The sequence below is a fragment of the Cyclopterus lumpus genome, chromosome 14 (genome assembly GCF_009769545.1).
Source record: "Cyclopterus lumpus isolate fCycLum1 chromosome 14, fCycLum1.pri, whole genome shotgun sequence".
In the NCBI taxonomy this organism is placed as follows: domain Eukaryota; kingdom Metazoa; phylum Chordata; class Actinopteri; order Perciformes; family Cyclopteridae; genus Cyclopterus; species Cyclopterus lumpus.
The window spans coordinates 14,393,714-14,455,024 of record NC_046979.1 but is presented as its reverse complement, the minus strand read 5'-3'; the positions used below and the strand labels follow the sequence as shown (position 1 = coordinate 14,455,024).

General features: G+C 40.7%; 1 protein-coding gene across 2 annotated transcripts; it reads right to left on the bottom strand.

Moving 5' to 3' along the window:
- Positions 1-41,411: 41,411 nt before the first annotated feature.
- ubash3ba (ubiquitin associated and SH3 domain containing Ba) lies at positions 41,412-60,457 on the bottom strand. Of its 2 annotated transcripts, XM_034549857.1 has the most exons (15): positions 59,932-60,457; positions 59,652-59,818; positions 47,199-47,252; positions 46,791-46,977; positions 46,499-46,697; positions 46,019-46,188; positions 45,608-45,816; positions 44,744-44,888; positions 44,493-44,613; positions 44,264-44,386; positions 44,033-44,125; positions 43,387-43,531; positions 43,190-43,296; positions 42,615-42,724; positions 41,412-42,521 (listed from the first exon to the last, which is right to left on the bottom strand). In XM_034549857.1, the coding sequence occupies exons 2-15, from the start codon at positions 59,777-59,779 to the stop codon at positions 42,384-42,386; spliced, it is 1,929 nt and encodes a 642-aa protein (XP_034405748.1). In that variant the 5' UTR covers positions 59,780-59,818; positions 59,932-60,457; the 3' UTR covers positions 41,412-42,383. The 2 variants fall into 2 exon arrangements, with proteins under 2 accessions (XP_034405748.1, XP_034405746.1); XM_034549855.1 differs by having other exon boundaries at positions 59,652-60,457.
- Between the last annotated feature and the right edge of the window lie 854 nt (positions 60,458-61,311).

Here is a 61,311-nt window from a genome sequence, read left to right as displayed (position 1 = left end):
TACGGTGTTACTCAGGGAAATCTGAAAGAAATCCTGCAGCCGTGTTATAATGTACAGCTAATTTCTCACAATGATCCTGATCTCTTGATAACCTGTACAAATAATATAATCTACATATAATATTTGCAATCGCTTAAAAGGCACCTGGTTTGTGACCTGGCTTCAAATAAAGCAATACATTGGATTGTTTTTGCTGGCAGGGACCTAGATGAATTCAGGGCTCGTGGTTTTCTTGCTTTGAAGCAGTAACAGTTGTAACTGGCTTTTTTGATTACAGTAGTTTCTTTACCACATGGCTGCGCAGAGGAAATATATCGTTTTGGTAAAGTGAAACTGAACTGTGTACATAATTGGCTGCCAAGACCGTGTTCTTCCCCCTGCGGCTGTATGGTGTTTCCCTTCAGTGGCGTTTATTTCATTAGAGCGGCCCACAGACCTTTGCTGCAGCAGCATGTTGGTGCTTTTTCTCCAACTCTCACATGTTCCCCCCTGTATCCCCTTGCATCGGGATTCTTTTCATTTTTGTCTTCCTGCCACAAATAATGTCAAATGAGAGGGAATCTTTTGCCATGTTCGTCCTAGTTTGTGCAAGACATATTTTTGATCTGTTCCTACGCCCTATAAAAAAATGTGAAACATTGTTTGAAACAAAAAGACATTTCTAAAATATTTCTTTAAAGGCCAGATACAAAACCACCTGTACAACAATGAATTTACAACCGACAGAAAAACTTGAGTGTTGGTGTTTGGTAAAAATAATCCACCCGGGTCCAGAGCGTGTGGTGTTTCCTCAGGGAAAGCTAGGAGGCTGTACAGTTATCTCCTGTGGTGTCACTCTGAACTATACAACCTACTACCTCAACCTGCGGAACACTGGAGCAAACTGCAGGACTGTCGCTTTGCAGGGCGAAACGGATCAGATCTATCATGCTGAATGTAATCTTACAGTATAGTGTGATAGCGCACTGTATCACGATAAAGATAGTTATTACGGCATCTGGACATTTCAAAAGAAAATTTAAGAAGCAGTCGTTTGCTGGAATGAAAACATGGGAATGTCTGTTTCTTGCTCATCCATTGATATAACACATCTGGAAAAATTGAATGTGGTAAAAAAAAACATCCCGTAACATAGCGCTTACTCATTTGCCAAATAAAGGAATTGTTATAATGCCCTCCTACTTTGGGTGGGGTCACTGTGTGGAGATGGGACTTGTGGGGTAACTCTGGTAGAGGCTGTCCTGTTCGGGAAAGGGTCAGTGGTGTTCATGTGTTCAACACAGGCAAGGAGAGCTCGGCGTTAAATTAAATTACATACTGCATCGCCACGACTGTAATTAAGTCTGAAAAATTCCAATCTTTATGATTAGCCGGTTAAAAAGCTGCTTTGAAGGTATTACATGGAGTTAGTTGTTTTCCTTACCGAGCGAGGGCAGGTGTTGTGTTCGCCATGAAGACACATACCTATAGATACGAGCTTGTGCAGCCAGTCACCACAAGTTCGGATCTACGGGTTTGTGTCAGCTGACAATACAAGAACAGACAGGAAAGACGGAGCCCACAGAAACAGAAAGTCATGTTACTGTCTGATCCTGTAAACTCAATCAAAAATAACCACGATGAGCAACACAGTGTCCATCAAAACAGGATATTCTATCCTATATTGGATATTTACGAGTTTAGTCTTTCTTTACTTTTACAACATTTAAGAAATACATCCTTGTCTTAGAATAAAAAGAAATAGAGTTCCTTTCATATATTTTTCATATTTTATCAGACCTTTTCAATTTGGCTTTAAAACATATTTCCTGTTTGTGAGCATTGAAATTAAACCATGGTGCGCTGGAAAGGCCAGAGCACATGACATGAGATGGACGTGATGTTTGTGTAACCTACTGATCACACATTCTTCTCAGGTCAACATTTGTTTTTGAAATGTCAGACAGAATAATATAACGTGTGGAGAAAAAAAGCGCAATGTTTTTTTTATTCAGAAAATAAACTTGTGCTGCATAGAATGTGATTTTAGGTTGTACGAGATTCAAATGAAACACAGCAATATGAATTGAATAGCCCAAGGCCATTACAAGACCAAGTACATAAACATTCGCCAACAGACAACAGATCCCGAATCTTTTGGAAAATATTCGAAAGCAAGAATAAATAAGACTGAAATCATGTTAAATCGCACCTGCACAGAATACAAAATACGATGCCAGTCTTTAGGTATTTTATAAATACAGTTTGTGGAATTATTTGATAAATTACGCATTTCCATACTGTGTAACAACACTATTCCCCATTGACCTTACTACCAGCAATGAACACCATAAACACATCAGGTACGTTTACGTTGCGGTTTAGAAACAATACTGAACCAAGCTATCAGAGAGAAAACTACAAGTATCATAGATTGCAAACATACCAAAAGGAATTGATGGTCAGACATCTTCTGGAATCAGATGGAGTCAGGCTCGAGGAGAAGTGTAGGCCAAGGATTACGCATAAATCAAGAAACCTATAAAAACAGATATACATATCATCAACAACTGACTTTGAACAAAACAGAAAGTCTAACGTTGACAGAGAAGATATCTGTGCACACACGTTCCTAAAACCACACAATCAAAGCACGTGGTAATCCAAGCTTACCCCTAAAACACATAAGAGACTACAACAACAACGATTCGATAACAGTAGCAGTATAAAAAAAAAAGAAAAGCTAAATAACAAGCAAAAGTAGGAAGATAACATCCCTTCGCTCTGTCCCCGTTACGCCCTCATAACCCGTTGTCCAGTGCACATTTTCCGGGGTACAAAAACCTCAAATCGCCTTTAAAAAAAAATGTACGGCAAGAGAGAAATGGCAAAAGGTTGAATGCGGTAAGACGTGCATGAGGAGGAGTGGCAGCGCGGGGCTGGCTACTGAGAAAGTGGAATTTGTGACCAAGCAAAGGAAAGGGTGTTGTTTTCTTTTTTCTTTTTTTTTTTCTTTTTTTTTTTGGGTGCTTCATTCTGCTTGGCTTTTTGGGATCCCAGCAGGGTCCTTGGCTGCAGCTCTGTCTCTTCTTAGTGCTGCCAACATGTGGACATATTCCTTTGTCTTTAACTCTGTTGCATCAAATCAAATTGAGAGATGAGAAAAGATATTTAAAAAGAAAAGACATGGAGAAAAGGACCGGCCACCCAAACTAGAGTGCAAGTTTTTAAAGAAAAGGACACAGCATGAGTGAAAGTGCACAGCAAACGAGAGAGAGGCTTAGCAGCTCAATACAAGGGTAACAAAAATTCATTAAAAAAAAGTCAAGATGGAAGAAGGTGGATTCGCGTCAGAATTTTTTCTCTGCAAACATATTATCTCCCGAGTGCCAGCTGCAAAACGTGCCTTCTCTGCTGCTACAACACAGCAGCCTTTCCAGAGCTACGCCACGTAGTGAGAGAGGGAGAGAGAGAAAGCCGGCACTTTTTCCTCTCTTCAAAATGGCTGAGGGCCGGGAGAAAGCAGCTATGAGCAAAGAGGAAGTGTGGTGCTCCCCGTCCTGCTCAGGGGAGGGCTGGGCGATTCAGCGAGCATCTCTCCCTCGTTCTCCTCTCCTCACTCGTGCCCTTTGTCTCATTAGCCGTCTTTCAGACCGCACGAATGGCGTACAGCTGTGTTGTCAGTCCATAAGAAACTCTCCTCGGCCCACCACGCGGGGAAGGCTACGGCTACTCCACTGACATGGCTGTGTGTGTGTCTCCTATGCCCACACTGGTGGGGTTTTATGCTCTCATTGAATGTCTCCTGACTGTCCTTACAATACCCGTGACTCGGGTTTGTTGACTGTATGTTCCCTATTTATAAAAAGAAAAAAGCAATATTTACACCTCAATAATTTGTGAATTATGCTTTTTATCCTTGCATGTTAACATCATAATTCCAAACTTTTTTTATTGTGTGTGCCTTGGTTTTAAATACACGTGTGTGTGTGTGTTAAAAAAGCTATGGATCTTATTTTCTTGATTCCGTATTAAATAAAGAAATGATGCAAACTGATTCTTTTTTTGTGAGCCCACTGTTTTTTTCCCATTTCTGTACATTTGATCCTGATGTTCCTCTTTGCAGCTTTCTGTTTCATACAGCCCATATATTGTACTGGTAGAGTATATAAATGTGGATTACCACTGTTTTTACACAAAACATTACTCATTTACTAAATATTTCCATCCTACACTTAGGAGTGAACCCACCAGTGAGGTAACTTGCACCAACATTGGAGGCATTATTTCAGATTTTGAAGAAGCTTCTCTCCACTCTTGTACAGTTAGACTGCATTCACAGAAGTCCAATACCAGTAAGCAGCTCTGGTGCCCTTAAGTAAGACTTCTGACATTTTTAAGAACAATAAGCTAATTTGTCTGCAATTTCTAAACAGTTACAAATTGCACAACAAGCCATACTGTATTTTAGAAATACACAAATCCCCTTCAGCCATAGATACGTTCGCAGCATGTTAGTTTTATGAAAAAGGGCACATGTTTATTTCCTGACATTAGGTCTTAGTTTTGCCACAGCATGCCACGGGCTGCTGTCTGCTCCAGGGTCACCACTTGAATCTAAATGAACAGATTTGACTTTCAGGATATTGCCAAGAACCCTGTGACAGGGCGGCCACAGAAAAGGGCTTCTCCATAACAGAAGGTTGAAGGAAACAGAGCGACCGGCACGGGCATAACCCCAAACCTCTAACAAGGTCCCTTCAAGCCTCCCTGCGAGCCTGGGAAAGGGGCGAAGAGGATGTGTGCTGCCAACAAATGGGGAAAAATCTATACCACATTTTTAAAAATATAATATAATGTAAGTGCAGGGAGAATTGAGCAGAAGAATACAGGATTGTTTTAATTACTGTCTTCTTACTGTATGAGCTATTATTGTCCATCTTGGACTGCAGCCACGGTTTCCCAGCAGCCTTATGAGTGCTGTACCAGCTTTAAAATCATTCCTGCGAACAGAACATGGACAAGTAATTCACAGAGGGATTTACTAGTGTTTAAGTCAAAATCTATTTTTGTCGTGACACATGTGCAGTGGCTGGCACGACATGTTAACTCCTCCCATCGGTGTCGTGGAAACCTCTTAATTTTGCATCTGAGAGCCACCTTTCATCAAAGAAAAAGGCTGCGTAACAAAATCCGACCATGGCATAAGTGACACGCTAGGAATTGTTTTTTATTAGTGCAGCATAACCATATAAAGTAATGTCAGACGGTATGGCTACAGCACTGTTGTATTTCTTGTTATTCAATGGTCTTAAAACATTGTTCAACATTATAAATGGGGTATATAGCACATCCAGGACTCCTCACACTAAATCTGACCTTGGTTGTCTTTCAGTAAGGTGGTCCTCATTTTCTGGTTTTATTCCATGCCCGTATGAGGATCTGTGCTGTCCTTTAGAGAGACACAGAACAGACTGCATTTTATCTCGTCACCAGACTATGAACCCAATAAAATCTTTTTAAATGCCTTCAAACTTCTGGACCACAATGCACATTTATTACCCATACCTTTTATAGCACTCGGGATTTCAATACACTTTTTTTCTTCTTCGTTTTTTCATCCTGAAGAAGCAAAAGTTTCATTTAATTTTTATATTTGGAGATTGAAGTACAGTTGAACTTGAACATTACTACGACTACTTTTAAATCTTCATTATGGTTGTGGATCAAGACCCATGGAGTCATTGGTGAATATTAATCTATCTAGTACTATTAAGTATATTACTTACAATAGGTTTACATAAATTACTTAAACGTAAATTACTAAATAAAAAACTAGACACTGGATACTTTTCTCATGCTTGAAAGATACCAGGAAAAGCAACAATAATCCAGCCCTCTTTCATTCATGATGTCATCAACTATTTGTGTTCCGGCTGTGATCCACAGATGAGTCCGGGTGTTGTAGGAAGTTTCAACAAATACCTCTACGTCGCCACTCAGGCTCGTCATTGGTACCAAGTGAATTCTGGGCAGCTGTTGCTTTCCAAAGTACCAGCACGTCCAGTAATGTTCCTCTTTTAGATGTGGTTGTTGTTTATTGGCATTTTAAAGAGTATTACGATCATTTTCTGAGTACCTACAAGCAAAAATGAGCATTTGTTTGCCCAAAGTAAAGCCTGTCTGCTGTATTATCTTAAGAGCTTCAACCTACAGCAACACCTCTGAAAACCACCAGTGCTGTGATTTTAGCTTAAAGGCCGGATAGGTTCAAGCTGAAAGATGTCTATGTTAATAAACATACATTCCTGACAATGAGAGTTCAAGATCAAAGTATCCGTGTGTGTGTAAAGTCGTTGGAGCGTTTCTGTCTCCCAAAATGTTGCTGCTCACTACAACCAAAAGCAGACACAAGGACAGGAGAAGAGCCCCTCTGTCTCCCGGAGACTTTGCTCGAGGAACAAAAAGAGAAGCAGCGTGTAGTTCATGAAATAAGATTGGTTTCGTCATGGGTACAGGTGTGCCGACACATTCTCGAGAGGTAGGGATGGGACGACATACGAACAAATTCATTTTCCATCATCGGGAAATCCCAAATAATTGTGAAAGGAGAGAAGAAGAAAAAACACAGGAATTAGAAGAAAGAATGATTACCTCACCAAAAAGGTGGGTCCTGTCTTTGATGTCCTACAAATACGTGTTCCTTAAAATGAAAGCGATTCCAGTACGTTTTAGTCCCATTTTAAGAGTTTTAAGCATATGTTGATGATAATCTGAAAATATCCTGAATCACAATTATTTTGACCAGGATACATTTTCATATTGTCCCATGCCATAGACTTAAAGTAAGAATAAATATTTATAAATGTAACCAAAGATACTGCATACATGATTCATCTCAGTGTGTACTCCCAAAATCATTGACTTGATTTTGCTTTGTTCATTCTCTCCCTGGTATATATTTCTCCACATGGGTCGTATTTAGAGATATCTAATCATGGACGTGTCTGGTGTATATTTCAGCTGTCTGTGGAGGCCTTTGTGTAGATTGTTCAGCCCAGTGCAACAGAATGCATGTGTAAAGCCCACACTGTATCGGGCAATGAGACAAGAGAGCAGCAGTGTGCAGACACGAGACAGAAGCAGTATTTATTACTGTACATTCTCCTTCACGCTCGTACATCTTTGCTTCTTGATGATTCAATCCATTTTTATCTTTCCCCCCCCTTTTCATTTCACCAATCTCTTGCAGTGGCTTGTCCCTCACTGTTCCCTCCTCTCACTTCCCCCATCAAATATTCTGCTCACGCACAACTGCGGCACCCTTTCTCCAGTCCTCCCCATTAATCCACACCACAGACATCTTGGCCCACTGTCTCGTCTCCCTCTCAACGTGCACTCAAAACTCTCAAAGTCTGGGCCATTTCAGCAGGGAGTGCCTGACCATTTTTCACAGGCCATGAGGCCCACTGCTGAACATGCTTTTCACTGTACAGACAGACATAGTACATCACGCTCTCCCTCCCTCTAAATGCCATTAAATAGAAAACCCAAGACAGCCTCAAAGCAAAGGTCATTTCAGGATAAGCAGCACTCCGATCCTTACTCAAACAACACACGCACAGTATATAACCTGTATGTTCAGCCATGCCTAACATTTACTTTCACCATTGCAGTAAAAGCTGCACAAAACAAACGGATGGCTTGGTTCAGCTGGGTCTGGCCAGCCGGCTCTGCCCTGTTTCAACCAGGTTTGGCCAGTTTCTAAAGAGAGAGCTGGCTTTGAGTCAGAAAACAACTAAATATTTGCAATTGTCGTTAAAACGTCATCCCGAACATGCGCCGCTTACTTGGCAAGCTTTTGATTAGTAAAGGTTAGCTTTTAAAAATTAAAAAAAAAAACTTTGATTGGATTTTGAGCAAAAATAAAAAATAATGTTTTCTTTAAATGTTTAATTTCACTCCATAATGTTTGATTTGATTGCTGAATATAAGTATACTGTATCATTGTGAAACAAAAGAACCAAGAGCCACAGTGATCAACTTTTTGTTGCATTATCCACATCTATTAATCCCACTAAAACCATCTATATAAACATTTAAGTGAACCTAAGTTTTACTCTTGACACACTTAAGTGAATGCAAATTAATGGTGTACAGAAATTACAAGTTTTTCTAACTTTTGAAATGTTATACTTTCTCTCTCAAATTGCCTATCCTCTTAATTTAATGTATTGATTGAACTTTTATAAGAAGTATTATAAATCATGGTTTGACTGAACTGCAGTGTTTGACAACATACCAGTAAATTGTATTCATCAGACTGAGACAAAGCACAAAGTAAAACTATCCATTAAGGGTGGCACGCTGCTTCTGTGGAAAGAGTTGAGAAAGGAGCGAGCACAATGCCATAGCAGGGGTAAGGCTGTAGGAAGGAAGAAAGATCTAATTACTGTATTAATTACTTAATTTCTATTCATCTGGCTTGTACTAATCACTTTAAGAATGCAGCCAAATGCTCAATATTAACACATCTTCCATGACGGGAGGAAGAGTGTGGGTCGAGGAGGGGATGAAGAAATGAGATTTACAGGCAAATTAAACCGACTAATGCCATGAGACTTGCAGAAAAGGAAGAAAACTCAGGGAGGTCACTTTCCTTTTTCTTCCTCTGTGAAGTGCACTTGTTCTTTACTTAAATGTTGTCAGTGCACATGTAGCACAATGCAGATGGATAGAAACTGTATTTCCAGATATTTAACAGCACAAAATCAGTGGGTGGATCGTGAGTTTACCCCCTCCATCTTCCTTCCCTGAAATAAGGGCTCAAGTTAAATTGTACAGCAGTGCTTTGAAATAGCCCACAGTGCCTCATCAGCCACCCTCCTCTCTTGCCATTTCTTTCTTTCTCTCACCCTCCACTCCTGCCATTTCAGACCCTTATTTCCCTGCCCTCCTTCCCCTCCTCCCTCCTCTCATTCATTCAGTTTAATTTTGAACTCTGCACTGGTAGACAGGCAGAGAGGGTAGCTCCATGGTTACCTGGCACCAGGCCATCTCATTACACTGCCAATTGATTCTGGCCTGCCGCCATGTCCGCTGCCTACCTCCCCCACACCCCACGCCCCACCCCACAGCCTCCACCATCTCTGCACCCCAGACTGTCTGCAGCAAAGGAGATTTCAGAACACACAGGAAGGAGAGAGGCAAACAGCTTCACTTGCGTGCATCAAACTTAGCTCTCATGCGCGCACTGCTGCACACATTTAGAGCACAAACAATTACTCACTCAAATAATGAGAACATGGAGAGCTTTGTTCAAGATTAAAAATATGAACTGTATTTATACTCTTAATACCCTAGCCCCCCTAGGGTTGCAAGTCAATAAACATACAACACCACAGTTATAGTAAAAGGTAACAATGAGCAACAAACCAAGCAAAACATCCCAACAATGATCATTTTTACGCTAATTGTCACTTTTATATATTAAATACAGGAATCTGGAGATTAAATATGGATCCTACAGAGATAAATAATTGAATCATAAATTTAAAAAATCTTCTCGATGCTGGTGGATGTAGATGAACGTGTGTTTTTAAGGATAGAACGTGTATAAATTAATCTATTTTGCATTTTTCTTTTTACACAGGCTCCACTGACACAACAGAATGTTATACTATGTTGTCATAACTTGTACTAAAAAAGTACAAAAATAATAAAAAATGCTCTGCATTTGTGTGCATGCATGCAACCGTCAGTGTATAGCTGGACCTTTCTATATTATTTCACTTGAAACTGTTTGTCAAGTATTCAACTCACACAGGAGTGTGCAAAAATAACCGTTACCATGTGGGTATTTAAAAAAGATTTGTTCAATTACCAGAAAACATGGTATATCATAATATATATCGGTATCAGTATGAAATGATCGATATCGGGATTGAACATTTCATATGGACCATAGTTTAATGCACTTTACAATAAACAATTAAGCAAGATTAACTGATATTAAGTGTTCAAAATTAAATTAATTAAAGGCAAACATATTCATATATGATGAATTATTTGTATTTTTTTCTAATATTCAGTAACCCATGGTTGTTTGATTTATATTGTATTGTAAAATATATATATATATATATTCTTTTAAAACATTTATTGCCATTTAATTTTTCCCCCCAACATTGGTTAATGCATAACCGGCTTCACAAAGTCCGATTTGACTTTCTCGATTTCTTTAGGGATGTTTTAAAAATATAGGTTTTACTGTAACACTTCCAGTCCTTCCATCAAGTAATGTTAAGTATGAGTGCATTGCTTATTTTGGGCAACTACTTCCACCTGTGACGCTGCAACAGTATCAAATACAAACTGATAACTGGCAATACATTTCTCTCACAAAATCTCATTGCATCAAAAGGCCAATGGTGTGTTGAGGACACACAGAGTGACCATGAGCCCCTGATGCACCTCTCAGCTCTTTGTTTGTCTCGGTGACCGCATTTTGACATTGGTGTAAGTTCTCACACAACAACGCATACTGTTGTTACTGAGTTTTAAATGGCATCTCTCATAAGACTAAATGACTTTGGCTTCAGATATAAACTTTCATATTTTACCCTCAGGCACACATTTCAGAGCAGTTTTAGACCAACCAGGGAGCTCGTTGAGTGATCCTCAAATCATTTTGGGTCGCTTGGAGCTGAAGAAGTGGATCGATGTCATATGACTCATCTTACCCTGCGAGACTCAGGCAGTGGCAGTGAGTGTTGGGGCGGGTTCACTGCGGAGACTTCATCTTACACAGCATCTGGCTGCTGGAGGTGTGACTCAGACAGTCGTTGCTTGGTTCTCCTTCTGCCACTGCTGGCAGATGCCGGGGTCGTGGCCTCTCGGTCACCAGGGGTTTGAGGGGACCAGGAGTCAAAGGGATCATAAAGCCATATGACTGTGTCTACTGTGCCTCCGATATCCGCATACATAATAGCCATTCATTCACGATACAGTTAATAGTGTAAAAGGCGGACCATGACCTGCAATAGTTCATCTGCAGTCCAACAATGACGGTTGAGTGATTTGCGGTTTCAAATATTCCTGTATTTATACAATGAATCTCTAACTATGGGTACAGCTATGCAGTGTCTTACACTGCTGACACCAACTCATATCCAACTCACCATTTGCTCATTCACACCACAGATTCTGTTACCGTACTACTCGATATAGGATGTTATATACCGTACAAGGCTCAGTTTGGTTCTCCACCATTCCCTCCCCATGTTCAGTGATGAAGTCAAAGTCCACATACACACTATATTATATCATTATATTAAATCCCCTTTGTGTTGGCAGATGGAGATATGTTAAGACTGAAGACACGGTCTTCTATACAGATGTATCAAGACAAAGAAGCACAAGGTACAGGGAAGGTCATTGAAATAAAGCTAACCTATCTCAAGGCATTCCCTATCTCAAGGCATTCATACAACTATAAACAAAACATAACGGAGAATAAAATACCAGGCTAAGTCATTTTGTCCCGACTAAACCTATTTAAATAGCAATTCTGCCATTCTGCCAATATCCAGCTCCATCCAGCATCATGCTTTAGTAACCAAAACGTAGGTTAAATCTATTCAAAGCAAGACCTGGAGTGCAACCGAAAATATATGCCAATCAAACCCAATCAAAAGGTACTCTTCCCTTCATTTTATTAAGTTCACAACTCACACACTTAAATTGAGATTTAGCCTTGAGCAATGATGGAATGAAGAAAGAAAGATGGATGTATAACTAAAGTTTCAGGACTTTTTCCTCACAAGCAATGACAATACGGATCCTCACTGTTATTAAATATATATTTGGACTATTCTGCACCACTTGTCACTACTTTCTGACATTGCATGACTCTGCTTGATGTACTGATTGTACATAAACTGGCGCTGTTATTCCAACACAAAGGAACTTGGTAACCTGCATGGCTGTTGGTGTTTAAAGAAGTGAAAAATGAGATTATTATCAATATTGCCAAATCAGCAAAGCTATATGTCAATATAGCCCAAATAATAACATGACAAAATGCTTATCTTGAATAGTTGAATGTGTTTGTTATATATATGCAGTAGACACCATTAATATTGCACTTGTGACGACTGTAATAAGAAAAAGTCTGAAGAAATCTTCCAGTGCAAATCTTTCCCTCTAAAAACTAAGGGTTAGAAATAGGCCTCCCCATTTTGGGGCCCCTTTCCTGTACATGCACTCGGGTTGTTTAAGGACACAGTGAACCAGGCTACCCAATCTAGGGAAGGGGCCATGCAGGGGGAACAGTGACAGGACGGCCAAGTGGAAGAAACTCTCATGGAATCCTTGGAGCTCAAGCTGCTGGCTTAATGCTAGAGGGAGTAAAGAGCTCTGGAAGAAAGAGACAGGATTGGTTGATGTAAAGAGAGAGGGAGGAGCCTGTTCCCTAGGAGGAGAATCAGATAGATGTATGGACTCAAACATAAAAAATAAAATAAAGGTGGTGGTGAGTGCGGGGAGTGCAAGTGTCTCTCCGTGTAACAACTTAAGACTCAATAAAGTTACAGTACAGATGAGATAAAGCACCTCTGTTATAACCACCCAGATAATAACCCATGGGTCTGGACTTTGTGTCGTAATATTTGGAAAGACAAGGTCTTGCTCAATGACCTTAATACATATGATTTCCGTTTTTCTTTTTATAATAAAAAATTGCATCGAAGCAGAGCAGGTTTGGGTTGGTCCAGATTTAGATGACAGCCCATCACACCTGCAATCTTGGGTGAATGGGAGCTGCCACACTGACCTTCTCCCATTGCCCTCTCCCGCCCCCTTCTCCATTTTCTCTCCGCTTGTTACCTTGTCTCCCCCTCTCCTGCGTTCCTCTCCTTCTGTTGCTCCCCTTTCTGTTTGAGTGTGTCTGGGTCCTGCTGGAGAGGCTTTGTCTGTGAACACTGGAGCCCGGACCGGCCCACGGGGGCCAGATCCATGAATACCCACACTGTGAGAGCCACTCTTTCTCTTCACACCACTTTCTCTACTGGAATGCCTGAGCAGTGAGGTAAGAAAGACACGCACGCACCGCCATGTGCACGCGCACACACAAGCATACAGTACGAACGCACGCACACACATTTTCTCACTTTCTCTGCCTCGCACACACACGCACACACATACATCACACTTTACACACAAACTGAGTGAGTCATGCGGTGATGAAAAGCCAGGGTTTTGTGTGTGAACCCTCTCACCCTGGACTCACATCCTGAGAGCCTTTCTCCTCCATCAGTCCCTGCCAAGCTCTCCCTCTAATTAAAGACCATTGGGTCCAATAGCATTGGCCCAGCTCTCCCCAGACCATGCCCCATCCCAGCTCACCGAGATCCTGAGCAGAGTAGAATCTATGTGGAATGTGAATGACTGTGGTGATTAACAACTTCTCAGGGTTTCTAATTCCCCATTTAATGGTGTGCTTGGCCGCAAGACACATGCCAGCTTTAGAGAGAAGCTGTCCTAATAGATAGACTTCAGCTGACAAGGGAGAGTCTACATCACAATAGTGATGTGCAGTGCAGAATGATACAATCATAGTATTGTGGAAACCCATATAAAAATAATCAAATGGGATTCTGCACATTTTAATTTGATACTGTAGTGTAAGTGCAGGTAAGATAATAAGGTCATTTTTTTTATGTCGGTTGCTCATGCACAAGATGAAGTTGTCTTATTTTTTCTTTTTTTTTTTACTGGTGCAGGTGATTCAAAAGACAGTTTGCTCCAGTTGGCTGTGATAATGGCTGCAGGACCTGAGCAGGCATGTGAAGGAGAGGCCGTTCCATCTGTGTGCAAAGTATGCTTCAACTGGGATTGAATTTGGATTGGTGTGTTCATGCACTATTTTAAGCGGCATATTTGTGCCACAACTTGATTTGCATATACGTATCAGTGAATCAGAGAGCTTCTACAACTGAGCCGCAAACAATTAAGGGCAATTTAGTACTGAACATAAAATAACGAAACAAAGATAATAAAACAACGACATCCAACACCATCATTTTCCATTGTAGTTGCAATTAGTATTATATAGTATTATGGGATTGCATTGAATCACACTGTGACTATTTTTAAGTAAATGAGAGAGACACAAATGATGGTAACAGGTAAAGAGCCCGAGCAGCAATAAAACCAATACAGAAGAGAAAGAAGATGCCATTTTTTCAAATGGTCACATAATGCTGCACCAAGAAAACTGCAAATACAAAGAGCAATATTTTGTCACAAATAGTTTCCATCAAATGTTACATAGTAAACAGTATTGTGTAGGAATTGGTATCGGCTATATGAGTGCAGCCAAATGCATTTCAGATCCTGTCTGTTTGTTTGTTCATGCAGGAGAAGAACAGAGGTTGAATGAATCTAAACCATCCCACCAACAGGCGAACAGGAACTCTCTCAACAGATATTATGAATATACAGTTGTCCAATTATCCTATTGGACACTATCCAATCTAGTAAATCAAACAAGAAGAGTTGGATGACTATCAGGGATCAACAGCAAAACGAACCAGGGCAGTTTGAGAGACACTTGAATGGCAGACCTCGCAGCCTCTCACAGTCAGTCGTGGGAGTTTACTCTTGCTCGTCACAGCCGGCCGCCGCCCCTCTGCCGGCCGCCGCCCCTCACATTTGGATTGGCAAACGCAAATCCAGGCTCGAAAAGGCCTCCCTTTCACAAACGTGTGGGTGATGTCACGGACACGGCATCCTTGTCGCGCCGACAGTCTGCGGTAGCGCCTTTCACTTCTACCAAGTTACTCTTTTACAATTTGGACATCACTCTCTGGAAACCGCGTCACCGAGTTATTTTAATAAACAACCAGCGGACATTACACATTACACAGACATTACCAGACTGTTACACATGTCTGCTGCAGAAGTGGGATAGGACAGCCGATGTGCCGAATCTATGAGGCGGCAGTAAAGCAGTCTGTAAGAATGAGATTCTGAGTCAGTGCAGTCCAGTGCAACGAACAAAAGGCAATCCACTTTTGCCTTTCTCAGGCAACAGCAGCTCACTGACTGAAAGCTAAACTGCTCAGGATGTGTCAGAATCATGATCAAATATCCGCGGCAGATTCAGAATCAGCATGGTTTATTTCACGATTGATAGCGCTTCCTTTTTTGTTTATAATTCTAACAATGAATTAACGTCTGAGCTTCTCCTTCTTTATAAGGTGCACTAAAGGCAATTTCCCCTTGAATGTAAACCCATTATCAAGGTGAAGCAGCGAAGAGGCTTATCAAGCTTTGACATCATTTAGACAGGCTACATTTGGGGAAGATGGGTCTCAGATTGCTGCTCAGCACCTCTAGACAGAGAATAACATCAGCCAGAGTCTCCTTTGTCGTTTCTCGTTCAAGCAGTTGATTTTTCCCCTCTGGTTGACCGTTTTCTTTGGTTTGTGGGGAAATTATGGACTTATAAATCTGTCTTATTGTAATTCATTGGTTCATTTGCATTTGTAACGTTTACAAACATTGAATACGGATATTTGATTTGATTTATAATTGGTTTGACAAAGCTAATGGGCAATTTGGTTCAGCTCAAAGCAGACTCCAATATTCCACAAGAGCACACACTGCAGAATCTGCCGTTTGTGAAAGTTATTCTGTGGAAGAGTTTCGACTGTAAAAAAATAAATAAGACTGCGACTGCTGAAGATATACTGAAGACTACAAATGTGAAAAATAACTTGCACTAACTGGCAGATCCCTATATTGGTGAAAAAGTTTACACCGTATTCCACCAAGTTTCAGCATGTGTCTGTAAAAACGAGAGCTTTAACAGATAAAAGTTATTATTTCTATCAATTATTTAATGAGGACGAGACACATGGTGGATGCTGCATCTTCATCACTGAAATCATAGCAATCACAGCAATACCAATAATAATTATAACCACAAGAACAGTCACATAATAATTATTAAGGAGTACTAGTACCACTTTCTAGTTTAAAGAAACATGAATAAATGTTAAATAACTAAAAAGTACAAATCTTCCCTTATTAGCTGCTAAAATGCTACAAAGCAGTTGTATAATCTCTTTTTTACTCAAACACAAAAGAAATCCTTGATGCCAACACTAACAAAAATAAAAGGACAAATCCTCTTAAGATACAAGCTGTGATACAAGTGGTTTCTGAGAAAAGGAATAGCATACGCCTCTCTCCACCCCAGATTGACCCCATTTATATAACAAAATGTAATAGTTTGTATTGAAATATTAAAGTAATATGTTTTTAACAACAAGAAATATTTGTAGTGACTTTGTATCAAACCAAAACAAAGAACTATTATAGCATGTAACTGCTGTCTAATTTCAGGGGGTTCCCTTACAATATATATATATATATATATATATATATATATATATATATATATATATATATATATATATATATACTACAAATTATAAGAATACATATTGTACTGGAATCATTTCCCTCCATTCACAGTTACCCATTCACTACGTGTTGAGTCATACATCTGAAAACCGTGTTGGATGTTTCTTTCCAACACCACATGAGACATATGATTCTGAACTGTGGAAAACCACTATGAGCAAGCAACAATCCTCAATCTTTGCAATAAAGTAACTCAAGTGTGTCCGCACACACTTTAAGGCACGAGGGTGTGTAGACACCACAGTGGTTTCCTGTACTATTGTCTCCGTGTTTGTCTGGTGACTCAGTTGCACTTTCACTTGTGGTGAGCACATGAAACAAACTGGTCATTCAACCACATTTCCTCCATCAAAACTCAGCCTGAATCGTTTCCTCGACCACGCACACACACGCACACACACACACACACACACACACACACTCAATTGGGAACTATCAACTATATACCTCTTTGTCGTAGTCTTGTGCAGTGGTGAGGGTGTGAGATCCAGAGATCCACCCAAGACTACAGTGTCCTGTGTGCTGCCAAACACACAGAAAACCTGAAAACACACTCACACTCATTACGTTGAGTCAGGAACTATCGCCGTGAGGCTGCCAGGAGGGACGGATACGTGGTGGCAGAGGGACGTCGCTCTGCAGTGTCTCTCGTCGGCTCTGACGCGTCAACCAATCACATTCCTGAAACCCTCGTTACACACCGACCTGCATAATGACGCAGCCACACTCAGCCGCAGAGCAAGCAGCATTAAAAAAAATTAAAAAATCACGAGGCATCTGAATTTTTCATCGGTGGCTCAATACTGATTTGGTGTTTTCATAAACTCCTTGAAACAAACACATTAATTCAGGAATTCACTGCACTGTAATGCCTTTATGACCAGAATAAAAATGCATAGTTCAAGCAACATCATACTTTTACATCCAAATACTGATTCTCATCTCCCATACAATGGTTTCATTTCGCTTTTGGTTCAGACCAGCGACTCGCTAGCGACATGGCCAATCATGTCAGCGATATGAAATGTAATGTTCTGATTATGTCAGTTGAACTTGATGAGAGGGAATAATGAGGTGGGTTTTCTTCTTTGTTTGTTTCAGGTCAGTTGGGGGATTCAGACACATTCCTGTCATGCTCCATAGAAAAAAAGTAAGAATCTCAGTTATGTGACTGCCATCCCCACAGCCAATATGATTGGAAAAATAATAATAACATAATATCACAGAGTCCAACCCAGACGGGAAGAAGAGTATCATGACGCATATTTCAAATGCTGAAGGTAATTTATAAACTAATACACAAAACTGAATGGTATGCCTGGTACCAAATACGTATGTTTTGTTGTTTTTATATGTACAGTAAACAAGTTGGCGATTATTTGTCTTCAGAGTTAACACATAATGGAAAAGAGACTGCATTGTAACTTTGTGTAATCCTTGATGCCAAAAAAAATAAAAGGAGTTATTATTCATACAATAATACAAAACAAGACTGGAATTACATTTTTGATTTAATTCTAGTTGATTATATATATATATATATATATATATATATATATATATAATATAATATCTGTGTAATGGTTTCTCAAACGTACATTACTGTGAAGAATGATGAATTCCTGTTGCTTGGCAGAAATGATAATATTTACATTGATATTAAACATTTCTATAATGTGAATCAATCAGTTTATGTTTTTTTTTCCCATTTTATAATATTTTGCATTACCTTAAATATACGTCAATAACACCTGCTTCACAACAGACAAGTGAGTTTATTTGTTCCATTTTATTGCAAAGGCCCACCACGTTCAGCCCTTTCATTGGACCCCCACCTGGACCTCAAGATTCCTCTACAACAACCCAGTGACACGACGACGAGCTTGAGGAAGGGTTCACCATGCTGCTCATGCAACTGGCTTCTTCTGTTCTCAACTGAAGACTTCAATAAACAGTCTGGTGGATTGTCTTATATTTGCATAAAGGGAACATTGTTTTTTATAGATTAAATTACGCTGCTAGACATAATAATGAATTGCAGTCGAAAGCTCTCAGAGGGAACATATACGTCTGCACTACTCAATTATTATAGTTTCAATTAGACAAAATGTTTAGAAATGTTTAATCTCTGTGAGTGAGATGGAGGTATCAAAATAAACATTGTGTGAGACAACCATCAATACATCGGTCAGACTTTTTCATGAGTAGTTCATTACAAAATAGGGAAAATGTTCAAAAGAAATGCCATCTCTTTCAATGTTAATACATTCATTAAAAAAACCATGACCTGCACCCTAATCCAGACCCAAAAAACTAATAATTATTTTTGATCCACTGCTGAACTTTACACCAAAATCTATTGAAATCTTTTACCAAGTTTTGGAAACATCTCAAAGAACAGGACCACAAACATATCCCTGCTAGAGGGAACAACTACATTTGTTCATGATGTCAAACTGCCGAAATCCATTCTTTGTGAATTTGCCTGTGAGTGGCTTTAGAAATACAGTATTTCGTTATTATTTAGCATATTTCTACCATAGACCCAGAAGCTCAGGTATCTGCTGGGGTCATCACATCTATGTGGTTATCTGTGGTGTAAATATGACATATTTTCCAATCGGCTGAAGCTGACAAGCCACATCGATCGATACCTTTGAGTATTAACAGAGGCTGAGATGTGAGTGCAGTGCAGTAACAACAAGGCTCTCCACATGAGGCCACGGGAATATCTACCTAATGAGATATATGGAGTTGTATGGCTCAATTGTATAGCCCAAAGACATCTACCCCCTTTCAAGATATCCCTGACAAAACTCTCCTTCTCCCCTCAATAAACATTGACCTTGTAAGAATCACTGGCTGTCAAACGTATCTAATATGCTCACAATATTAATATGATTCTGTTTCCGATCAAGGTGAGGTGAGGAGCAATCCAAAGTCAACATTCAAATGAGACGGACATTTTGAAGTGAATGAGTGAGGGATGAAATACCTGGTATTCAGACGGAGACCAAATATCCCCTCTCGTACTTTTCTCAACAGAAGAATATGACAGTTGAATGCAACAGGGTGAGTCGTTTTCAAGAGTAAGAGTGTGATCAGGAGCTGGTGGGTGAAATGCTGCTGATCAAAAGCCTAATTCTACTTCCAGTGTGTCATTTCGATGCATAGTGTAAAATCATGAATGTAAACTTAACACATCTGCATGTAAATAACTCAAAATATGGTTTTAACCATGAATAATTATATCACAACTAATAATCCAAAGTATATGCATTAGTTGATAGCAGCATAACATTCTTATTCTTATAATTAATACATTATTGTTTTGTAATTTTGTCATCTCGTCATATAGAGAACACTGTGACTTGTGCACAAGTACAGCACTGCAAAGATTCCCCCTTTGAATAAATTATCACTCTATTTACTCTTCTCTTTTTTTTCTTTTTTACTACTGCTGCTTTCTTTGCTGCAGTGCTCTGCGATTGGTTGAAAACATGTGTCAAGTCACTTGAATTCTGTCAGGATAAGGACTGTCATTGGCTGGTGCTCCAACCCCACTCCACCCCCGCCAACCACCCACCTCCCAAAGCCAAGGTGTAGATGAGTGGTTAAGCAGAAGTGTGCATCAGGTGGGGCTGCACTCTAAAAAGATGAGGAGGGGGCACTCGGGGGCCATCCCAGGTAACAGAGCACCAGCATGGGCTGCTTGTCACTACCCTTGATACGTTTCCATTCAAAGAGCGGCGACTGCAGGGATGCGGTGGAGGGATAATGCACTTGTTCTTAGTCTGATAAATTCGACTGTATCAAGTGAATTCATCCCAGAAAGTAGCATCACAATAGTGAAATTAGGTCATTTGAGGATAAAGTATTTAAGGGAAATAGGATTTCGAAAACAGGGCTTACATTGGGGGTTATTTGCCTTATGATGATAACTGACTGTAGGTCGTAAGACCTTTCATGTCTTATTCAAACCTCGCTGACTGAACAGATCACTCACAAGCTCACTTCAGGGCAGCATATCAAAGCCTCAACAGTATTGGCGTAGCTGGCTGGCATCCCACAAAGACCTCACAATGACACTGTGGTTAAAAAAAAAAAAAGAATCAGGTCACGTCGGCGCTGTGAGTCACTTCATGTGGTCCTCTGCCATACACCATTGACAGAAATAGCACAGACAGCACACAGACAAAAACAATAACACACCGACAGATTCTCACTCACACACAAGTGGCCATCAACAATCTGTCGCGTTGTCACATCACACCAAACTTGGCAGATAAGGATGGAATGGGAGTGGGGATTATTTTGTGCTGTTGATGCTCGTATTGTGTGTAAAGCACACAGCAGTGGGTTTGACCTCCACCTGCAGGTCAGCCCAGGAAGTGAGACTCAACTTACCGGTGGGAACATGGTTTTTGCTTTCCATCCACGACAGAGGTTCACAGAGCCACCTACGGAAGGAGAAACATGGATGAATAGATCATACAACAATGCTGTGATGCCCAACGTTTTTTTTCGATCTTGTGCTCAACGTATCCTTTTTTTCCGAGAGCAAGAGTGTCTGTTTTGCAGATTGAGGTCAGGATTTGGCTTGGAGTGTTATGTAACCTTGTATATGGGCCAGAATAATAGTATTACATATGAGATTGCAGTTCAAACTGGAGTCACAGTGGTGGAAAGTAGGCTGATGCAGACGATGGCGGTGTCTGTGTTTTTAGGCTATGGCACTCTGCTCGTAACAGACAGACATGCCCAAGAGAGTAGTCAGTCTTTTTCTTCTTGCCTCGTTTGATTTCCCCCATCAGTCTGTGTTCTCCCCTTTTCTCTCCCACGCTCTGCAATTCTGTTTCTCACATTTTGTTTTCTCATATCCCCTGATGTCGCCACATTGCCAGACTTTGATGCTTCCACTTCCCCATTTAGTCTCGCTGTGCTGTGACAAACTGCCAGACGTACAGAGAGACAGACAGATAGACGTACAGAGAGACAGACAGATAGACAGACAGTCAGTCAGTCAGTCAGACAGACAGACAGACAGACAGTCAGACAGACAGACGTACAGAGAGACAGACAGATAGACAGTTAGTCAGTCAGTCAGTCAGACAGACAGACAGTCAGACAGACAGACGTACAGAGAGACAGACAGATAGACAGACAGTCAGTCAGTCAGTCAGACAGACGTACAGAGAGACAGACAGATAGACAGACAGTCAGTCAGACAGACAGACAGACAGTCAGACAGACAGACAGACGTACAGAGAGACAGACAGATAGACAGACAGTCAGTCAGTCAGACAGACAGACGTACAGAGAGACAGACAGATAGACAGACAGTCAGTCAGTCAGTCAGACAGACAGACAGACAGACAGACAGACAGACAGTCAGTCAGTCAGTCAGTCAGACAGACAGACGTACAGAAAGACAGACAGATAGACAGACAGTCAGTCAGTCAGTCAGTCAGACAGACGTACAGAGAGACAGACAGATAGACAGACAGTCAGTCAGTCAGTCAGACAGACAGTCAGTCAGTCAGACAGACAGACGTACAGAGAGACAGACAGATAGACAGACAGTCAGTCAGTCAGTCAGTCAGACAGACAGACAGACAGACAGTCAGTCAGTCAGACAGACAGACGTACAGAGAGACAGACAGATAGACAGACAGTCAGTCAGTCAGACAGACGTACAGAGAGACAGACAGATAGACAGACAGTCAGTCAGTCAGTCAGACAGACAGTCAGTCAGTCAGACAGACAGACGTACAGAGAGACAGACAGATAGACAGACAGTCAGTCAGTCAGTCAGTCAGTCAGACAGACAGTCAGTCAGTCAGTCAGACAGACAGACGTACAGAGAGACAGACAGATAGACAGACAGTCAGTCAGTCAGTCAGACAGACGTACAGAGAGACAGACAGATAGACAGACAGTCAGTCAGTCAGTCAGACAGACAGTCAGTCAGTCAGACAGACAGACGTACAGAGAGACAGACAGACAGACAGTCATTCAGTCAGTCAGACAGACAGTCAGTCAGTCAGTCAAACAGACGTACAGACAGTCAGTCAGTCAGTCAGACAGACAGACAGACAGTCAGACAGACAGACAGACGTACAGAGAGACAGACAGATAGACAGACAGTCAGTCAGTCAGTCAGACAGACAGTCAGTCAGTCAGACAGACAGACGTACAGAGAGACAGACAGATAGACAGACAGTCAGTCAGTCAGTCAGTCAGACAGACAGACAGACAGACAGTCAGTCAGTCAGTCAGACAGACAGACGTACAGAGAGACAGACAGATAGACAGACAGTCAGTCAGTCAGATAGACAGACGTACAGAGAGACAGACAGATAGACAGACAGTCAGTCAGTCAGACAGACAGACGTACAGAGAGACAGACAGACAGTCAGTCAGTCAGTCAGACAGACAGACTCAGTTCATCTCTGTATCTAGGATCTCATTAGGGTCGTGTCAATCTGCCATTGCCACTTCTGTTTTTTGTCGCTCTTGCTCGAGGAGGGTGGGATATCCGCATTGGTTGCTATGGCACCAGACAGCTCCTCTTTTCCTCAGACAACGGCAAACCATGAATGTGTGTGTGTGTGTGTACCTCAACGCAAATGTGTACACGAGCAATGCACACACGCGTAAGGCCCCTTGTGTGAGGAGGTGCAGCAAAGTGCTGATCATCAGTGTTTCACTGCAATCAATGATGAAATCCATTTAAGATTAATAATCCATGACAGGTAGCCGCAACTCAAATCCATGCTGTTTTAAATCCATCTGATGACTCCTTTGATTTATTCATGAGATGTGAATGGGGTTACAGCTGGCTTGTAACTATTTGAGAAGTATGCATGTCACTCTTTTCATTGCAGTGTCTCTGCCTATTGGCTGCTTCTTGGTGAAAAATGTGGGTCTGTGTGATTTCACAGACCCACATTTTAGGATACCCATCCATTTTGACCTGCCATTTCTCCTCCATTTTCTCTCCAGCAGAGGGCAGTGTCTGCTTGACACTCTGCCTCTCCCAAACTACATCAAGTGAAAGTTTCTTTCAAGCAGTGACAGAGATTCCTTTCTCAGAAAACAAGCACTGACCTTTCCCCTCTTGGATTGAAACCTACCGTATTTTTGTGTTTTTAATTTTTTCAAACCACAATCAAGCTGAGTAAATCGACACATCAAGAGGAAAGATAATGTCAACTACTGACTGACAAGAGCAAACAATGGGTAGGATTAAAAGTATTTTCTACCATAGACTTCTCTGTTTTTACTGGAAAATATCTTCAGCTCAAAACATGTTCAACTACAATTCGCACAAATATGATATGAATGACGAGGGAGAACTACATAACATTGACTTTCAAGAGATGTTCAAATGTCGAAAACGAGAAGCTGTTAAGACTAGCAGGACTTGCTGCTCTGACAGCTGGGGCGGTAGAGAAAGGGAGAAGTTATTATACTTATGAACTGTCTGTTCATGTTTGTGTATGTGTATGTGCGCGTGCGTGTGCATGAGGAGGCTGTGGTGTTGGGTGAAAGAGGTGTGTTTTTTTCCACCCTGTGGGGCCTCAGGCTGGGGTAGGGTGAGGCGGGGCTTGGGGGAGACGCAGCATGGGGCGGGCTGTTCAGCCGAACTCAGTGCACTGCAACAGCACTCTGGGCGTGAGGTCGCAGAGTCCAGCATTCCTCCAGAGCGCTGTCTGTTTACACGACTGCCGCTGTGTCGGGGGGAGGTGGCAGCTCTGCATAACTACACCATCAGACAACTTTATGTATATAAGAACCATTGTTTCAAAAGTGGAAAAAGTGTTCTGGCTTTTTACTCCATTTAAATCCTTCCTTCTTACTGTACATGAATCCCAACAGTCACAGTGGCTTGGCAGGAGACTCTTAACAAAGGAACAGGGTTTTATATATATATATATATATATATATATATATATATATATATATATATATATATATATATATATATATATATATATATAGCCAGTAATATAGGCATAGTAATATACTGTATGCTTGTTCCTTTCTCCTTTCATTTGACATGCACAGATATACTGAGGGAACACATGACTTTACTGTATAAACTCGATGCAACCGAAACTTAGCAGACGGCACCTGTAATGCGCACAGAGCAGTTTGTATGCCTCGCCTGTCAGCTGAGACCTTGTCAACAGGGTCAAGTATATGCAAAATACAAAGTGTAAAACACATGTTTCACTAGCTAAACAAAACCTCTCGGTTGCTGCTCATGTATATTTATATTGACATATATTTGCTTAAGGGGCATATCAATCTATTTATATGCAACCATGACACAGCTAGGAGTGGATTACACATCCTTGTCATAGTGAGATCACAATTCAGACACCAAATTATGCATATTGTGTCTACATGGATTTGGTAATGCACTATTTTGTGTGTGTAAATACACTTATTCCAGCTCCAACAGAGCATCCAAAGTTGTGATTTGAAAAGTATCCCTGAGCAGGACAGAACCTGAGGTAAGATTATCTGCAGTGGGTCAGACTAAAAAGGACCAGTTCAACCTCCTCTAGTAGCATAGCTCATGGTCAGGCTATGTATGGAGGAATAGCTCGGACTTGGCTGAGCTATGATGCTGCTGGCCTCTCTGCCGGGCTAATCTGGGCTGAACTTTGACTGTAGCTCCTCTGTGCTGCCGCTCTCACACCCCGGAGCCTAGAAGCCAGCTGGTCAGCTCCAGGGGAGCACAACAGAGATGGGGAGTGACACCCAAGCCCTAGAGAGACAGTGCTCTGACTGTACTGAGGACTAGGGAGGGGGTATGGCTGTCAAAGGCTCCATTGTTTGACAAGCCTGGATGGTTTCACGTGCAGCGCATGATTCTCGCTGCGGGTCTGAACTATAGCTCAGTCTGACCTAAACTGTCCAGGAGGATGTAGCTGTGGCCTCCCTGGGCAGGTTAAAGTGTAACCGTGTCCGTGTTTTCTCATGAAAGTGTGTTTATCTAGAGGACTAACACGGAGGCCCTTTTGTTTAACTAAGTAGTGTGGCTCGCCCTAAAAATAAAGCTCTCTGAAACCAGGTGGCCCTTCTCTGTCCAGTTTGCCAGTAGTTAGGAACAGTTTGCATGTATGTGTTTGTTATCATGTGTGGGGAAAAATAGCAGAATGCAGATGAACAAAAAATTTGATGTAAACATTTTTTATAAAAAGATCGGCAAGATTTATGTAGAAACACAGGCTGAGCTTGTTAATCCAGCACAATGCAAACAGCACACAATGAAAGTGCTCACAAATGCATCAAGTGAGAGGCACCTATCGTCTGCTGGAAGTGAAAACAGCTGCAGCCAATTAAATGCAAATGGTGCGAGGTAAATGATGAGGCACCCCATGGAACTGTTTAAGGGAAATGCTGGTATTTTTGGACCTGTGTCTTGATCTCATAATTGTGCAGTGCCCGTTCGGGGTGTGGCTGCTTGGCATTCGAATGGTTGGGTGGTTCCCGTTATTGCTGCTTGCAGCGTTGTAGAGAAACGCTCATCGTTATATTGCATCTATATTTACATGCTCACGATAACAATGCTGACGTTCAGCAGGTGGGATGTTTACCGTGTTCACCATCTCACAGTACATTTTCAGCTCTTAATTCAAAGTACAGATAAGGCTAATGGGTATTTTGGTCGCAAAACAATTGATGAGACGGTGACATTTTTGAGCTGATGATGGCGTTAGATGAAAAGTTATGAGATCACCAAAGTTATTATAATTCATCCTGAGGGGACATGAATTATAATAACATTGTAGCATCCAATATTGGTTAAATAATTTAATAAAAACATACAAACAAAAATATCAACCTGATGATGACGCTAAACAATAATAACACTGTTAACAAAAATTGCTTGATAGCTACAGTTCCAAAAACAGCGATTAATATGCTGACTTTGGTCAATCAAACACATACAACGACTCACTACTCCAGCAGCGGACAGGAAAAGGAGCACTTTGCCGTTATTTCTTAGAGAAAAGGGTAATGGGAACATGTGATTTGAGTTGGACTGAAAAAAGTGTACTTAGCAGCACGTTAAGCAGACTAAATTAGTGGTCCAGCTAAGAGAGAGATGTGAAATATGCTCTTCAGGATATGGAACATGCTGAATGGCGTTTTTAGTTTAGAAGTGGAACATTGGCAGCAACTGTAGAAAGCTTTGGAGAATTATATTTCAATATTGCTTTTATATATTTTTTAAGACTGGTAGAAAATAGAGTGCCCTGTGGATATTAAACATAATAACTAGAACTTTCTGAACTGGAATCTCAAAATTGACTTAAGGGGAATCTGGTTGTATGGAAGACCAGGAGGTCCATGGTTTCTAGTTCATGGTTTCTTCCTTTTTCTCAAATTATTTTTCAAATAAAATCCTGATAACAGGAATAGAATATCTGAACTGTTTGGATTTTAGTGTTCTATTTCAATTAATCTTTATTTACTATAAAAGGACAATAATGGTGACGTTGATAAGGTCAGAATCAATCTGTCTAATTCATATTTGACAACATTTCTTAAAATAACACTTAATTGCCATCAGTATCCCCATTGTCTTCCTCTGGTTATACGCCTTAAAAGCTACGTGCAAAATGTGCTCATCGCATTACAAGCCCTCTGGTGACATCAACAGTCATGCCAACATTTTAAGAGTTGGGTGTTGGCTGCTCAACTAAATGCCTTTTGGCAATTGTGCACCTTTATGTGCCAATATTTAGTTGCGCATCAAAACCGTACGGCATTGACATGGTCTACTTCATCAAAGGCCTCACTGATTGGGAAAGGTGTTTGCACACACGTGGCAAATACTCCTCCCAGACGAAAGCGTGCATCCAGAAAATACCTGTTTGCCATTCTTGTCATTGAGTTAACAGTCTTAACTGATCTGAGTTTGTCACTCTGCAACCTGAGTTTCACACAGGTCTGACATTGTTCCGCTTTCGTGTGCATGAGGGAACAGGTTAATACAATGGCTGCAGGGTAAGGGGTGTAGCGATGGCGGCGTAGATACGTTGCATTCTGTAACTGTAACGTCCCCTGTTGAATTCCAGCAGGAGACGTTTGTTGCGTGTCATGTCTCACCTCGTTTCTTTTCCGTCCCAAGGATGCCCAAAACACAATGTGTCCTGTGTATTCTTTGAAGGCGGCTGAAAACTGTCCAACTTGACTGCAGTGTTTTGTCAACGCCCTGCTGCCCCCGCCTGCTCTCATCTCCTTCCAGGCAAGGCGCAGTGGGGAGTATGTTTCTTAGTTTTCTGGCACGTTCACATTATTAATTATGAGTATCTAGCTCTCACCTGGATTGGCCTACAACTGAGGTGACGTGGTGGCGTGTGCCTGTCTCAGGACCTCTAGTTAGTGACTAGCTAGTCAAAAGCTTGCTAGCTGGCTAACTAGCTAGATACTCATAATCCATAATGTGAACATCCCAGAAAACTAAGAAACATACTCACCACTCTGACGGGTATCGTCTCCTGTCACCTGACCGGCATTCTTTCTGGACCTGGTCCACGCTCCCCTTCGACTTACTTCGTCATTTATGAATTATTTGTAAGACATAGATAGTCCTCACTTTAGATGAAGTCACACAAAATACTTAACTAACCACTAGTAACTACCTGAATTAATCATGAATTGCAGTATTAAAACATGTTGATAAAGCACATGTTAACATAGTCTCTAACCATCAGTGCATATCTAAATCATTATGTGTATAAATTAATTAATTATTTACTAACACTTTATAAATGATCTCAATCATCTATAAGTATATATATATATATATATTACTTAATTTACAAATGGGGAATACATCATTTAGAAAGTATGAAAACCCAATCATAAAACGCATAATGCTAAGTACTCTGTAGTTATTATAAAGTGTTACCGAAAAAGGTTTAAATGATCCTGAGTAAGCCTTAGCCATGCTGGCTTTGCCCGGTCTATGTGCCCACAGGGACAACTGTGTATGTACAAGGGCTTGGTGATAAGTCTATATTATTGTTTATTGACTTTCAGTGGAATCATATCATGACAATATGATCATATCATGTCATAGTTTTACAGAATTATGTTATCAATTATATTATTTTACACTACGTACTATGCCATATTGTGATATGGTTGTTACTGACACTGGAAAAATACAATAGTTAATAATATTGTGATTCTGTTTTCAAACATGTACTGCCCAGCCCGAGTATTGACCCGATGTTCAAAATAAATAAATAAATTAGACATTTCAGAGAAAATTATGCATATATATATATATATATATATATATATATATATATATATATATATATATGGGTGCTGTCCAAGATTAGGAGAAACTTTGGAAATGTACACTTTATTATTTTTGTCAGCGAAGGAAATGCACACTCAGCAAAGATATTCCGACCCAGAGGGTCTGTATTTTCCCCTCATGATGCCGCTCCAGCCCATAATACAGAGACTTAGTATGAGGAATGGATAGCAGGATAGTAAGGAAAAATAAATTGCATTTCATAACCTAGAGCATTGAAATATGAAGCGCAAGGTAAAAAGATGAACTCCTAAGAACAGTATACTTTACAGAGGTTACACAAAGTTTCATTGCATGTGATTTTTGTGAAGGAAAGGGTAGTTTCCCACACTTAAGTTTCCCAACTGTTCTACGTTTTGGCCCAGGTAAAAACTGGTTCCACAGAGATGCTGTATCTCATGCCCTTGAGACGATCACAATTGCCACACTTTGCACATCATAGGAAGTACCAATATTTGCCTTGGCCCAATCTTTTTTAAAGATAGCATCCATTCTTTATGTACACACTGTAAACCTCTTTTGATCTACGTAGACAAACCTTATAGACAAATCTAATTATATGCGCGACTTACACCCGTGTTCTGGGCTAGTGTAGGTGTGAAGCAAGTCAGTGAAGTTTGTTATTTTGAATGTAGTAAATCTGGATACATAAAGGCTAGGCCTAAATTAGGATTAGGATGGGACATACCAAAGAGTATATGCAGAGGAATACATGGTGTGACCGTTCGAGTGGAAACTCTATGGTGCGAACGCCGAAAGAAAGTGGTTATCTGACTTATAGAGAGCAATCTAAGAAGTGTAATGGGCCTCACTCCAACTCTCCTTTGTCTTTCAGTTTAACTGTAATCATACTCAATTGCAAACCTCTGATTATCTGTCCTTGAGATAATATATATATATATATATATATATATATATTCTGCTATCTTAATCTTAAATTAACCTTTCTCATGAACGGTTGAAGTAAGTGTACCACAAAATGCAAGTGAAAAGCACAAAGAAGAAATGAGTGACTATTGCGGTTAAAGGGACAATGTAATGCAGCCTTTCCTCAGGGATGATGGAGAGCAACAGTAAATGCAGGGTCACATATGGCCATCACTCAGGCACTGTTTCCATTTTGCATTTGTTTATGTAGCCACAGAAGTTATAGTAGAGAGCCAGACTAATAAATCGACTGGAGCAATATTAGCTTATTGCAAATATATCATATCGGTGTATGTCAGCCAACAGGAAACCAGGACATTGCAGTGCAGACATGCCAGAGATATGTTTGATTACACAGTATGTCCACCAGAAAGGACTGACTGTGTAATCAAACTTGTATTTGTTTTAAACCTGTAATACATTTTTTCACAATAACACCAAATCAAATGACTCTCTGTGATGAGACAAAGTCGCAAGTACTACAGACTGAATCCAGATTCGGAATTTACAAATCTGAATCTTGTTGCTTTATTGGTAGGTGATATACAATAGGTTTATTGATATCATCTGATTGGGCGAAATGTTACCTATACTTAAAGGTTTATAGCGTCAATATAAATTTCCCACCGGGAGCTGTTTTTTAACATTAATTTGACATTTTGTCATCTATTAGATTTTATTATTATTGCAATATTGTTTGAAAATATGTTTCTTACCACAAAGATGTTCAATGATGCTCTAGTTTAATCTTTTAACATTTAAAAATAACCATTACATTTCAGATAGAGTCTAAAGTTACGTTGTGTTTTTTGACAGTATCGACAAATCCCACTCCAGCAGGGTTGAATGCGGGTTAGCAGGGAAGCAAAAGAGGCAGAACGCATTGGCCCAAATGCAACCTCAGAAACCATCAGCTATCATCCGACGATGATTTTCATTTTTATTGGTTTGAAAGTAGCTTGTAAACTGGCAACTTGTGATCGAGCCGGTCAAACATGAGGTCTCTCAACGCCAGTCGGGCATTTTAAGTTGACTGAAAACAGTGAGCAGTGCACTGAAAAGGAAATCTTTGCCAGATATCTTCTGGCTACACTGGAACCCAATACATATAGCTGCTTGCCCCCAGAGGCTTAGAGATTGCCTTGACTTAAACATAATAAGCTGATTGGTGGAATTGTTTGGCAGTTACTAAACAGCAGGATGTTGTTGAATGGTGTGGGGATACAGTTTCTTATGACTCTGCCTCCACTGCCTGTCACTGTACGACGCAGAGAGAAGTGCTTGTTTACTGTACAAATATTTGCTTTGTATCATTTAAATATCACTTTACTCTGGTTGCATACTGGACATTTTATATGAAATAAAAAATCTATATGCACTCTATCAATGGTTCAAACATCCGTGCTCAAAAAGAAAGTACACAATGTAAGATCCTCTGCCTATTAGCATTTTGACCACAACAGCTGGAGTCCAGGACGGCAAAAATATGTGTATAGTTTCACCCAGAGGGGTGCTGTACATGAGCCTCTCTCGCCACTTCGCCCCTCTGCACAGTACAGCTCTGTCACGTGTGTTACCTGAGGAGGATCAGGAAGGCAACATCTGGATATGTTCTGAGGGCTGTAATTCTAGGAGCTCTTAATCTCCTCACAGTATGTTGTTTATTTTGGTCCTGTTCTCTGGTCGTCAATAGGCAGATTTCTTAGAAGCAACCAACAGGTCACTGGGACTGACACCGTGAGGCCCCACGAATCAGAAAGAGATCTGTATGGACGCACTCCTCAAGTAGCAACGCCATCTTTCCCATAAAAAGAAAACAACAACCGGTCAATAAGCACATGTGTAAGTCCAATTCATGTCATCGCCATGCAACACAAGCTCAGAGTCAGTACATCACAATGTAATCCAAATGATGACCTGACAAGATGTTTCTTTTAAATCACAGAAACATAATTCAACCTCCTTTGTATAAGCTGTTTCAGCATGAATACAAGTGTGGTGAAAACGGGAAAAGGGCAGTTGGTCACTAGAGAGCTGAAGAAGAGTCAATCCATCGATTGCCTTTTGCCACCATTTTGACTGAAAACACTCCACATTCTGAAGACATTACTACTGACTTCAAGGATGCAGTACTTTATTACTCTTTCAGTGTTCAAATTATTACATTATAATTAGCCACGACTTAGATGTTTAGATTCATCTCTGCTCTCCATTATAATAAAAACATGTGGGCTTCTGTATGCTAAGGTATGGCAACTATTACACTTTCCCTGTATTCAACTTTTGACAATAACTACCACATGCTGCAACCAGACAAAGGGAAGAGTGTGAAGCAGCCTACAAGGAGGAACGTTGTCAAAGGCCGACAGAGGAACTAATAGGAACAGACAGAAGAGAAAGAAAAAAGCTGAATGTAAGGGGATAGGGTGAGAGGAAAAAAAGAGATGAGAAGGGGTCAAAAGGGCAGAGAGTGAGGAGAAAAAAGGGGGAAAAGCATGGTCATATTTTACAGCCGACAGCGAGCGTGTGGTCTGGCAGGCACACCAGGAGTTAGTTTATTAGAGTCGTTTCTTTTACGAGGGGCTGTCCTACCTTAAGAAATGAGCAGGTTCAGGCCAGCCATCTCTACCCTCTGTCTTGACACAAGGATATGGCTCCATACCATACTGACTCTTCCTATCACCCATCCATATGCAACCACAGATTCACTTGTGCAGTAGAGCGCTGTATGCACAGACACCCATTAATTCCTGACACCTGCATGTGGGGTGTCGGGTCTCAGGCACATCTGAACTTCAAATCACTCCATGATGAACAAGCAATCAGCACTGATGTGACTACAAGGCGTTAGTGAGTTTATGGTTACAATCCACATGACGGCAAAGTAAAGCTAAAACGTTCTGAAGAGATTTCTCAGAGGACATGTGTAAACCTATACTCTCACACTGGGAAAGCACACATATTTCTAAAAGCTGATGCCACTGAACTTTATCGCCTCATTATGACAGTGGCATTGACACAAACACCTTCTGTCAAACAAGAACAGGGTATTCTTCGTTAAGAGATATTCTTTTCTCCATGTAGTCAGTCAAGCAGAGGGTTTCACTGCCCCTAATGCGTTGACCTTTGGTTTGTTTAGGCAGTACTCCAAACAGTTTAGTGAAATGGTGTGCGATCACTGCAAAGCCTCATGCCAGGTACAGCAGGGAAAACGTTTTATCTGTCACATCCTTTCAGCCGCCCTCAGCTTAATTTTGGCCTTTGATAGTAATCTAAGTTCCTTAATTTTCCTGAGTGCAATGATCCATCCAATACCGATGACACACCGCAATGAAACATGAAAAGATAGTCCTGTAATTCACACCTTCTTCATTCGCCATGATATATGTCTGTCTCCTCTGTAGAGAGCACACATTGAAAAACAGATGCTCTTAGTTGAGGTAATTAATCAAGTAGATGTACAAAGAAATATTTTTAAGAGTTATAGGCATGAGAAAAGGTCGGTATAAACATGAGGTAATTGTGTAAGTTATATCTGATTGACAATAGGTACAATAGGTTGTTTATGAGTAATATTTCGTTAGTACAGTTTGAATTATGGAGAAGGGGCAGGACCGTGTAAGTGTGTCCTTCCAACTTGTTTATACAGATTTGTATTGACATTGCTATATTTATTGTTCATTTTGTTATTTTGTATTTATTGGTTACATGTTCAAAATAAATTAAATTAAATCTATGTTTTCATGATCACTGTGCAATAGCTGAGCTAGAACAGAACAGCACTAAGCTTACAAGCACCAGGTTTGGTACCAGTAACGAGGCCCAGGCACTGGCCGTGTAACCTTCAAGCCCGGCTGTTGTTATTTTCCATGGAGGTCATCAGCTAAGAATGTGAAGCACGCAGAGCCTGAAACATGCCTCTCTCTTCCCAATAACCCCCACCACTTTTTTTGTAAATATTTCAAGGCTGCTCCTATCCAGTACCTTCTGTTTGTCATAGATTTACGCTTTAAAGAATATTTAAAGTAACTCCATCATCCTGCTGCATGTCTAGTCTCCTGCTGTGCCTGGCGAGTAACGTTGGTCAGTATTTCCAAGAGTAGTAATAACTTGAGAGACCTGTGAAAAAATAGGAGCTATTTTAACCTGTTACCTTGCAGGATATCCTTGGGCCGCATGTAGATTTTCAAACTGCCAAACGCACGATAGACACACTTTATATCTAACCTTAAACTGGACATCATATGAAACCAACTCATTTTATTCAGTTATGATTAAGATAATTTAATCTACAATATTAACTTTCCCACGGCTACTTGTAGGTATGTACTAATACGTTATGAATATGAACTGAAAACATGAGAGCCATCGGCATGTCCAAGAAATCATGGGTTGTTTATCCCAGAGTTACAGTGGGAACAAAGCTAATAATTGAGGGCAAAAATTACTTTGGATAGGATATTCACAATTAGTTGAATGATCAATTAAATTGAATTGATCATGATTTATTTCCTGTAATGAGACTATCTGGTGAAGCAAATCTAACAGATAGTTCGCTTTAGACGGAGATATTTTTCACAGGAGCTTGCGGAGACAACAACGTGGCTAATAAAGAGAGTGAATATTGGAGTTAAACTCGGCAGGAATCAAATTAATGCTTATGTTGCTCCATGTCTGCTGGATGTGTAAATAGCCAACAGTTTTCTTATATGTTACCCATTTAAGTCAATTCATATATCAGAGTCGTGTCAGGTTGTTTTGTTGTTTTTCTGCCCACCAGTGGCCTAAATGGAGTCACGCAGCTTTAAGGATATTTGTTAATAGTTGCCTTTCTGTTTCAACATCTTCTTTACATCCTGGCTGTAACTCAAAGGATGAACAGAAGGCCACGATGGCTAAATGTTTCTAAAGCTGAGTTAGAGAACATTTTCCTGTTGTAATATAGAGTTGAGATCTCGTAGTTAAGGTCAGTGGGATCTATTGGTATAAATAGCGTGGCTTAACACGGGAAAAGTTTCAGTTGGTTGCAATGTGCAACCTTCCCTCTAGATGCCGACAGATCCGACACACTGCACTTTTAAACAAGTAGCCACATTTTTCTCGCAGTTAGAAGACTGAATATTAACCATAAATGTTTCTCTACTGCATTAATCAAAAACAGCATAAAGCATGCACTCATCCACTATGTGCTTTGGCCTCCTGATCATACTAAAGAATTCATTAATCATTTTGAGCGAGACAAGCAGGTCTGATGCAAAACAGCATAAAGCAACAATTTTAAAGAACACAAATACAAATGAATGACTACTGCAACAAACCTGCCAGAAATATCAAATGTTTTTTCTTGTTACAAATCCCAAGTGTATGTTTTTACAAAGCAAACTCACCCACAATGTTGAACTCGCCAGAGTCTGCGATAATCGACCACCAACAATCCAGACTGAATGAGTTGTTTTTAATGCTACCATAAGTTAAATAAATGTATTGATTATTATTATTATTATAAGAAGGCTGCTGTTGCTTGAACCAGCAGGAGTAAAGTGTGTCTGCTCTGGAGTGATCACACGGCCCTGTTGCTTCCTGTGTGTGGAAGTGTGTGCGTGTGTTTATTTCTGGATATGTGAGATGTCTGAACAAATGAACAAAAGAAAAGCAGACATACCCTCAGAGAACCGGATCAGCTGCGTCTAATCCAGAGAGGAACCACAGCCCAGCCAACGCATCATAAAATCCAACAAACACGACACATGCACACACATTCACAAAGAAAGAAATAACAGCTCAACTGTATGAGAGCAACAGCATTCTACAGTTTGCTTTAGGGGATCAAAGCAGTTGCACCAGTAGGTACAAACGTGTATATTGGTCCTGGCTGAAAACACATAAATCAGAGCAACTTAAGCCGTTTGTGAGCAACTTACCCTTTTCCACACAAGTCTACTTGTTGACAGTCCTTCATTCCAGTTGGGCAAGTTTGTTCCTCAAAATTGCTTCGTCTTAAGATGGAGGCAGAAACTCTCCAAGCACAATTCCTTTGCTCTGCGTTCATGTTATTTGGAGTCCACCGCTCCAGCTCTGCTTCTCTCCTGCTGATTGCTGCACGGGTCGCTAACATGGCAGCCTTGATAAACAAGCCATAGGAGTGAGCGAGACCCGCAAGTGCCCAAACACACAGGTGCATGCTGACTCCTAGCGAGTACAAACAGAGGGGCATACACAGCTCAGAGGAGCTTAGTATGAAACGGCCCCTCTGCCAGTGTTTCTCCTTATGTGGGACTCCAACCTTACTCCTCCTCCTCCTCCCTGCACCTCTCCTCCCTCTCTCCCCAACGGTTCCTGGACTGAATAGAGAAGGAGTCTGAAGTGTCTTTTTCTTGAGCAGTTATAAGTACTATACAGAGCCCTTTTCTTTTTACTTGTAATTCACAAATCAAACTGTGTACAAGAAAGTTAAAGTGGAGCAACACAGTGAGAATTGTTTTCTCAGACAGTATGGAGGACGAATAGCAACTATTTTCTTGACAGAATGACCAGAAGCATTTGTACAAACTAAGTTATTGTTTGCAATCGTTCTAGAGATTCAAACCCAGAACCAGACTTTCATCCATTCATTCACGACCAATATCTTTGTACAGACTGACTCAAAGTGAAATGAAATCAGTGATGTTTTTCTAGTTCATCATGAAGTTATTCAACATAATACAATGATCTGATGTTGCTCTCAAAGCACTGTGTTCCCGTTTAGAAATGCATACGTGTCATGCTCTTTCTCACAGTCAAAGCTGAAATACTGAAATGCAAAATGTAGTTCTGTGCAACAAAGTCACTGAGCATGTCAAAATCTTTCAAATAAAATAAGAAAAACAGCTGCTGTGTTATAACGAATGCGTTACTCACCGTCATTAAGAATTTCCTCAACGACATTCAGAAACTATACATTAGTGACAAGTAGTATGTGTACCCAGGAGGCAAGCAAGGCAAGAATGCCGATCATGATGGTGTTGAAACTTCAGTTTTATAAAAAGAGGCAAGGGGGCCCATGCAGGCTTTTGGTAACATTACTCAATGCCTCCGCTGGCCTCAACCAGATCCTGCTAGCTTCCACTTGCCTAATACTCTGAAAGACCAAATAGTGCTAAAAATACTGCAAATAGTGCTAAACGCAGAACTGAAATGTTTTCCTACATCAAAAAAGACAATTATTTATTTGTATGAAATTAATGTTCAGCCTGTAACCTAGGTCAAAAAATGTCCTTGACGGTTTTAGTAGTTAGAGCCTTTGTTATTTGAGTCCAACTCTACTAAAGATGGCATCTCTGTCTAAGCGTCAAACAGGCTGGCGTCTGTGTTCGCTGCACTGCTGCAGTGTGTTCACATCCCTCTGCTCTTGTACTCAGAAGCCAGATTAGTCCATCTTGAGAATATGTAGTGGCCTCACAAACTCGTGACAGCTGTGTCAAACCCAATTAGTGGTCAGGATGTCTAGCGCTGTTGTGCAATGCCTAAATCTGTAATAACAAAAGAACCTTCAATATGAAATCATTCGAGCCATCTCCAGATGTTTATATTTGACAGCGACTACAAAAAGTAGCCGTCATGAAAATTAAAAAAAGAATGAATGAGAACTATCAGTTAATTTAGCCAATGTAGACTAATCCTACATTAGCTCACATTGTAAAATTGCCATTTATTCAATTTTACAATGATCATTTGCCTCACTGCCTTGCAAGATAGCAGATGACTGTTGTCATGGTAATGTTAGTGCAACATCGTGTCCTCAAAGACTTGCTTTGGGTTGTGTAGGCCAGCAGCTACGCGGCCTGTGTCGGTTTAAATAGTAGCGTATTCACACAGGAGTGAGGCGGACAAGTGATGAACAGAAACGTCTTTCTGTGCAGGCACTCCACAGGGCAGTTAGTCAGCAGACAGCCTGATGCTCATCCTTGATTTTTCCACTCATGGCGTTGAATCTAAATTGCTTACCCAAAATACAAAGTAGTTTCTGACATTTTGTAGAAACAAAGAAAACAGCATTCGCCTATAGTTTACTGAGAGAGCAACAGTGCATACAGTAGATCACAGGGACAGTGCATTTTAAACGAGTACAATGCCTGTTGCACATACTGTATATATGACAGATCAAAGATTTCAGTTTCAGTTTCTTGATTGGTCAAACAAACGCCTAAAGAAGCTACTCATAAGTTGACCAACGTATTAGTCCATTGACAAAAATACACACAAAAACTTTTACATACAAATTAAACATTCTCTAATCAATATTTTTTATATTAACAGAACAAATTATTATTACACTTTACCTATTACGATTGAATTCTACTGTTTAGATTGACTCTCATTGCTCACAGCAGGCAGCCGTTTTCAGCCATGAAAGCTCTAAAAAACTAACTGTCCTTGCAGACAGCAACATGGGAGCGTCTAGTCAACAGATCTAAACGGAGAGTGAATATTGCACTCCAAATGAAGCTACCTCTGTCCTGCGTTACAATCACCCTCTCAACTGTAACATGCCAGTGTTGTATTTAAAGCTTGTTGTACTGCCACCAAGAGGCCAAAGAAAGTCAGTTAATGCAGGTTGAAGTAAAAGCACCAAACAGTGTATCTCAGTGTGTGTGCCAAGGCAGACAACAGCTGAGAGACATTGGTGTGATTTATTCTTGATCCTACAGCTCAACTGTACCAGTTTCCCTTTAACCAAATATCTAAAACTGACAAAGTGACAAGCCGGAAGATAATTATAGCTCTCAATCTCGGTACTTTCTGAGTTTTCAGACTTAGATGATACTGCTGGTGGAGAGAGAGCGGAAAGTCTGTTTTTCTCACTGGAAATGGTGACCGGCCAATGACTGCTCAGATTACTTTCACACGGGTTTGTTATTTAATTTTAAACATGGCTGCATATCTTGAAGGTGTATTTACATGCTTTGCGGAAAACTGGAAACAGTAAATGGAGTATAGTGACAAATTATTAAATCATATTTTAGAGAAATGTTTTTAACTAATGTTTTAACGTTTTACATTTGTATTTATAATTTGTAAATATATTTTTGTTTATTTAAAGAATAATGAAACAGAAATATAACTCCAATTAATCAATTATTAAACTGATATTTAAGATGTATTGAGTAATTGATTATAACTTTATGTAAGGGTTAACTGGATCCTGCTTATTCCACGGTAAGCTTGCCAATAAAATTACAAATGTACTACATTTAAAATATCAGTTGTTCTTTAACGTATACTATATACATTAAATGTATGAAAGAAAATTGTGTGATTTGCAAATCAGCCGCACAGCTACTCCTCTTTCTGATATTTTCTAACTTTCATGGTTCCTGAACGCTGTAAACAGAGACCCAAGCTCAATTAAAGTGTTCAACTACAATCTAGTGATGAGTGAATGTGTCAACGAACACCTACCTGCCTGCAGGGATGTTGGTCTTGGCTGCCACTGCCCTGTGACCCCTGCAGGGAAATGCAGCAAGGAGGTGTAAACCAACATAATCAGTAAGACAACCAAGCTAACTTATTTTGTGTTATGTAAGTGCATGTAAATGTTTTACAAGATATGGTATGGTATTAGCTGTTTCATTCATGCTTCTATACTTAGTGACAATCAGTTATTAGGCTCTGTAAGCTGTTTGTTGAGGCAGTAAAACAATATTACAATAATCATTTTCAGATGTTTTTATCTTACAAATATGCTGTTTGTAACTCTTTATTTAATTGAAATACTTAACCCTAACAATTCTAATTTTAAAGTCAAATCACAAATCATCTGATACAATAATCAACCTCTAGGATTTAGTGCATATAATGCACATAAAAGTTTAGAAATTGATGTCTGGCCCACAGTTCAAGTCGAGCCTGTGGACCAGTAAATGACTGATTCTGATATTGGTTATCAAATAGCACCATCTAGTGTTTGTTTCACAGCCTGTTTGCGTTTTGAGGGAGGTTTGAGGGGGGTTAGCACAAAAGATTATTCCTTCATAATTATTTCTGAAAGTAATTCATAATATAAATGATGCCTCATACAAACGGTTAATGCCTTACAATCCAAGTATGTCTGTGTGTTCAAAATTCATAATGAAATGTATCGATAACATGAAGGAGTCATTTGTATGCTGCTACCATAATGCAAAGTGCACCAATAGTAAGCTAAACAATGAGATAATTATTATCACATTGAAATATGACAAAAGAAAATACATTATACAATATAATGAATTGGTTAAACTGAAACCTGTGTATTAATCACAATCTGTGATTGTTAAGGTAGGCCTATATGTTGACAGCGGCTGGGGAATGTCCACCTTCATAAAATAAAATACAGCCCCCAACAGCATCACTCTGGTCAAAGTAAGAGAATCAAGAACGTTGTTGTGGTGAAATAAAGTGGTTACTGATACTAAACAGTGCTAAATATTTAACTACACAATTATCAGCACGAGCACTTTTGTGTCTAAATGCATGTCTTGTGTTGGTTAATAGATTACTGCTCAACGCTTCAGGTTACAGGTGCCTCTAATGCCTCTAAATGAACGTTATTACCTAAGAAATACCTTTTAAAGGTAACTTTAACATCATTGACGTTAACATCAGCGACCTATAATATACTTCATGTCTCGTGGACGTTTCACAAACGAACCAAATGCCTCACCTGAGATCCGACGTACAAAACTCTGCTGTGGTGAGTGACGTCACCACCACGTGTAGCTAGTAGCCGTTAGCTAGTAGCCGTTAGCTAGTAGCCGTTAGCTAGTAGCCGTTAGCTAGTAGCCGTTAGCTAACTCCTTAACACGAGTTAGGCTACGTTACTTGTTATTAATTGCAAAAGTAAACGTGCGGTAATTAATTTTCAAAACTTCTCAGGCTTATTAAATTAGTAATGATTCAACGTTAGGGTCCAAACGCATATTAAGACAAAGATGTCAACAATCTGAATTCCTCAAGACTTCTAAGAATATAAGCAGCATTGTAAAATGTATTATTCACACTTTACATTAAAATTTTTAATTGATTACTGAAATTACAATTGTTGGGATCCTGAATCGAAGAACTGATAGACCAAGCAGACATGTAATACAGTAGAAAGTAATACACTATTCAATATGTATTGAATGAACATTTAAAAAAGTGATGGCTGCATTCCACGTAGTAGAGGACATGGTATTGTCTTATTAAGACACGTAATAGAACAGCTGAGCCTTCATTAATCCTGTAATTTCCCCACTGAGGGACTAATAAAGGATTATCTTATCTTATCTTATTAATGTTAGTTCTACCTGTGCTTTTACAGCTATGACAAGTCAGAATGTCTGCCAAGATAAATGTATCTTATTTTTTCCCTAATTTATTTATTCAATACTGCTCTTTAGCATATTGGAGATATTCCAACTGGTGCTTAATAGAGTAACAAGTAAATAAAACATATTGGTAGGTATGTTTCCAGCATCAAGAGCACATTTCCACTGCTAACCTCTCCAGATGTGCCTTCTGGTAGTTTATGGGTGAGGCTTAATTAAAGTGTTAAAGCTATGCATGTTGAGCTGTTTATGTCAAATGGAACCAAAAATGATAAGCAACTGTAATTCCCATAAAATTAACATAATATTTTAACAGAACACATTGCACCACCAGATATATATAGGCCTTCATAACTACACAACCTTGCTTTATTCAGTATCAATAGAATGGCTGAGTCATTCAACAAATAATTGGTATAGACAGTAAGCGCTTAAATCATCTGACATAACCAAAACAAATTAAATGCACCAGGTGTTTGAAAAGCAGTGTGGTTATCAGGCTTACAGAATGTCACGTTTGAGTCAATGCACCCAACAGCAGTCTGCATTTCATTATATTAATTTGTTTAAGTCATATTGACTCCTGTGGTGGCAATCAAAACTGCATTATAGGAAGGATAAACAATTCATGTGTGCACACAAATGTTAACTTAGGAGAATCACTTAATGACATGACATTTACAGGAATAAAACAGGGATCATAAACCACCCACCTCAGCACCACAAAAAAATGAAGATCAGTTCTCCCCATCCTGATCGTCAACATTTCTTTTGTGCTTTTTTTTTTTGCAGGAGTGTCGTAGCTACAAGTTAAATAATAATTTCTGACACATGTAAAAATATTTCTGTGGTACAAGTCTTTCTTATCTGTTTCTTGTCACAGTGTGTCAGAAGGCAGCATAAACCAAAGTCTTCAACTGTGGAGGAGCCACAGACAACGACGCCTTCCCGTGGCATGAAACTCATATCAACCATCAAGAAATGTCCACGTTTCTCGTAGCGCCTCTACATTTTGGACGAAGAAGTGGAACGTTGAGGGAAACGCAACAAACCGCCGACCAAACTGTAGGTCATTTTTGCCATTTTCTCAACACAAACTGTATTTTTTCTTTCCTGAGCAGTGTGCCTGAATACATTTGCAATTTATTTGTGCATGATGTCTTTGACGGAAGCGAGACGTGTTTTTTTTTTTTGTGGATTTTTTTTGGTAGTTGGGCTGAATTTATAGCAGAAGGCTGGGTTCAAAATAAATATTTTTGTCAGCAGTTCAGGGCTGCCAAAAGATAGAAAGCCAGCCAGCAAATCCTTCAGTCTTGCATTAGCATTTCCCTCCAGTTGAAACTGTGATTGGGTCCATGTGTTAAAGGCAAGATGGGTGGGTCGACCAGCTGCCACACCCCGGTCTCTCCCATTTCTTCACAAGCACAAAAGCCCAAGTATGGAATCTGCACAAAGACAAGACAGATGTGCAAGTTATCAGCAAACAAGAGATGAGGATAGAAATAAAAGAGGCGTTGAAACTAAAGCTGAAAACGGACCTTTCGGACCACTTGGACAAAGTCCTTGGAGTTTTGGGGGCTGAGGCCTTGTATTTGGCGAGTGCAAGCCTCCAGAGAGGAAGCATGGGCCACAATCAGGACCGTGTTTCCTGTGTAAGAGAGGTAGAGAACACAGAACCACATTCCACCAATAACATTAGCTTTCTATACCGTCTACGTACACTCAATAGTCCATAATATGCAGCTTGACATTTTCAAATTAAACATTTTGATTTAGAAGGCCATCGAGCTAAAAACAAAGTGCTTATTGTGTCACCCTAGGGTGTGCAGAGTCAGGTATATGTTCTTTGTGTAGGGCTCGCAAAGCAGGAGCCTGTTTCACGCAGATCTGTGTGATTGTTTAGTTTAAATTTCATTGGCTCATGCTCCATGTACCGTATAGTCCCAAGAGATTTAATTTAGAGCAGGAAAACACGAGTTATTAAGAAGCATTAAGATATAATCATCTCGAAAAGAAAGCAGGCATTGCAGCCAGGGAATGTTGCCAACATTTGGTGCTGAGGAAAGTTGAATGAATTTGAAACCCTGGAAACGTGTTTACAACACCACTTTACCCAGGTTTTTGCTCTCCGCCAGGATCTCTCGGGTTACTTGGAAGCTCCTGCTGATGTAGGTGTCATACGCCTCTGACACCGCCAACTTACCTATGGGAAAATGAGGTCTAGGGACAAAACAATAGACATAAAATATTATAGTTGCAGCATTATAAATGAAAGATTGTAGATGCTATAGCGTTGGTGTTGCTGCGTACCTGTATGTTGTATCCACACTCAGGTTAGCAGCAGCCAGCTCAGCTGGGGGGATCCAGACTGGTAAACATGTGCCTGAAACCCACTTGGTCCATTCAAACAATCCAGGCTCCACACGGATTTTGGTCTTTCCCTCCAGCTGGAGCCCTGACACAGAGTGAAACACAGAGAGCAACTGTAGAAGGAGGAGATACGATATCTCTACATCTACTCTGTCATTTCTTGCTCTTCACATGAAACGTGAGACTTGGTGCAATAACAGTAAATGTGTTGTTCCCATGTGCCCGAACAGGAAATTACTTTTAAGTTTCAAGGTTTTGACAAAAAGATTATATTTTTGGTAAGAAAACATTAATTAGGTGTTTTGCTGTGTTCATATAAAGTAAGTCGTGGGAAAAATAAGTTAGACCTCCAGTTAAACCAATTTCTCTTCCTCTCGGTTTAGTTTCGTAATGATGCCTCTAGGTACCACAGAGGCTTGAGAAAGCTTGATATAACTAGACACATCCTATTGAGAAGGTTTCAGATCCAAAACCAACACCAATGAGAATCCAACATTATCATCATGACTTTTTGAAATGTATGCATATTGCATAACGTGCCAGCTGAAGAACCTAGATAGACGCTATGGTCGTGATGAGGTCCTACCCTGCAGGATGTGCTGAGCAGTCTGGACGCAGCGAAGAGAAGGAGAGCAGTAAACAAAGTCTACTGTTGTGTGGCTTTCCGACAGGGCTTCACCTGAAATGGACCAAAACACAGTGTGATATATTTTAAGACATTTTAATCTTTAAGTAAACATAATCTCTACAAACCTAAATCCTAAAGTAATCATATTTTTCACAACATCAAAATCAAGTGTAGATCAAATGTACTGACCTACAAGACGCGCCTGGGTGGAGCCAAACACGGTAATTGGACAATCCTTATCATAATCCCGGTGACCTCCGCTTCTAGCTGGCAGGCTGGATGGCATGTTGAGATTAGAGCGAATGTATCGGCCTACGCAAACACAAATGAAAATCTTACAGAAGAAGAACATACTACACTTAAAAAGGTGTTAAATGTAAGTCTAAAGTCTTAAAAATAATCTCCCATCCGTGCTAACCTTTAGAGTCAAAGCACTGAGTGATCCAGTGTTTCCCAAACACCACATCCATCCTCTCCCCATGGCGACACACAAACAGTCTCATCTTGGACAGAGATGACTGACTGGTTGGCCTCAACACCTGAGACACAGATTCATTTCAAATCTTGAAGTGTTACAGAGAGTTTCTAGTTCATGAGCTTTTCGTCACTTCAGCATGCAGCCTGATGATACATTTGTTTGTCTTCAAGCCATCAAAAAAAGTCACGTACCTGCATCGGAGGACAGAGGCCGGTGAGGCCGGGAGGAGCCATAAAACTGTCAAGCAGACTGTCATTCAGCTGTCCATCAAATAATAACCCAGCCACGGGGCTGCCAGAGTTAGATGGAGAGGCACAGGTGAGCATCGAGTGAGACCTGAGGGTCAGACGCACACAGACACTTCAGTCACAAAGCACTTTGAAGACGACACTGTGACCGCGCAGGAAAATAAACCAAAGATGATGTCAACCAACTCCTGTAGGTTACATTACGTGAGAAACGCAGGAATAAACAACATTGGGAACAGTTCAAATTCAGGGAGTAAAAGTGTGTTTTACGTGTCTCGAAAACCTCTAAGAGTGACAAGAATGAATAGGAAAGAAGGAGGGAGGGAGCATAACTTGCACAAGGAGTAGTGATGTGGGCGAAATCCAGTCAACCGGCAAGCCAAGGAGATGATTCATTCTCTTTTCTTTCCCTTTAATCTTTCATTCAGAAACTTAGAAACACCCCCTTATTTGTGTACATTTTTGCTTAAACTGAAGAGATTTGTGGATTGTCAGTTTGAGATAACACCCACTGATGTCTTTGTGAAGTGGTGTTAGCGGTGGTGGAGCCCTCTGAGGCAAATTTGTCATTTGTGATATTGGGCTATACAAAATGAACTGAATTGAATTGAATTGGTTGCAAACAGGGACCGGGTGGTTTTGAGGGGCCATCAAGGATAATCTGCTACGTCCCTTATTGTACTGTACGCGCAACTCAACGGTCCAATAATCCAATCGCAGGGCCTCTCAGTACGGCTCCTTTAAAGGTCAGGAATGTTATTAATTCAAGGAACACGCTGATGGATACGCCGTGCTTCCTTTCCTTACCCGTGGACGACCCAGGTGTCAGACTCATCAGCACGGTTGACGTAGTTCTCAGGCAGCAGGCCCGACAGCCCCGTGCCCAGCGAGGTGCCGTACACCCAGCCCTCACTGGCGCTGCTCTGCTCCACCGGAGACGTGAAGATGAAGTCTCCTGGCATCAGCTCCAGCTCGTCATCATTCTGAGGCACATACGGGTACATGACTTGCAGTGTCTACAGGGGGCAGATGGGGAGCAGCCGTTAGACAAAGGCCCTGGGGATTTAACACGCTGATCTTGCATCTTTTTGTTTCGGGAGAAATTGTGATTATAGCAACATTTCTTTGCCTTGATGTCAGAAATATCATACTGGACACAAAAGTGGGCAATATACATGTTGACAGAAAGTACTAATTTTCAAAGTAAGCAAATCAAACCTCATGATTAGCGAACCGAATATCCCGTGAGAAGAGCACAGCCAGCCAGTCACAGCCTGAAGACACATCCACCGTTTTGGCCAACTTTTCCAGAATTGGAAGGTGACTGGTTTGGAAGTGGTATGCCAAAGTGACATGGAGTTGTTTCTTATGAGGCTCGACGTGGACATCTGGACAAAAGGACAAAGAGAGAAATGTGCACAGCAAATGTATTATGTGTATCCGTATACTCGTGACAATGATGAACTGTTTTTCATTCTGTGGCGGTTCTCCACTGACGTGCAATCTGGCGATAACGCTCAGCTCATCCCCAAAGTGTGATTATAGTAATCAATTAGTCCACAACTGTCCACATATGAATATCAAAATGAGAGCCTCTTAAGTGGCCGGTCTGGGAACATTAACCCTGCAAACTGTATTTACAAGACAGTGTTAACGTTTACTGAGATTCCCATCGAAGGGACAAAGGGGGTCTCAAACCTGCTTTATCTGTTGCTTCCGTTGCAAAATCTGACGCGAGACTCTTCAGCACCTCCGCCATCTGCTCCTCCACAAAGAGGCCAATAAAGGTGGAGGAGGTGTAGAGCTCCAGTGGGAGTGGCATGGGGATACGACCCTTCCACTTGGCCACGGTGGTCTGGAGAGCATCGGTCAGGGCCTCAACCTTCCCGTCGGCACACTGAGCGCAGAGACAACGAAACGTGGAGGTCATCAAATGTATAACGGCTATAAACAGCCAGAATATTGAGCATCGACACACACAGACGCTGACCATGAAGAACTGGCACAGGGTGATGTGGGGAAAGATGTTGTGTGCCTTGTTCTTGCCACAGGAGAGGCGGGACTGCTGCCAGAAGTGTGAGAGCTGCTGTAGCAGCGGCCCACTCGGTCGCAGATACAACACATACTCTCTGGGCAGAGGGTCGTCCAAGAACGGGTCGTCCACGTGGGAGAAGAGCCTGCAGCGGCAGACAGGAAGACCCACAGTGGCGAGCGATCAGTGGGACATAAGTAGGAGAGAGGACGGCCGACGCCCAGCAGAGGGCGATACGGTTGTAAGAGCACAGTGCACTTCAGTAGGTCAGAGATGTTATATTCACCATTACAAGGGTTTCTGCTTTGCACTGTGCATTAATAACTGTGGCAGAGCATGTGAGTACAAGTGTGTTATTGCTCTCACCAGTCACAAGCTGCCTGGACGTTTTTCCCTCCTGTCGAAACCAGAGCTTTCAAGCTGTAAAGAGGGAGAGAGAGAGAGAAATGGAGATCAAAGCAAAGTCACAAAATCAATAGTTTCTCTTCCGGACTGTTTAGGACGGGGAGATCACTGCGCTGACACGTGACAACGACCAAAGAGCAAACGTGGCGAGTGAACAGTAAAATCACAATTCAGAAGAGGAGTTCATTATTCAGACCAGAGTTTCATGAAACGGCATTGATGCCGGTTTGAAACATATTCTGTGCTCAGAAAATATTAAAAGAATATCTCAATTCGGTTAGCAGTGCTTCAGTAGATGATTCAATAGTGAACAATCCGCTGACAGTCTCGGTTAACAATGCATTTCCGCTGCAGCAAAACGTCAGAATATTGGGACACCTTAAATATGACTGTGAGAAAAATACAATAATGGCTTGTGTTTTGGTTTAATGAACTTTGAAAAGGAAAAATAAAAGCCCTACTACGTGATTTATCCGTGTCACTTCATAAACTATAACTTATCAAGACTTTTCTGAAACAAGAGCTGATTGCATGATCACTCTTGAGTGCTCAAAATCTAATTAGTGACTTTTTATAAAACCTCTGGTATCGCGGGCCGCCTCTGAAGGGATTCACCGTTTCCAGCAGCTTCAGTTTCGAGAGGAATAACGGAGTATCTAGATAAGATTTTATTTAAAATTCACTTACAGCCTCGTCTGCAAAGTAGATTAAGTGAAAAACACCAGGAACACCGAATATCAAAGATTCATCGTTCTGTTTGTTTGTTGTTGCAAAGGCCTCATTTCACTATGAAGTAACAGGAAATGCATTTTGAGTAACTGCACATTGTTTCCACTACATGCCATGCAATCCCATCTCCTTTCGGTCGTAGTTACTGCGTTATGTGGAACAAAAACCTCCAGGGTCCTGGTAAATTAGGAAAAGTAAATCTACAACTGATATTAAAGTCAAATGAACCATTGTGGAGCCTCTGTTTGACTTAAATCAAAGCATGATAAAGACGTCTTGCAGTTCCTCTATGTGTGCCGACGTTGACAGTGTTCGTGGTGCTACTCTGGCACTCAAATTCGATGAGCTATTTTTAAATTTGCCCCACTGAGAGGGTCCTAGATACGGCTAAGTCCCTGAACCCCGGGGCGGTGTGCCCTCGCAGAGCCCAGCATGCAGCATGTGAAGGCCAAGGCTACAGTAATGTAACAGATGGCTCACACAGAGCTTCTACGATAACATGTGAACGCAAATAAATGCAGGGTGAAGATGAATTAAAGACAGAGAAATACAGACTAGACTTGGATAAAAGTCTCCTGTTTAGTTACCTTATCAGGCCGGCAACTGTTAGCTGACTATTACAGTATTTTGCCGAATTGATCCATTTTTATTCTGACAGTATTTCCACTACAGCGTGTAGAAGGCTTATGAAGGAGAGTCATTTGCTGGCTACAGCGGCCTCATTCAGAGGTTCCACCTGGTGCTGTGTGGAGGAGGAAAAGAAGGGGATTTTTTCCCAGAAAGCATGAAGCAGATGTGACTGAGACAACACAAAAATCCAATCCAGGCAAGAACATTGGCTTGCTTGCTTCTAATCTCTGTGTTATTTTATGAGAGGGAATTTATGAGACATAAAATAATAGAAAAGGAGAGGTTTACTGGAATTTAATCGGCTTTTAGGCTGCTGGAGGTAGACCCTGTTCCAGGCATAAATGATAATACATTTTCAAGCAGGAGGTAAAGTGTGAGGATGCTTGCCATTTTTACTCATTGATGTAATGTAATGCAGGAGGCTGAATGGCTTTAGCTTCAGAACTGTATATGAATTATATGGTTTGCAGTGTTGTAGTCAAGACCACCTTAAGAGAGATGAGGACCAAGATGTTAGGGGTTGAAACCAAATCAAGATCAAACCCTCAAGACAGGGCAAGACCAAGGTTCCTCTTCATGTGTGTATATGGGTGTTACCCCTGTAGTCGTGGTCTTCAATTAAAATCCAAAGTCCTCTTTGCCTGAGACCGAGAAAAGACCAGAGTAAAAATGTGGCCGGTTCCGAGAAGAGGCAGAGAGCGAGAAAGGTGGTCTTGAGACACCATCGTGCCTCCGACATTTTTGCACCAATTTTCACTCAGTGGAAGATTTCTTTTCATTTGAACTTGTCCTTATTATTGTAATAACAATGACAGAGCTGCTTTGTAAAGCTGATACTGTATCCTCATAATTGTCCGTTAGACATAGTGCTGGATAGAATGTCCTCAGGTGTACAGTCCTGAATGAAGAACATGCTCTGGGATTACATTTTTCATGACAGCAGGAAGACCTCCGGCCCTGGAAGGAAGCTGCAGCCCACCTCCAGACGCACTTTAATTAAAGATCAGTTGTATAGTTCTTTTCTTTGACAGACACAGGCTTTAACATAGTTTTAGACACCAAAAAATGTCTGTCCAACAATTGTTTGTGCCAATAACAATAATTTACTTTTGATTCTAAGACCGTAAAAAATGTTAAACAATTTTAACAACAAAATTAACTTCTTTTTTTTAAAACGTTTTATTCTCGTCTACTGGCGGCCCTCCCTACTTCCACTATTTTTCATACACCATCGTCCCTGCTGGCCGTATTTATTTATTATTATGTGTCGCCAATTCTATTTTGTTTCCCCTTCTTCAGGCAAAAGAAAGCGTTGACATCTGCGACACCCTCGGGGAGCAGCGCTGGGCAGAGCAGCAGTCTCACAGGCAGCGTCTCTCTCTTATGGGCCAGCTGGTCCATGTTTAGACAGCACCTCCTGCCCCTTGGCCTCATCTACAGCATCTGCTTTTTGACGCTTTATTAGTTTGTTTTTGTTGAACTGAATATTCATGTTTCAAATTACTTTTCTATGTGTTCCATCATAGTTGAATATGTCCTCAATAACTGCAGCTAACCCGGAGGCCTCTGAGCAAGTTATTTATAAACTGCATTTCCTGCTCACAGCTAGACAGCTAGGTTTGAGGGTGCTCGGGAGAGAAGTCACTCTGGATTTAGTAAGGCTTCAAATCAGCTGTACTGTTTGCATAAATTACAGTGACGGGGCGAGATAAGGGCTTATACTTCAGTTGCACATTTGCCACTGTTGAGCTGTATTGGAAACAGCCTTTCAATGTTCCACCAACATATGGTAAATGTTTTCAGTTCCTGTTTCCACATTTAGCTCCACTCCAGATAAAATGTGCTGGCTGCCTGTTTGTTTAAACAGCATTTCTGTTTTTTCATATACGTAATAATTCTTTGGACTGTTTATTACAGCTGACCTTCTTTGCTAAAGTGGATGTCTTCCTGGCTGCAAGAGAACGTTATCGCTTTAAATCAGGCAATATGCACACTTCTCATATAGTCTCTCGTCAGTATGAATTTCATTGCTCGGTGTTAGCCAAGAAGGTGAAACTAAACTGACAAAACCATGTCACCCTGTCTCAACATATACATGCACACAGCTACATACTCCCAAGGGCGCCTCTCTAGGGCCCCTCCCCAGCTCTATGAGTGAATCAACACTTCCTGTTTACAAGCCAACGGCGAACACTCATCACTAACCACTTATCGCTCCAACATCACTGAGAGCACTGCTGCTGCCCAACACAGGACAGCACCCTAAGGAGAGCCCCGTCAGCAGAGGAAATGTGCTTCCCTACGTCCAGTCTGGCCAACAGTCAGGCCTGGTGGGCCCACGCCGTATGGGGTCAGATCAGTCTCAATAATTGCAAATGCACACAGACAGACTTACAAATGCAAACACAAGATTTACAAATGCGCACAGAACAATTTACAAATATGTTCGATTTACAAATGCACACAGAGAGATTTACAAATGTAAACACAAAGATTTACAAATGCGCACAGAACAATTTACAAATATGTTTGATTTACAAATGCACACAGAAGGATTTACAAATAAATTAGACTCACAAATGCACGCAGAACGACGTGTCTGTGTTTATTTATTTGTCAATCGCACTGCATTTGTTTGTGGATTCTTCACATGTGTGGATTTATGAGACTCCCCTGCGGTGGCTAGATCCGCAAATGCGTTTTTTCACCTTAGACCTAGCTGTAGCCAATCAGATGTCGCCCTCATTTTCAACCAATCACATGATCGTCATTCGCTTTATTTGCGCCTTAGAAGGGGCGTGGCTTATCTCCGTGGCTTTACTCCGTGGAAACAGTTATAACTTCCGTCATCCACTATTTCTGCTTTATACTTGTTGTGGACATCCCATAAACGTCGGAACGTCTAACTCCCTCGTGTTTGGTTTCATAACATTAATATCATATGTATATATTTATACATCACAGCTCGGTGACTTTCACCGACGACGTCTGAATGACAGCGGGCGAACTTTTCGCTCTATTCGCGTCATTCGTGCCGCGCCAAGATTTTCTACAAGATTTACAAGATTATACCGAACTTTCAATGACTTACAACAATGGGGTGTGGGTGTACATTAATTGTGTATCCCTCTGCAAATTGTGCAACTGTAATGCTGGCAGCCCCGTGGGGAGGGGAGGGGGAGATGCGCTCATGTGATTGGCTGAAAATGAGGGCGACATCTGATTGGCTACAGCTAGGTCTATGTTGAAAAAACGCATTTGCGGATCTAGCCACTGCAGGGGAGTCTCATAAATCCGTACACACATTTGAAGAATCCACAAACAAATGCAGTGCGATTGACAAATACATAAACACAGACACGTCGTTCTGCGTGTTTACATTTGTAAATCTCTCTGTGTGCATTTGTAAATCAAACATATTTGTAAATTGTTCTGTGCGCATTTGTAAATCTTGTGTTTGCATTTGTAAGTCTCTGTGCATTTGCAATTATTGAGACTGATCTGACCCCATACACGCCGAGGCTAACACCAGGCGTCACCGCCCTTTTCTCCAACCGCTTCACTCGCTAACTGCCCAGCAAAAGAACAAAAAAAGCTTATGGCTCTGCAACAGCTCTGTTCAGGGTGTGATGTAGGACACAATGACAGGGGGAAAAGGTGTGCCAAGTTGTAATATTTTGAACCCATGGCTGATGCTTTCATGTCAACAAAGTAACAACACAATAACACAATTGGGAGAGCAATAACTAAACTCATATTACTCAGACTACTTGAACAGTTATGACAAATATGCAATAACTGAACAGATACAGTTGTCTGTAAACAATTGACAAAGTATTTTAGACCCCAACACAAACATTAAAAGGCAACATTTAGTTAAATGTAGAAGGACTGCATTTATATAAAATATATAATTTCAATTGAAAAAATTACTAAATTCTAAAGTCTAAATTTGAACATCTTATATTTACAATACCACTTGTTCACACGTTTCTTGTGTGATTATATTTTCATACTGAGATATGGAATTTGGCTTGCGTAAACATTCACTCAGTGACTTCACAGTGGGTCTTATTCAATTAGGAAACGCCTTTGTCTTGTTTTTGTCGGCTTCTTGTTGATTTGTATCAGGGTAGGAACTAGAAACAATACGAGAAACAGCCCTGCACGTCTGTCCCATCCGTCCCAGGGAGTGCAGACACACTTTGGACTGTCCCATCAAACATTTTGATGGCTAAAACTAGCATTGACAGATACAAAAAGTAAGCTTTCCAACTATATGTTTTTAAATGTAACATAATTAAAAACAGTATGGTAAAAGAAAAATAACAAAAGAGCCAAAAATGTAAATACTTGAAACTGTGAATAAAGTATCAGGACTAGTCAGATGGTCTCCACTTAAAAGGTTGAAAGTATGAGCATGGTGAATGGCATTAGCACGGTTGCTTTCTATCTTGTTAAAAGGTGCGGTCCCAACTGACCCCGCTCTCTTTGGTATTTGTTAAAGCAGTTATTCACGGCCACCATTAATTACTCACAGCAGCGCTGTGTAAATGCAGTTGATTAGACCCTGAGAGGAGTTAGCAGGGTCAGAGCCAGGCTAGCTATGTGCTACACTGAGCTAAGAAGCAGCGAGCAGTAACTTTGTATTTACCGTACAAACATGAGCGTGTTGTCAAACTTATTAACCAACTCTTGTCAAGAAAGGGAATAAGAGTATTTCACACTGTCAAACTATACTATTAATTGTGAGAGCGAGTGGTAGTAATTTTTTAGAGTGTTTTGGTAGCACAACATTTAGTTTAGGGTCGCTAACAAGGCCAGCTCTTGGTGTTTAGACACTCACAAAGCCTTTCTTTCAAGCTAACGGGGCAACGTTTCAGCACCACGTCTGTAACAAAGCTAGCTGTGTGCAGCCTGTGTCTGGAACTGCTTCTCCTCGTCTTACTTCATTATTCCTGGAGAAGAGAGCCGAGAAGTCCACAGGGGCAGACAGAGCAAGTCAGAGATTGACACCATTAAATGAGCTGTGTGGGGCTTTGTGTGACTGAAAGATGTTAAAAATATTCGAGGTGTCCGTCAAGCTTATCAGGTTGAACAAATTATTATCAATGCTTCAGTTAAACCAAAGATGAAGTGTGAATTGTTTTAGCGTGAGTGTTATTTTTAGCGCTGCACAATTGACGTCAGCGGAACAAGTTAAAGTGCACAAAGCAAATGTTTCACTTAGAATACATGAGCCACAGTGCCTAAATAGTGATGCATCACACGGCACTCTTCGAAGTCCAAGTGTGTCATACAAAGCTCACAGCATATGTAGATGCCTCAAAACAACACTTCTGACACCCAGATTATTTTCCATTTAGATTAAAATAGATTTCTGTCCAATATATAAAAGGTATACGGTTTGCCATCTTCAGGCCTTTAATTGAGAAAAACTGAGTGAGTCAGTACACCAAACTTATTTTCCTATCTGCAAGTGACACGTGAATCTCCTGCTTCAGCCGCTATGAAACCACCATCTCAACCGAGCGCTCAGTAAAGGTCACAAAGCCACTTCCGGAAATGGGCGACTTCCTCTTGGCTGTCTTGAGTACAAGCTTAGAGTTTGTTCTCGCAAGCTGCATGCGCAGGCACCAAAGTGTCTCATGTATGCATAAGTTATGTGTATAATTGTTATGTAGCTCCCTTGTATGAACCAAAATGCTTTTCCGTGATGCTTTTCTTTTTTGCATGTTAGACAAAAGTGGAGTGAGACATGCAGTTGTTATGGTGAAGGCAGGAGTTATGAAACTGGAGTCGAGAAAAGTCTCCATGCACACAAACTTCCTCTTTAACACACAAGCGGCTTGGGTGAAAATTTACCGTACACGATGTGATCGAAGCTCGATGTGTTACAGCTCAGTAACCACTGTGGCTTTGAAGTTTTGTTCGAGAAGCACATTGAAACAGACAATAAGCTTGTAGAGACTAAAGTTCATCTGTATGAAATAAACACTGTATAGATCTACCTCAGTAGTTGAAGTATCAATAAATAATACTAAACAGAGCCGTCCTTTAAGTTTTGCCATTTTTTTTAAAACTCAAGCTCACTATCAGCCAAGATGACAGTGCATAAGTGAGTGTCCTTTTACATAAGCCGTTGTATTAAATACAATCTATATTCTGAGTTAATATCATAGCAGCAACTTCATTTATGACATGGCATTTTACTTCTCTTCAAATTTACCAGTGAGGAAAAATATGTTGAGAATTGCGAGCAGAAATGTAAAAAACACTTAAGTGTGAAATGTCATCAGGCAAAGTCAGTCCCACAGGCTCCCATCATGAGATCAGTCAAGTGCAGACCCCATGTGTCAATTATTCAATGATCTAATCACCAGCATATTACAATCTGCTCTTCTCAGATGTGAGGATTTGGATTTAAGTGTTGCTTATGTATTTCAACATTCACCTCTTTTCATGCTCCAAAAAGTAGGAAAAAACATAACAATTTGGCTAAATGTCGAGGTACATGGACATTTAAATACATTTAAAACTAGCCCCAATTTCAGATTTTAGGTGGTATTAGAGGTGCCTGTGATTCTTCCCTTCAAACAGACGATGCTGACAGCATTAACTTCAGAGCTACGTATATCTCAGAAAGGGGCCATATTGTCGCTGGGAGCTAAGGCTTTCTGACCAAAGTATAGAAGCTGATTTTTCCACACTGTGAGAACCTCTGTGATTGGTCTAACAAAGCACATGACATTGCTGGATCGCCTCACAGGAAACTTCTCTGGTTCTCTGCCTCTGTCTAGATCTTGTTAATACCAGATAGAGTACAAAAAAAATGCCTCGGCCTCCGATACTCCAGTTGATGTTCTGTTACATTTTGGCCATCAACTTCCTGTTTCCCTTGCTCACAATTGCCCCATTATTCCTCTGTGTAACAAAACAAAGCTGAAATAGATGAATTATACACAAATCTGTATCCTTTTACAAATCTGCATTGAGGTAGGTTTGTGCTTCATGCCTACATAGCTGACACAAAAGAGACGCGGACATGCCGTCTGTTTACTTTGGTGTTATAAGCTTGCTTGCTTCTCAAAACCACTTAGCACGTCATTTGTCTAAAATTACAATAACTGTAACTCAGGTTCCTTCGTTCAGCCAACCAGCACAGGGACTCTTCAGGGTCTTAAGTGTTGTTTACAATTTTACAGTGTGACTCCAGTATGCCCAGTTATTTTGGCCACAAGAACAACATTTAACAACGCACACACATATCCCACTGTGTGTGTTTCTCATTTGGAGGTCAGGAATGACTCATGCTTTAAATCTAGATAAATGAGGAATGACAAAACAAGGACCTTTTATCGGACTTTGAATATGCTGGTATGGAAAATATTATGTTCACAATGAGAGTTATTCCTAACTGTGAAAAAGGTTACACGGAGTACCAGCCTTTTTGTTGGTGAGGGTTTAAATCATACAATTAAAAAATGACATTGAGTAGGTATTTTTCAGACTAATTCCTGCTTAAAGATTGAATACAAATTGAAATAAACAAATAAATGATTCAATATTTGTATTGTATTTCCAGCATGTTGAGAGATTGAACTGCAATGCTTTATTTTACAGGGTCTGTATTTTTTTTAATTGGAGGGAGAAGAAATGAAAGAGGCCAAACCAACTCATTGTCCAAACAAAATTGATTCCTCTCTCTATTTTTGTCCAATCCCAGCATTGTATAGCTACCAAAATGATGAAAAAGATGAACACGAGGAAACTCTGAGTGTGTCAGGCTCTCCGTCGGTTCCAAACCTGCTTCAGACTGTCAGACAGGATCAGTACAGGGAGAGACCTCTGTCCATCCAGATCCTCTCTGATTGCAAAAGCCCTTTCCTGGATGACTCAGCAGAAAAATCTAGAGTTAGAAAAGCACTGTGTGTGTGTGTGTGTATGTGTGTGTGTGTGTGTGTGTCTGTGTGCTTCATGCTCCCTACTGGTTTAAACTAACTTCTCAAACACAATGAAGCCCTTGTTCCCTGAAGCCATGACTGATAACTGATTTTCCCATTATTCGCGTGCAAATCAGACGTATATTTTGACGTTTTACTGCCTTGTGTCTGGTTTGGTGGCTGAACCAAAGAGTAGAACGTTACAACCTGCGAGAGGTTGGATGAGTGTCTCAGTTGTTCTTTACAGTGCAACCAAAATATGTCCGTAGAACTGACTACCAAAATATGTCATGTACCGAGAGCTGGCATTGAATGTCTGGCCAAAGTCAACTCTTCTTTTTAATCATAACTTTAATCTATTTATTTAGGGAAGTTTATGCACAGCTGCTTGTGTTGAGATAAAATGTAAAAGCGTGCGAGCACAACGCAGACACATATTGTGCCTCATCACTTATATTTATAAGGAGTTTCTTTCCACCTGATCCACTCTTTTTTTGGGCCTCACCAACTCCTGAGGCTCTTTCAGCCTCTAAATAGCACAACCCCCAGCAAGTTGCTGAATCTGTCTGTCTGCTGTGTGTTGCAGGAAAGGTGATGTACACTCAGCTGCTGGAAACAGGGTGGAGGAAAGCAGTGTACCGGCCAAGTGACACCGCGAATAATAACAGTGAGTGAGTTTGCAAACTGACCCTTAGCGAGCTCATTAGCTCAGAGATCATCATTTTTATCCCTCTTCAATCACCTTTGTTTACAAAATGCAGTGCGATGGTAAGCTGAGTGTAAGTGGGAAGTAAACAGAAAAGCAGGGACTAGCAAGGTTTTGTGTCTGTGCTAATATGGACAATTTTCAAATATCCCTACCCATCTGTCACTTAATTCTGATCATTTATACTGTAATAACTAATGTGCTCGAAGCTCCAGGTAGAATTGAGCCAAATCAACGCACCAAACGTGTGCATAAGCACAATGCAGCCTCAACTGTGTTGTATTACGTGCCTATCTGTATTTTCATCTTTATTATCATCTCGTTATTGTTGTGCCTCCACTGACATCAGACCAGACAGGCTGGAAGGGGATGACGCTGAATTATTCTGCTTCATTATAATTGTATGGCTTTGATCAAAGTGTATTAGTCTGCCATCAGTAATAGATGAGAGTCTGCAAATATAACCAACCACAGTCACTCATATTGATTGCAGTGGTTCATTAGGCAGGAGGAGAGAGAGCAATGAAAGCCTGGACGACCGGAGACAGTTTTGCAGAAGATAAAAAGGCTTAATTTCAGAGCTGCTGTATCTGTCTAGTTAAAAGAAGAAAGATTGCTCAAAACTTTTGGCGTACTATACAAAACTCAGATAACTGCCAACATCATTCCTAAATGTTAGCCTCTTGTTTCGTAACGCTTTTTTATATCCAACAATTCGGATAGTGAAACGAGTAATAGATCTGGGGGTTACTGCTGCAGCTGACGGAGACTCAAAGTGAACTATTTCTTTTGTTACATGGGACACAATTTTGCGGCCCGCTGCACACACAGAAAGGCTTTTTGTTTGAGATGAGGCTGTTCAAATCATCGGGCTAGATATATTATGTGTCTCTGACAACACAAACTATGAGAAAGGACATTTTGATTATAGATCATGTGATTAGATAGAGTTTGTACAGTGAAAGGAGACTGAGATGTAAAAACTGAGCTGTGCACTTCAATAAAAATGTGATACCTTTTTTTCCAGTGTCGGTGGCCAAACGTACCATACCGAGGGATATATTTAGGTGTAAAAGGATTTCAAGCTGGTGTTATACAGCTTTAGTTGGCAGAAAGAAAATAGGCTAAGATGGGTTTTACAAAGCATACTTTGCAACATAAAGTTGCATTGTGTATGTCTATAAAGTTACCCTTTGATAATGCAGCACATCTCCCACTTAAATCATTTATCTGGGTTCTGGTTTTAAAATATAAATGCTTGTTGACTCAAATATTGAGAGTTCATGCCATATCCTGTGTAAAACTCTCCAAAATACACCAAATACTTCAGCATACGTCCAAGATCTATAAAGGGTTAAACTGTGCTGATGTTTGAGCACACAAACCCTTGTTGCAAGCAGACAGCACATTGTCATTTTTAAATACAATTACATCACCCATACACTACATGCACACGCCAACAATGCTTGTTTCCTGGCAACTCTTCTCTCAAGGATGAATGAGAAGAAGATGCAGGAATGCCCACAGGATCAGGTTTTCATTGAAAACCACGGAGAGCTGGGCAAGGGAACAGAGTGACTCAGAAAACACTGAGCATCTCTCATATTTTTCTTTTGTAGTGGGAAATATGTCCACAAAAAACTAAATTAGACACGTATAGACACCCACAGACACAAGTCCTATACCTATACCAGCGATGCTGCTGTGTTTCTGTTGCATTGGTGGTGGAAAGTAACCAGTACAGTAACGGGAGCAAATGTATTACCTATTTATTATTAAGTAAGTACTCGTATCTATTTGAGTATTTTCAGGTGTGTTTTTTTTACATTTCCTTATAGACTACATTTAATTGCAGTTACAGGTAACTTTGCAGATGAAGTACAATACGCATGTACAATATGATGCATTGTAACACAGCACATTAAACTACATGACTCTATAAAATGGTTGTAACTTCCACTCCCTACCGTACAACATTAAAATATATTGAATCATATTGCACAACAACCCTGTAGTGGACCATACAATCTGGCTGTGGATTCCAGAGCAGAAAGTACAGTTTAAAAGGGGTCATCTGACATGGCCCCATGGGCTCTGCCATGTGTTAACAACATGCATCGCACAGCAGACATGTCTCCTCTCGGCTGCAGAGATGCTTCAGATCATCTGATTATGATACTGACACAGAGAGACAAGATAAGGAAGCATGCAACTTTGGATGGAGAGTGATGCTGCTGGGAAGCCTGATTTAACCTCGTTAAAAACGCGCTCGCGCGCGCGTGCGTGTGTGCGTGTGTGCGTGTGTGTGTGTGTGTGTGTGTGTGTGTGTGTGTGTGTGTGTGTGTGTGTGTGTGTGTGTGTGTGTGTGTGTGTGTTTTTCTTGGGAGAGTGCAGCTGTGTACTCACGCCCTGGTCTTGGGGAAGCCCATGGACAGCAACACGTCCAGAGTGGACCCATGTTTGATGGTGCTCGGCCGGCTCTGCCGCTGCCTCCGCGGCGTCACTTTGGCGTAAAGGTCCTCTTTAGCTGCCATAACTCACAGCTCCATCGGCATGGCAGGTCCTCGGCTCCTCTGGTGTATTGTCATTTATAAAATAAGAAATAAAAAAAGAAGAGGGATGGAAGCGCTAGACTATTTAAACGAAGACGACTTGAGTAAGGCGGAAGTATGTACAAAACACCAACCCTTCCGAGAAAACGAGCATTTCTCTGGGTTTGACAAATGCTGTGAGCTAGATCAAGCTGCCTCCTGACGGTTCGCACATAAAGTCAAAACCATCAGCAGGGGGGTCAGCCATGGGAAGTCACTTCTGCCCTCCCAGCCATGCCCCCGATTCACAGTCCCCGACCGAGCTGAACATGTCTGGTTCCTGCTCGCCCCTCGCACACGATCAAATGAATAAAAAAACAGATGCTACATGAGCTTCCTTTTCCACACGATGTCTTATTTATGAATGGATCCTGAGTGAGCGGATGTCCAGCCTGTAAAATGTTGCAGCTCTAACTGCGCGGCCCCTCTAGTTAAAGAGGCAGTACACCGATCTGCTAGAGGACAGGAAGTCTGCGTGTTTTTTCAGGCGGAAAAGGGGTTAAACTGAGAGTAGCACACACTCGTCTCGGTTGGACGCGCTGTTGTTGCACTTTTGCGCTAAAATTAATCACATTGGTTGAGGCAGCAAGATGAAAAGCGTAGAGGTAGGGTTGGATGTTGGAAAAAGTTGGTCACACTTCCTGTCTGCGAAAGTGGGTGTAGTAAAGTCCACGCATGCGCAGTACGCAGCGAAGAGTAGCACGCCATCTTCAGTTGCCATAGCAACTCATGGCTTTATAAATGTGTCACTATATTACAATTTACATAATATATATATATATATATATATATATATATATATATATATATATTTTTTAATCTACTTAGGTTACCAATTCAATTGAGTATGCATTTTATTTTTAAAAGCATTTGTGGCGAGATCAAATGGCATAAGCCGGCCTGGCCTCATCGCCCATAACTGGTCGAGGTGAGCGGTCCAGTCTTTGCATTTACAGTTTCATGAGCTGGAAGCCTGAAGTACCTGTACACTACATTTAAGTTAATACATTTTATTTTGATTTAAACTTGCCTCCGTTGAAGCATTGATAACATTGTTGTGGGTCATATAAGGAAATAGCAATATTTCACTCTTGTGAATTTGCAAGATAGATGTAAAATTCACTTGTCAATGCCATACATTGTGTTGTGTCCTCAATGTCATACTAGTGGTCTATACTGTATGGACATAAAAGGGTGTTGAGAATATGCAGCTTGTGGACAATCTAGAGGATGTATTTGTATTATATTTACAGCCAATTCCAATGTTCAAGCTGCAGGGCAAAGATAAACATTTTATACTTTAGCTCAACTGTGTTGATGCCAAGTGGAATATTACATCAATAATACTCATTTTATTAACCTATTCAAGACAATAAAGCAAAATTACAAGCATCAGCTGATTCATCAGCTCTATTTTCTACAACTGAAAGATCCAGCGATGTAGAAACCAGAGAACGTGTTCCCCCATTGTAAAT

Coding starts and splice junctions, on each gene's coding strand:
- ubash3ba (XM_034549855.1), bottom strand. CDS start 59,779: ATGGCAGCTAAAGAGGACCTTTACGCCAAAGTGACGCCGCGGAGGCAG. Junction 45,817..46,018: donor TTCGGTTCGCTAATCATGAG/GTTTGATTTGCT, acceptor TGCCCCCTGTAG/ACACTGCAAGTCATGTACCC. Junction 44,889..45,607: donor GACACCTGGGTCGTCCACGG/GTAAGGAAAGGA, acceptor TCTGACCCTCAG/GTCTCACTCGATGCTCACCT.